Below are 53,058 nucleotides of genomic sequence, written 5' to 3' on the forward strand. Positions count from 1 at the left end.
TTCAATTTAAGAATAAAATCACAAAATAAGTCCGTGTAAAAACAAAAGAAAAACGAAAAAAATGTAAATGATAAAGATAGTAAAAAAACGATTGAAACATAATTGTAATGTATGCCATAACAAGCTTTAAAATTTATTACCCAAAATTAATATTTTATAAAGTGAAATCTAAATTAAGTTAGAAAACAAACATACAGTTGACTTTGCATGCACATTCACACCCAAACCCCAACGGTAACTTTAGAATTAACAAATAAACCCATAATTCACACAGAAATTGTGGTATTTTATTTTTAGTTCAAAGAAGTTTTTTAGCTTACCTGTTACGGTGTAATCTTGATTTCCTATTCTTGTGGTTGTCACAAGAGGCATTCAAAGACTAGTCCGAGTATCACCCGTTATCCATGGAGCCATCTCCTGCCTAACGTCTGATATGTCAAAGCATGCAGATTTATGCAAGCCGTGCGCCAGCCAATCGGAGTCGACTTTACTAAATCATGACGTCATTTCAATCCAAAATCAGGACTGACGCTGTGATTGGTCAATTCGAATGCAACGTTTTGTAATACGATAACAGCCGGGAACGCATTCACGTAACATGATACCGAGCGCCGCGCGCCGTGACATTTTTTTTTTAAATCCGTCTATGACGCGCAACGGGTGAATGACCGAAGACCCGATAGACCTAAAGAAAGCGCCTGCTGATTGGTCAAAATCTAGGAAGTCAAGAGGCGGGGTCTTGCCTAATTAATCAGCAAATCTGTTTGCGCATAATAGACTATTCAAAGACTCCCAGAGGGAAAAATCAAATCAAAATGCGCCAAAAAAAATGCAAGTAGATTCAAATTATTAACTTAAATTATAAAACTTAAAGATAAACTTTATTAGCAGATGAAATAAGATGTTCTTGAAGAAAAAAAACAACATATTAAAAGTTTTCTTCAATATCAATAAGTGTGTGCAAATTGGACTAATATTTAATACACATCATGTACCTATTTTCTTTGTAAAAACAATTTGGGGTCTCTGCAGCGAAACAAAGTCCATGGTCAAAATTAACTAAGTTTTCTCAGTTTTATTTATGCACCTTCATGAAACTTCTGCTAATACTGCTTTCTTTTCTTTCTATTGGCTTCTTTTGTTTCTCAGGTTCTTTTCTTTTTGCCTGCATTAATTACTTTTCTTCTAAATGTTATGTCTATGCTATTGAACAAATGGAAATTTAATTTTTGGTCTTGTGTCATCACTGGCAATGAACTGCCCACATATTTGTCGGCATCATAGAAAGACTCATTTCTCTGACGTTTGATATCACAATCTGGTGCAGTTTCAGGACATTCAAGCACAACAGCATTATCTATTCGGTAACTGCATGAAAACCTGAAATAAATAAAAAAATTACCAAAAATTAATATTTATTTATTTCTGATCTTTTATCAGGGTAGCCCATTCACATATGTGGTCTTCCACAGGGTCCTGAGCATATAAATATAAATTAATTAAACAAAAACTAGCAATTTAAAGATTTAAAAATGTATAAAATATCAAAACAGACAGGAAATTTAATATAGGCCTACCATAACCGAATATTCCTTAAATAAAAAGAGACGTTAATGGGTATACAACATAAACAATACAAATGTTTATATGAAAAAGACAACAGACAAAAGTGTAAATTAAGAAGTTAATTTAAGAATAAAATCACAAACTAGGCCATGTAAACAAAAATTGGGAAAAAAATGTAACTAATCAAGATGATTGTAACGCATGCCATAGGCCTAGCAAGTTTTAAAATGTATTACCCAAAATTAAAATCGAATAATGTGAAACTAAATTAAGTTAGAAAACAAACATTTAGTCGACTTTGAATTCATATTCACACCCAAACCACACAACAATAACTTGATAATTACTAAATTAATTCACAGGGAACTTGTGGCAATTTAAGTTTAAATTCAAAGATGTTTTTTAGCTTACCTGGTATGGTGAAATCTTGTATTCCTCTCCTTGTGGTCTTGACAAGAGGCATTCGAAAACTTCCAGAGGGAAAAGTGAACTCAAGTCCTTACTTCAAAATGCGCAAACAAAAATGCAAGTAGATTCGCTAAAACATCGCTATGTTCGATTTCGTTCGTTTCAAAAATTGCGCATTAAAGTTTCAACTGATCCAGTTGAACTCATGGAGACCAACGATGAACCAATTTACCATTAAAAATTCTAGCTTGCACAATTTTTTAGCCTTTTAATACAGAAAGTGTCCCACGAGTAAAGGATCTATTTACAATTGGCGAATATTAATTTAATAGCAGAGACCAATTAAAATGATTTAAATCCCTCATAATTCTTAGACTTCACTGCCCTCTTGCGACCAAAGTTACTTTAATAGGTAGGAACACAGTTGTCCGTTGCATGGAGGGTAAGAACGCTGTTGTCCCTTGCATGTAGGGTATTGTGCGTTGCATGGAGTGTAAGAATGCTGTTGTCCCTTGCATGGAGGGTACTGTGCGTTGCATGGAGGGTAAGAATGCTGTTGTCCCTTGCATGGAGGGTACTGTGCGTTGCATGGAGGGTAAGAATGCTGTTGTCCCTTGCATGGAGGGTACTGTGCGTTGCATGGAGGGTAAGAATGCTGTTGTCCCTTGCATGGAGGGTACTGTGCGTTGCATGGAGGGTAAGAATGCTGTTGTCCCTTGCATGGAGGGTACTGTGCGTTGCATGGAGGGTAAGAATGCTGTTGTCCCTTGCATGGAGGGTACTGTGCGTTGCATGGAGGGTAAGAATGCTGTTGTCCCTTGCATGGAGGGTACTGTGCGTTGCATGGAGGGTAAGAATGCTGTTGTCCCTTGCATGGAGGGTACTGTGCGTTGCATGGAGGGTAAGAATGCTGTTGTCCCTTGCATGGAGGGTACTGTGCGTTGCATGGAGGGTGAAGTTCTGTAGAAGGAGTTCCTGCCAGTCATCATCTGTTTACCAATCACACTGAACATACTGAAGACAAAGAAGCTTGGGGAAAAGGAACAACAAAATATAATTTAATTCATGTCATATGAAATCGTGAACAACACCTCTCAAGTAATGACTCTTTGACAGCTTGATAGGGTACATGTAGATTTTCAAATTTCTCTGCGAGAAAAAAATGCTCCAAGGTTTTCATCAAGATATTAAAAAAGTTGAAATATATTGAATTAGCTTCATCCATGGTACAGTGTATGAAATTTACTTTCAAATTTACAATGGCAACCAATTGAATACACTTTAAAAACACTCATTTTTTTACCCAAACACTTTATAAAGTATTTCATTAGCCCCCTCAACACTTTGTCAAGTCCGAATCTTAATTATTAAATCAATGAAAAACTTCAGTTCCAAATTGTAATGCAAGTTTTATTAAATATTTATAAATAGACTGACCCCAGAGTCATCTTCATTGTTAAAATGCATACTGTCACCTGAAAGAGAAAATTATAAAAACAGGTGGATACCCTCATATGAATAAGCCAAAGATTTTCCCGCAACACTTCAATTTGCACTATTTACCAATCCCTCTGCCCATTTCTATTTTGACCTCCCCCATCCCCAATATTATGTAAGGACAAACATGTATGTCCATGGGTTATTGTCAATATACACAGTGACATCGTCTGCGTAGTATCTTCTGCGTGGTACAGGTAATCTCTGTAGTGGTCTGTGATGGCCAATTTTCAAACAGTGCCATTTCCCTCTTGTGATGCATCTGTATGGAGAAACTGAAGATGGAAATCTAGATGATTTTAGGGTTTGCCCAGTGCTTTCTTCACCTTGTAGGTAGTAACCAGGGCAATGCATTTCACTCACTCACTCAGCTGCAATGACAGCATTGTTCTGTCGCGCCGGCCTCCTGTGCCATCGTCAAACAGCTCGGTTCCAAATGCTCTCTATCTTGCTTGGTCAATCCAGTTGATTGATCGGCCTCTGCATGGGTTTTGTCCAGCCAAAAGCTGGGGGTTTACCATTCCAGGAGTCAACAGCAATACCAAGTGCCTTCTTGGCTGGGGTGTTGTCATCCAAGCGTACAAAGTGGCTAAAAGGAAGCCATCGTGGGCAGCCGTGTTCTGGAGGTGACATTGTTATTGCTGAGAAAGTCAAACCAGAGAATGCCAAGGATGGATCTCTGACACCTAAGATGGAAGGACTCAAGCCGACTCCGCAATCAAGGAGAGTCCAGGTTTCTGACCTGTATAAGAAGACAGGGATGACACATGTCCGGCGTAGGTTACTTATCGCAGAAGATGCCAGTCCGAGCCATCTAAGGATGTCAGGTCCACTACGCCTTGTGTTGGAGATCTTACTGCCAAGGTAGATAAAGTCCTCAATGATATCCACAGGTTGCCCGCAGACCAGGATGTGGGACAGGGGGTACTTGTGATTTAGCTTCTAAACTTGGATCTTTGTTAACGCCATGTTTGCGGACTCACTCTGGAATGACTCAAAGAGAGTTTGTTAGGTCTTCGGTCTTATGACTGAGTAGGGCAACTTCATCCACATAATCCAGGTCAAAAATTGTATGCTGACCGAAAGTGATGCCTGTACCTGTAGTGGTCCTCTCGAGAATTCATTCCATGGCATGGAGGGTGCCAGGATGCAGCCCTGCTTGACGCCAGATCATGTTCGGGAACTTCAGAAACCTTTCTTCCTTGGCGCACCATGGCAGTGGTGTCAGCGTAGAGATCTCTGTTGAGGTCTAGTAGACAGTCAGAAACCCCTATACTCTGAAGAGCTTTCCAAAGTGCAGTCCTGTCAACAGAGTCAAAGTCAGCCTTCAGATCAACATAAGCCTCAGATAACGGTTGGTTTAACTCTTGGTACAGTTCAGACAGAAGGTGGAGGGCGAGGATGGCATCCACTGTAGAGCGACTGGCTGTGAAGCTGGATTGTTGTTGTCATCTGTGCTTAAGTAAGCCAAGATTTAGCCAGGCCAGGAGAATGAGGGGCAAAAAGACTTTCCCTGGGTGCTGGGCCCATAGCTGCTGCATTCAGAACGGGAACCTTTCCCTTTATGCAGAGTGACAATAATCCCTCTTTCCACTCTGCTGGTACTTTGCCCGAATGCCAGAAATGGATAAAAGGCATGGCGCTGATCAGACCAGTAGCGTACTTCAGAAGCTCTGGGGGGATGTGGTCAGGCCAGTTGCTCTGCCATTCTTTAATGGCTGATTTTACCTCTTCTAGTGTTGGGGATCGTCAGAGGTACCCGAGTTTGGACAAGGGGGAGCTGGGATGTCCATAGCTCTGCAGGGTGGGGGAGGCAGTGGTTGAGAGCAACCTCAAAATGTTCTCTTCATCTATCGAGTGTCTCTGTACGTATCCACACTGGTTTTGTTGATGGTGGAACTCGCACTGCGCTCTGATTTTGGGCGGAGTTCTTGGATACTGAGCGATCCAAGAGGGCAGATTTAAGGTTACGACGGGATAAGCTGTTATTGATGCTCTTGATAATGCTCTTTACTGAGATTCTCAAGGTAAAGTTCTCTGTCTTGCTTTGCTGTAGCTTGGAAGACTGTGGTCACCAGCCCGACATTCCCCACTGCAGACCCATCTTGATACTTGGTACGGCAATGGTGATGCCGTAATCTGGCTGGAAAAGAGTGGCAGCACCAGTACAGAGAAGTGTTTTCATATTCCAGATGGCAATACTTCAAGTAACCAGACTGCCTTTCAACAGTCCACTGAAATACTTACAAAGTGTGTAGCATTAATAACTTAATTGCCTAATGGCCCGCCAACCTACCGCTGGTCAATTTTGGTCAGAGACCTCCCAAAACACTGGTCCGACAAGGGTGTCACTTCCAAGAGCAGGAGCTTCAGTCAACAGTGCTTTCTGGTTCACCGGAACACTAGGCGGGAGTAATATGACAGTAGTTATCACTTATAACACCCCAGACCACGTGTCTCTGCCAACCACTGAAGGGGGAATGCTCAAAGAAGTCAGGGATTTTAAGTACTTGGGTCATGGGTCAACTCCACTCACAATGATATCAAAATAACAAAGGCCCGGTCAGCTCTAAACAACATAAAGTGTAGAGCATTAATATGATGAGAAGGTGAATATGAAGGGAATGTGAAGATCAGTATTTTCTTGCCTCAGACGAGTCCGTCGTGCTCTAAGGCTGTGAGTGCTGGGCCTTAACCCCAAATATGCTTGCTCCCGGTTGTGCTCAACATCAGCTAGCAAGACCATGTACCCAGCTCTGTCCTTTACGGAGATCTTCCGAAGGATGGAGACACGTTGGCCTATCTGTGGACGGGTTTAGCTGGATACTGTTATCATCGTGAACTGCCTACAAGCCAGTTCGTTCCCTGGGAGCTGCTACATGGCACTAAACAGTGAGGCAAACAGAAAACCACCTTTGTAGGGGTGATCAAAAGGGAAACTGGATCTGACAATACTAGTGATTTGTCCTCCATGCATGGGAGATCAAGACTATAGGAGGATCAAAGCCTGCTCTCTCCAACTCTACCACCTGACTGCACTGCCACAGGCTCCGGTTAATGTCATCTACACAGGGGACATTTCTGGCTGTGTTGCCTAGCTTGCAAAAATACTGCCACAGTCAACTTGTATTTACAATGGGCAAAGACATACATAATAGCAAAAAATACAATGACAGATTAGGAAACCGATAAACTTGAGGTATGTAAAACATGTACTTATAAATGAGTTGTATATATATGTTAAATAAGTTAATCATGTTCATGAGCCTTATATTTTTTTGATGTGATAGGGTACATAACATTTACGACTTACTGAAAAACTTTCCAACCCCCATGAAAACACAGAGGAGATAGAGCAGATTACCTTTAGTTAACAGCCTTCCCCCGCCACATCACAGCTCAATCCGCCCAACTGCACCACCTCCCATTGTCTTGACCAACTACCCCATTGCTTTCATTTGACATGGTGACTCTGAGGGAAAGAAAAAACGTCTTGTAATTGGTCAGAAAAGTTAAAGCGCCCTCAGATGACAGCAAAGGATGTCAGACGACAGCCAATGATGTACAGATGGCCCAGTGGAAATTCTCTTGGCGAGCAAACTTATCGTAAATTTCACCAATTCGTGTGACATTTCAGGGATTTTCAACCAGTGCCTCAGTACCTGACCATGTCAAGATAATCATACATACATTGTAATGAATTAATGGGGCTGAAATGTTCGTTCATGACAGGAGAGTTGGGAATTAAAAAGAAATTGAAAATTGTTTTCGCCGTAGCAATTTTACTTCAATACGCCTTTCTCAATTCAACACTTTCCCCTCCCCCCCCCCCCCCGGTCGGGTCAATTTGTTAATAAAACAGCAATTACTGGACTGACTCACAGTATACTAAAGCAACTTCTTGATTTTGAAAGCAAAAAAAACATGCAGCTATTATTAAACAGATAGCAACATACCTCGTACACATCCGAAATGGTATGGTTCCACACGACCACCATGCACATGACTCCTCCTGGTGATTCCGGGTTTTCTAGGGTCCAAAAACTTCGTACGAGTCCGTTAATGAATAAATTCGGAGCTAAAATACTTCTTTGGTTGCTCATAAACGACATCAAATCGTTTGTACACGCGGATGCTCAATTTAAAGAGATAATGTATCGGCTGAAAAAACCACGTAAGTTACGTTCGTGCATGCCATGCCGCCATCGAACCGCTGTTCATTGCATTTGGGCATGCGCACTACTCTGAAATTTAAGCGCGCGGATGACGGCGGTTTTTTGCGCTTGCAGTTGACGACACGTGGGAAGCGGCAAGTATTTTCGGGTGACAAGCATAGCCTACTCGCAAGAATTTAATTAAATAATAATTTACAAATCCTATTACATTGTAATTCAAAACGAAATCAAATTTGCTATGAATGGCAAGAGTGGATACATACAAGATCATAAGGGTTCACTTCACACTAGGCGCACCCTATCCATGGGCGTCGCGAAGGCCGGGCAAGGGGGCGCTTGCTCCCCCCCCCCCCCCCCCCCCCCGGAAAAGCAAAAAAAAATAGGAGAAAAAAGGTGGGGGAAAAGAGGCCCGAAGTCAAATTACTGTTAATTTAATGGGTGGGGGGGGGGGGGAAATGTCCCTGCCCAACCTCGAAAATGATAAATCGAGAATATGCTGGAAGTACAGGGATTTCGGGGGGGGGGGTGTGCTTTGTCCCCCTCTAGAAAAAATCCTGGCGACGCCCATGATGACCCTAGCATATGTCCTGATGATTAAGCATCCATGATAACTTCAGTTAACACGGGATGGAATAATATATACTGAACATTTCCTTTCTGGTTTTATTAAATTATTTGCAGAAAAATTTCATAAACAGTTTTGAAAGCCGGCTGCTATAACCTTGCAAAAAGTACAGGAGATCCCGGATGTGAGATGCTGACGTTTTCATTCTTAAAAAAAAAATCGATGTCGCCGGATGTAAATAATCCTTACTCATTGATCAAAGATTTGCAATTTATAGTTGATTTTAGATCAATTTTGGTTGGATGCAAAATAAAGGCGCGCAGGCTATAGGCCTACTCCTTTCTCTCCCGAAGGATTATTGCCATTACTCAAATATGACAAGACAGTAAACATGTTAACCAGAAACACACCAGTTAATCCGAGAGGGTAACCTACACTTCAGCACCCGTGCCCACAATGGGATGATCTTTCACCCCTTTTGTCCCGTAACTTTGGGATTTGTTACCTATTGAGGTCGAAAATCGATTGAGTCCGCGACCCTGTTTGGGGCTACAGGGGAGCTCCGTCCCTTAGCAACGGGTCACAATCACCGTACGTGCGCTAGCACCCCACACGTATTCATGCATGAAAACTATCCCAACACAAACCAGACGACCACAGACTGCGCTGCCAGAGAAACTATTTCCCCCGGAATTTTCTCTTTTTTGGAAACTTTGTTGCCACCCGAAGCCTGATTTTCTGACTGAAAAGGTAAATAACTCTAAACTTTTTTTACTCGTGATGTTAGAGTTTAGTTTTGGGGGGAAATGTGGGTTTGAAATTGACGGGGAATTTTGGTTAGTCGAGTTGGGACTCTGCAAATCACACACAAAAATGTACAGATGGTAACAGGTGCGTGCATGTACGTTTTTATTGCCTCAGAATGGGACAAGTGAATGTCGCGAGGGATTAGTAATGTTTTATCGAACGGCTATGGCGAGCAACCAAAACATTTCCTGTTAAAGTCTAACCCAACCTTATTTTTTGTAAGTTGACATAACGGACTTTGAAGCTGTCACAAACCGATTAAAAACATTGGAGGTGATTATTTGATCGACGATAAAGAGATAATTAGATTTTGTGGCGTGGAATGGATTACAGGCGAGCGGCGCGCGCGGCAACAACCGTGAAGGCGTCAGGATAAACAAATGCCAATGATATGTATACAGCTAGAATGCCCGAAGGTAGTTTAGAATTTCGTTCTAAGAAAATCCGAAGTTATTCTCTCAAAAAAATTGCAGTTTCTGTGTATGAAGCCAATCAGATATTCCTCTAAAGCAGTTGTCCGGTATCCAGGCAAATGGTATTAAAACAAAATCCTGTTAAAAGTAAATTTCTTTTTGTATTAACTTTGGAATATGTGACATTTAGTTTCCAAGCGATGATGGTTCATCCAAACATTTGTACTTCAGTGGTCCGATACATTCCACTATGTTAAATTTGAACATGAAATAATTTTAATCCAACAATCCAAATTGACTGCTGAGATCCAGTCTTTCATCTTTAGAGATTAAAACCTCAATTTATATGCAATTCTGACATGCATGTAAACTACCAATTTCAGAAGTCAAAATGTCCATTGAAAATCTCTACACACACGTTCACTGGCAAACCTTTGCTCTTTATGTCATTTATTGTCTTTTTATCACATCAGCAGGCATGGTTGTCAGGATTCATATACAAACTGTCTCCCACGTAGAATTTGCATTTGGAGTCACTTCAGGGTCCAAAGTTATGTTCTAAACTGAGAACAAGTTGAAAAATTGTCTGGGGTGGCAAATAAAACATAGTGTCAGTGTAGAAAACAGCATTATTTGGAAAATAAAGATTTTACCTGTTGCTATTAGCCTAAAGATGTCTGATGCTAGAATTGATCACACTGATTTTAAAGTCAAATATATTGCAAAATAATTCAGCAAATTTATTTGACAATTTATTAATCATCTCAGGCATGCAACTTGGAATTTTGAAAAAAAATGAGTAAACTCCAAACTACAAAAGACTCTGTACAGTATTTTTTTCAATTTTCATTGGAATTCATGAGAAGGAAACATCTAAATAAGAAAGTTTGTGAAAATTGTGCATCTTAGCCTTAGGCAAATATTATATGTAAAATCAGTGGAGGGTTATTTGTCCTCTTCACTTTTTCAGTTAAGCAGATTTTCTTATAATTTGTTCTGCAGCTTTTTTGATGATTTGAGTCCAATCTTGGTGACCAGTCTGGAAAAATGAACTTTGAAGTCATAAAATTTGTATTAAATGAGCATTGGTCTAAATTCCATTTCAACCCAAAGAAACTTGACCAGAAACCAGAACAGTGCTACCGTAAGCTGTAAGATGTAAAGTTGGGACTGACAATCAAGCCAAACTTATCTTGGAAGTTTACCCAAAGCAAAGTTCCCGTATTTACCGTTTGCAGTTTCATGTTGACTGTAGACTGGTAACTGTTTACTGTTGGGAGACAAGGCATGCACTGTATTCTTATTGTTGTGTTGGTACACCAGTGCTAATGCCTCTGCAAATAAAAACTAATGCCCTAGTGACCAACAGCTAAATATTATTTTTAAAGTAAAAAACAGGTTTTATAAACAAACAAAATTTACCAGGGGTGGAGATGTGTGCAAAGGACTGGCCTTATTGACTCTCTCTGATCTTAAAAACAAATCATTAAAAAATCTGACATCAAAGTGTACCTTTTGATTTAGTTTGACCAAGGACTTAAATTTATGTCAGAAACAGCAATCTGTAAATTTTGAGACTATTTTCCATGTGATACCTCTCAAAACTAGAAATTTGTTTCTGAAATAAGAGAAAACACAAACTTAGCATGCATTCTAAGCAATAGTAAAAAATTGTTATTTTTGCTTGACATAATGTTTTGAAATGTGAATAGAGATACAGTAGTGTCATTCTGCCACCCAGTTTAACAATCTTTTAAAAATGTATTGAATTCTGGAACAAAACAAAAAATAAAATATTTGTGAATGCAACACTGACCAAATGCAATATCGTGGATGAGAAGTGTACACACTTCACAAATTCACTGCACAACATATTGACTGCGTGAGAATTCAACACAGACAAAAAGAGTTGATTAATGAGTCTTAATAAGCTTTAATGAAAAATCGGCTTGATGATACGGCAAGCATAATTCACATGGGGTTCTTTCTTATTGTCTTTTCATTTCATTTATTTATGACTTGTATTCAATTAATTTTTCATCAACAATTTTTATTGTATTTCACTTTACATTAAGTTGGAATTTTTCTTTACATTCCGACCTGAATTTGTACCCTTTTCTCTCGCAACATACATGTATTGCTTCTTCAATAATCCAACAGTTTTGATGTAAATTGCAAAAAAAGGAAATATCATTTAGTTTGAATAAATGAATCGTGCAACCTCAAAGTAAAAATATCCATACTCATCGCAGCATTCAGAAATAAAAAAAATACTTTATATTCTTAGTTGGAAGTTGCTCACAATGAAGGAAAAAGTATATAAAAATTCAAATACTAGTGCAGTGCTGGATGTTTTGACACTGTACCAGCAGAAGAGGTTTTAGAATACATTGAGTCTCCATTTGAAGCATAAAGTGGGAGACGAGAATTATAAAGAATCAATTGTCTACTCGCAATTTTTACTGGCATTCAAAGTGGTTGAATTCCCATGATTGATATTTCTGATATGTGATAATAAAGAGCGCCCTGGGTTCAATTCTATAGACCTGTGTTTGCATTCGACTCAATGCAGAATGATTAGGACGGGGAGTTGGGTAGCATACTTCACTGTAGTCAGGGGCGTGTAGGGCCATTATGTGAAGAATGCAAACAAAAAATGCTGATTTAATACTTGACCGTGGTCGTTTTATGAGTGACGTTCGCTAGCCTTTACTGCTGAGGTCTAAAAATCAAGATATGAGCAAACACTACATGTTCATGAATCCACATGAATTCTGTGTATCACTACCATGTTTGTCATTAATACCGTGTTTGGGAAAAATTGATGAAAGATGTAGTACCACTGCTTTGCTTGTGTACAAAGTCTATGGAGAGTTAAGTGCATTTTAAAGTATTTTCTAACAAAATTGAAAATGTTTCTCAGTCCTAGATTCATGTCTTTTCAACATTGTTTGCAATGACATACCTTCATTGAGATCATAAATGAGGAAAAAAGTGGCATCAGGATGCAAAATTCTTTCCGAAATTGAATATGTGTGTGTGAAAGATAGGGGGTTATTATTAAGTAAAGCCAATAATCATTTTATTAGTCAGACTTCAAAGGAAGAGTCATCAAAGTGACTCAAATAACGACATAGCCTTTGTAATTTGTTTAGCAAACATTGTGTTTTTTGCTTTATAGTTGGTTAAAAAACAAGGCTGCTATAGCCAACTCAGTAACTTGTATGTAAGTTTGGGCAACCTACAGTTTAGCAATGCCATAGAATTGTTTACAATTGCACGTCTGCTTTTGTTACAAAATGATGATTACTTGTAAAGCTGCTAATATGTACCTGACACAATGACAGGGGAATGTTTCTGAAAGCAGTTCAGAGATCCAAAATAAGGTCCAGTAAACGGAGGGGAAAATAAATAGGGGGCAGGGGGAGTGCGCCCCCCCCCCCCCCCTGCCTGTACCCTTTGACCTATACCTGTAAAAAATCTCCCTTAAGTCAACTTTCATATTTGGTTGATATATTCATCTTGATTTTTCCAACTTGGTACTTCCAGAATCCACCCAGACTAAAGCATGCCCGTCTTCACCCCGTCCAACGGTGACCCACTGGTAGTCCGCAGCACGCTGGGCGTGGTGCCAGAGAACAGCGCCAAGGGCCACCACCTGCCGATGACCCGCAAGGACTTCGCTGGTAACCGGCCGGCCACGATGGCCAGCGCCAGGTTTGGCAATCTCAGCCAGAGCGCTTTCTTTGCCCGACACAACCCACATCCCGGCAGGGTCAGACACATCAAAGGTAGGCGCCAATACTGGCTGGGAATCGCCTGAGTGCTTTGATGGATTCATTAAAGCTAGAGTCCATCATTTGCAGCTCTCCGAAAAGTAACTGGCGTAATTATTGTTGAAAAACAAACTTGGTTGAAAGATAGTAAGGGAACTAGACTCCCTGTGAAATTATTCTTTCTGGGAAGCTGTCATTTTGAAGTAATCAACGAAAGAAGGCATTTCCAACGGTGATTCTTAAGAAGCACCGTAGGAAAATTTAAATTAGTAGTTTGTTTTGTTATTCAGCGCAGCGCGCACAAGTATTGGAACGACGCACACGCGCGCGCGGCTGTTGTAATTCGTCGGATCAGTGCGCGACGTCGCGTATAGCTGCAATTCAAAACAATTCAAAACATGATTCAGTAACTTTTGATTTGAAATTGAGATCTTAGAATGCTGTTTTTCTCGGAATGTACAGCTGAAGCTTAGCTGAAACTTCATCAGGTTAGTTGCTCAGTGTCCTTCATTAGATTTTGAACTCTTTTGTTGCTTCAAACAAACAAAATGCACAAATTACAAATGATGGACTGTAGCTTTAAATAAATAAACCTAAACAAATATAGAAAAGAATGTAAAAGATGGCAAAATGGTGCTAGAGGACCGCATTCCAACTTATTTGGTGCTAGAATAAATTCCACCTCAATATCTGTCCGATCAATGTTTTTTCGATTTTTATAAGAAATTTTGATAAATTCTCCCTAAGATTTATTTTAAGGCATATAGGATCATTTGCTTTTCATGCACTTTGTTCATTTCCAATAGTAACACCACTCAAAATCCAAAGAAGAATGTTAAACCGAACCTCTTGAAGTTTCAGCACAGTGGATATTATACTTTTGAGAAAACAGTGAAAAACAATTCTCAACCTTTTGATCACGAAACACAATTTTGTCAATACAACTTTTTATTTCCAATGATCAGTCAATTGATTTTTTAAGGTTACATTTTGGATAAATCCAGTGATGCTACATGTATACGCCTTTAAGTTAAACCAAATTCTCCATGTTTGTTTTAAAATCAGTTGCTCAAAAAATAAATTCCCTACTCTAATTGTCACTGAAAACCGTTTTTGCTTACAAAACAAGCTGTATCAATTTTTTTGTCACTCTGTTTTAAAAAAAAAAAATATGCTACAAATTTGGTGCTGGGAATGTTTGAAAGCGGATGTGGCAAATGGGGCGTTTGAAACTGGCAGGAAATCAAGCCAGCTGCCCACAGACTAACAGCGCCTGGCCGGCGAGCAGTGATGACTTTGTGGACGACGTGTTTGATCAATCGACTGGTTTGTTCCGTAGCTATCAGACAGGCACTCAATTGTGTACGTTGAACGAGGCACGCTGCAGTTTACAAATGTTGTTAGACTTTACCAATTGTTTCCTGGTTCAACAAATGAGCCCACTTTCATTTGATTAAAAAACTAAAATAGTGCTGCAAAATTATACACCTGCACAAAGAGGCAAAGGGAATTATTTGGAAGGATAAATTGCTCTGATTAGACTTGTGTTTCATGCATGATTGCATGTAGGTAGCTTAAGGGAAACTGGTGAAATTTACAATCAAAAGTGGTAATGTCGTTATTGGTGGGACACGTGCAATTCAGTCATAGAAATCAGTTGCATACACTGTGAATGAGAGCTGTAAGATTTCTCCTTTGAACTGCCAGACTCACAAAAGATATATTTCATGTTGGGCATCTTTATCCAAAACAAGGTAGCGTATTAGGGAAACTTGTGAAGTGTGCAAACAAAATTTGTTATTTGGTTATTGGTGGGATAAGTAAAATTCAGTCATAGAAATCACTTTCACACACTGTGAATGAGTGCGGTAAGATTTCGCCTTGAACTACAAGACTCATAAAGACATATTTCATGTTGGGGATCTTTAAACCAAAACAAATGAAATTGTTCTTTTCATTTATTCAAATCCCCGGGTTTGATTACATTGCTTTTTATTTTAAACTAACGTGTGTATTCCGTTGATCTATGCAGGTTTGCTTGACATTCCAATCTGTTCCGTCCACGACGAAGGCTTCGTCGCCAACCCCCGTCTCCAAGTCCGAAGGCCCGCCACCGGCACGCTAGACCAGACCCGCATGTCCCTCCCCGCTCGACTGCCGGTCCAGGCCATAAACTACCACCCCAACCACATCAACCCCCCTTTGCAATCCCACCGGATCAATCATATCGATGCCCAAAAGCAGTACCGCCGTTTCCCGCTCTCCATGCGGGAGCGGGCCGACCCTAAATTTGGCATGAGTAAGTTAACTGCACGAGGCTCTATTTTTGTATCGCTATAGCTATCGTTGTACTGCATAACCCTCTACTAATTCTTTGTATTGCATGGTAGTGTAATAGTTTCACTAACTGTACATGCAACTAATTCATCTGGATATGGAGATATACTAACACACTACATTTTTTTTACGCTTAAAATGATCCCAACAACAAAAGCTACAATACCATATGTTTATTTCTCCTAAAAGAAGCTCTATGATATTCAAATCTGCAGCAATTCATTCCTGTCAGTAGAATCATAATCTTGTGCCATCCATGCAATACAAAGTAATGCTTCTTTAATATTTTTTTGGCCCAGTTCTGCTATTGATAGGAATAAGGTTACAATACCACTTTAGAGAACTCCACTGTTGTATCACCTGTTCTCAACATCTCTAATACAAAGCTTAAAATCATACCCACCTTCCCCTAAAATCATGAATCTCTTATAAACACAGCCCTCCTTGATTTCAACCCCCTTCCCTTTGCAACCTCCTCAAACTACTGACATCTTAGAGGGCCTGTATGGTGTCACACAAGACTACTTATTTCATAGACCTAATGCCAAACAAGCATGGATGACTTTCATCTTAGTGATGAGGCATTACTTCTTTCTTGCATCCGCTGATAACTCATCAACTATCGGAGAATCAGTCCACAAGATGGTTCTTCAACTGACTCTCATCTCTCAAGCATGTCTTTCGTCAACTCTTGTATATACTCACGGCCGTGTACTGTACTCAACCTTCGACTCGAGTCATCGAGTACTCTTAACTCATCAACTACTCATGCCTGGCAAGTAGATTTACTCAACTGCGAGTCTGGTCTTCAGAGAGTGTGCGGGCCTTCTCCGATCAAAAGATGAGGGTTGCTGCGACGAAGCTTTCGATTGGACGGTCGATGAGGAATCCACCATGTGCACTCGGCAGCACTCCCTCAGTGAGCGTTTTTATCAAATCTCAGGGCTGAACGATATCCCCATCTGTGCCGTCCATGACGGGCCGGCCCTGATCAGCAAGCAGAGCCGTGACCTTCTCCGGCGCCCCTCCACGGGAGAAGACCGCCGGATGTACGCCTACCGCATCCCGGACGTCAACCCCCACAAGTACAGAATCCACAACCAAAACCCCACCCTCAACTCTCACCGCTACCCTATCAACACCCTGACGGGACTCAGCACGTACCCGCTGGGCTTCAAGGAAAAAGCCGATCCAAAGATGGGGCTCAGTGAGTGGTTTTTGGTCTGTTTGTTTTCCCCTGTGTGCATTTGGTCAACGGTGTGCCGATTTGCTGTGGTTGTGATTTTACAACAGGAATTGTGTAGCGGAAATAGAGCATTTCACAGTCCAATTTAGTTCCATTTTTTGATGCGGAGTGACCATCATTTCAGCTACAAATACATGTGTTTCATTCATTCAACCAGGTTCATTCTAATACCATTGTTTCAACATCACCCGAGGTGTAAATTCCAAAAAAAATCATTTCAAGCTCTGATCGTTCGCACTGAAAAGTTAACAACTCATCTTGCTGTGTTTTTCTAGTATTTACATGACCTGTATTTAAGCCCATAAACGACTATTTTAAACTTCTTCAGTGATGTTTTCCATCTTTTATTTTCTGTTTGAAAAAGCTGCTGCCATCATTCTTTCACAATTTTCAAAGCTGAAATGAAAATTCAATCATGCTCTTTACATTAAACATTAAAATTAACATTTCTCATGTTTCATAAGCTGTACGGGAAGGAAACCACAATATATCTGACTGGATTTGTTTATTAGATAGTAACTCTAAACCTTGTCCGGTTTTGCACAAAACATTGGAAAATCATGGAGACTGCAATCCCTAAATCAAGCTCAGGATTGCAAGTTAATTCAAAATCAATTCTAAAAAGAAGAATTCTGAAACAAAAGTTTCCAAAATATTAAAGGTTTTTAAAGAAGTTTCTGGTTTTGGCATGGGCTGAACATGTATGTTTTCTAAACTGCAATAGTTATCTCCCCCCCCCCCCCCCCACAGTCCCCCTCACGGACCTGTGGCGCGAGGAGCTTCGTCAGCTAACAGACAAAGCAGGCCTGGGTCTACCCAAGGAGATCAAGGAGCAACAGGAAGCCCAACCCAAGAGGACCAGCGTCTACTCGGCCGACACAGGCCGTCTCATTCCGCCGCCGTCCAGGGCCATGTCCAGGGGGTTCTCCCGTCAGAAGCAACGGCCCAGGGACCTGTTCCATCACATCGCCCCGGAGGTTGACCAGGAAGCACTGGTAGGCACATTGGGCATTCATTTCTGTCTTAGGAATACTCATAGACCCTTGACAATAATGAGCAAAGATGATCATGCATTATGATTTACCGTAGAATTCTGATTGAATGTACCCTAGTGTTAGTCAACAATGGTTGCACTCTAATGGACTTTTCGGAACCAGTCTAATGAGGCTGGCCCAATCATTGATTACCAATAGCCACACACATTGTAATGCACAGCGGAGGACCAAGGAAATTCTTGATATCGTTTCAACAGCTACAAACATTTGAACTTTAATAAAATTGTCATATGCAACATGTGTCAAATTTCAACAATGGCCACTGTGAAAACTATTTATCATGAAGTGATTTTTCCACTCAAATATCTTTGCTTGTTTGTTTCCCAGGTGATGGAGATGCTGTGTCAGATCCTACAGACAGATTCCATCAATGCTGTACAAGCTTGGCTCTGCTCAGCTGGACAGAGAGGTAAATAGGCATTAAGAATTCTTTGGGGAACGAAAATCAGTTCATCTGCTGTTCTGATACCTTTGTTTTGCCATCAGCGCACAGCAGATACAGTGATCAATGTATACAAAGATCACACAAAAAATAGGCAACTATGACTAGGCAGACTTTGAATTATGCTGCCAGGCCATGTAAATTCAATTCTTTACGAGGTATTTTGATAACTATACATCTTTTGCATCACCGCATTCCCCTTTATATATATTTGTATGTGGAATACATGTTGAAAGCATTTACTGGGAAAAAATTTGATTTAGTAACATCACCTCCAATCATCTACCTTCTCATTGTGCCATTAAGAAGCTGCTGCAAAAACCTCCGAATCGATGTAGGCGCTGATTAATGTTATATACAATCCTTACAAACCATGAAGTGCTGGGGAAGGGTTTTGGGCAGTACCAGTATACTATACGGAATAACAGGTGCAGGTAGGGTGCTCTGGGGTTGGCACAGCTTCTGTTAAAATCGACATTTCTTTTACAATACAGAAAAAGATCTGGTGCTGGACATGATCCGCGGCGCCATCAGCAACGAAGAGGACTACTGGAAGCGGCACCAGAACCCCGAGTTCTACGACATGGCGGCTGTAGAGCGCCCTCGCAGCCAGCCGCCGCCCATGATGAACCTCCAGAACGGCTACGGGGAGCTGGACAGGCCCGACCCGACACTGCATGAGGATAGCCAGAAGAGGAACGGTACACCCAACGGGTACTCGCGCTACTCCTATGAGCAGGAGGCGGACAGGAGAAAGATTGCCACTGCCGAGAAGAAAGGAGAGACACTGTTCGGAGGAGAAGGTAGGTTACTGATTTGGTTGGAGGGATCCTTTAACATAGTTTAGCATTTTCCTATTTTGAAAACCATGGAGCAAGTTTGATAAAGACCTGTGGTGGACGAGACCTGTAGAAGAGTTTTTTCCCAAGTTCCCCAACGTACTGAAATATAAGGTTGTACAACAGGAATCTAGCCAAAGCACAAAAGATGTGCTAACTGCTTACTTTGAATAAGTACTGTTGAGAAATAACAATTTCTTTCTTCAAACAGACCACCCAGCTTTAAGACAGAAGAGCGGCAAACCCGACATCTTCAAGATTGAGCACGATCAGCGGCCAGCGACTCGCTCCAAGTCCCGGGCAGCAGCAGCAGCAGCAGCTGAACAACCACCCCCAGTCCAAGCTCCAAAGACTCCAACACTTCGCTACATCTCAACACCAAAAGACGGAGGACGGCCCTGGAACCCTGAACAGGCTACCGTAGTTAACTGAGGTTTGCAAACAAACACATGTATTTATTCCCTTCATTAGACTCTGCGCACTGCGTACCGATTTCTTGGTTTAATATATCAGCCACGACAGACAAGCTGAAACAGCTTGATGCTAATTGCGCATTGTTTTAATTCTGCTCAATGAAGGCAATTCATTTTGTACTCGGCAGAGTTTCTGCCTTCCATAAGCACATTCACTTACTTCTGAACTTCAGGGTGACTTTGCGGGGAATACCATTTCGGACATTAGATCTAACCTGTATTTTATCAAAACTTCTACACCTTGCAAACTTTGTGCGTCATCAGTTTAACCCTAACTCCCTACTTAGTTTTACGAAGTACAAGACCGTGTCTGTCAAAATCCATCACTCACTCTGCATCACATAATGCTTCAGGACCAAATCCGTTGAAATTCACCACTGGTGCTGGTGGATTTTGATGGACTTGGTACACATGGCTTATCTGCCAAAATCCCCCAAAATGGGGGAGGGGGATGGATTTTGATAGAGTTGGTATTAGGCCAAAAAAAAAATAGTCGGTCTCTGGTAAGACCGAAGTTCCGGAATTGATGCGGCGACGCGGGTTTTTTTTTTTTTGGTGGCTTTTTTTTTTTCAAGCTTGTATTGTACAGACAAGGTGGGTACTATTTTGCTTTTTCGTGTCATTATACATTGGTGTCCTCAATAATTTGCCTTGGTGCCCTTTATCATTTGCCTTGGTGCAATTTCCCCATTCCTTGGTGCTCCTTGGTACAAAAATTTGAGGAGGCGCGGCAATAGAGGGCGTTGTTGTAGCTTCCGTGTTAATTAAAAAAAAAGAAAAAAGGTTGACGCGCATGATTAAAATCGACGCGTGCGCTGACCAGAGACCGAGTATTTTTTTTGGGGGGGGGGCCTTAAGTTAGGGTTATTTTAAGAAAGTTAAACAACACCTTGTTCTTGTAAAAGTAGAAGAAACACTATGAATTTGAGTCAAACTCGGTACAAGCAATGTACATATTAACAGTCCACATTCAGAAACACTGAAATGTTTTATTTCCAACTTGGTGTTGGCTTTGTGTTTTTAAGAATATTTGCATGCGTGTGGCACAAGAAACTACTTTCTAGCATTTTAAAGGGAAATTTAATAATGGTGGTTATTGCATGTATGGAGTGTTGCCTTTGAAGTTTTAAAATATAAATGCTACCCTATATGTTACAATTCCGCAGGTATTAAAGGCCAGTTTGTGGTTATTTTTGAAGTTCCGAGTTTGTTTTTTTAAATGCACTTGAATTTGATACAACGTTGATAATGGTTTATCTAGTCTTACAGATCTTGTACTCTAGTAATTTTCAGTTCACTATCAATGTGATTACGTAAGATCACCCAAGGCAGCTGATGCGAACATGGCCACTACTCATTATGGACTTGTGTATATTCTGAGCATTTTTGTGTTGTTTAATTAGAAATTCAGACAAAAATCTACAGGTTTGACTTTTATTTGTATTATTACAGTCCACAGCGAAACAGTTGCCCATCGAAAGGTAGCATTTACTGACCAATTTTTCAAACGATTTACTTCGCTTCGAATGCACATGCAGTACCAATGGCTGGATCGGTTGCCAAGTGTGTGGCATGATCCATCACTAGGTTAAATCCAGTGACCTCACTCGCTATTACATAACACTTTGATAGTGAATAGTAACTGTCTTATTAACTCGTCTAGTATGAAGAACTTGATGAAGACGTCATACTTGTCAATTTTTCTGTACTTGTTGTAGTGGCTTTCTCTTGTTGGTTCCTGCTTGATGCAGAACACAAACTGTGCTCCAACGTGCCTTTGTAATGTAATAATGACTAATCCTATGTACATTCATACACTGTATGGCCCTTTTCACACTAGAGCCTTTCAACCCGGGTTGAACTCAACCCCGGGCCACCCCAGGTTGAGTTTTTGATTTTTCAACCCCGCATTCAATCCAGCATCGTTTCACACTTGTTTCATGCAAATCAAGCTTTAGATGCTCAGTTACTACTGTTTTGAACCCTGGCAAGAATTTCAACCCGGGTTGAAAATCTCAACCCTGGTCTGGGGCAGGGTTGAGTTCAACCCGGGATAAAATCAATCTCGGGGTTGACGCAGGGTTGAAATTCTTCAAGTGTGAAACGATGCATGTTTTCAACCTTGCATCAACCCTGCGTCAACCCCGAGATTTGTCTAGTGTGAAAAGGGCTGATGTCTACAGTCACAAGTAGTAGAAACATGGTTGGAACCAGGGTAATCAGCACGAGTGTTTAGGGTCAGCGGTAAAAGGCTAAAAAATAATGGGCAATGACCAAAGTTGTTCACGGTGTTTGTGTCGATTTTAACAAGTAAATACACTGTTCTTTTTACACTGTACATAATGTATCTATAGAGCTTCTCAAAAATACACTTCTATGTTTTTGTAAAGAAACATGCGTTTGCGCAATATTTTTTTTCTGTTGAGGTTTAAGAAAAGAAGGTTTTGTAGCGATATGAGTGGAATTATTCATATATTGTGTGTCACTGCATGCGTCTTGTAATCTTAATATTCTGTGCTTACAGGGTTTTACAGGTTTTCATTACTAACTTGGTGAGCACAGATTTGTGATCATAAATGCAGAATTCTATAAATAACAGCGCCAAATATGTCCATCAATGGACATGGCATTATCGCAATACCTCATACATATTCATAACTTTGAATTTTCAATTTGTCATCATGTCATGCCAGCACTTACAGTATGCAAATTTGCAATGGGTGGAATGTATCGCAAGCTTAAATCATGAATATGCATTAGGTACATTTACAATGAATCAAATATACATTGGAATGCAAATAGCCTATTTGGGATAGGATGGACACAATACGAGGGCACTCTTTGCTTCAGGTAAACTCTTTGTATTTACCCGCATTTACCCAAATTTACCCAACCAAAAGTGCGACCCTCATATTGATTGTGTCCACCATTTCTCAAATAGGCCTATTTAAGGGTAAGTTCGTCTTGATATAAGAATCTGATCAACAATAACTCCAACCTCAACCGCGATGGTTCTTTGACAATTTCTTGCATCTGGCGGCACTTTATATCATGGAATATTCCATTTATTCTCCGTCCAAATTAGATTTGTATCAAATGTTTATAATTACACATTTTTATGTGCCTGCTGGAATTATGTTTACTTTAAGAATGGAATTAAATTTTGAATGTTGACCCCACCGTTGTTCTCTGTAAATAACACTACATGTATTCAAATCACCTTTTTACAGTACAATTTTGACTTCTTGATTGTAAAATGCAAATTTTTGTCACTTCTGAATAAATAAAACAAAAATAACTGTGACCCCTGAGTGGAACTATATTCAACTCTGTATTTTTGCAAGGATGTAACCTCAATCCTGCAAACTGCTTCCATGTAAAAAAAAAAAAAAAGCATACAGCCTCAATCCTGCAAAATCCTCCATTATTTCTTGAATGTGGTCCTTGGAGGGGTGGCTCAAGGCACAAATTCATGGTGCTGCTTAATTAACAGTAAGCAGAAAAGTTGTGCTAACTTAAGCAGGAAAAAATCTGCTAACCTCAAGCACTATTTCACAGCGTGGATGTGCTAACGGTTGAGCGACCATGGAGATTTCTACTATTAAGTCATTGCTTTTAGCAACTTTTTCCTACGAGGTAAGCATGCCTTTTGTGTGCTAACTGCTCATGGTCTCCATGAAATAGACAGAGGTTCTGTTAGCAGAAAACCGTGCGCTTAGCAGCGTCGTGAAATTGGGCCCGGTTCTTTCCGAGAGCTGAACATGGAGCAAGATTGAGCTAGCTGAAGTCCAGTATGGCACTCCTGAGACTACAGGTTCCAATGTGGCTCCCGTCATTTTCTCTGATTAATACTGATAAACGTTTTTGCAAAAACAAAACAGACCCAAATGCAAGTCCCCCATGAAACTTAATTTATTGACCACCCTGTACAGTGCACACCACAGAGAAAAGTGTACACGTCAGAGAAAAGCGTACTCTAAAACTTAGCCTGTACCTGTGCTAGCTTGTACTGCCCTCCTCTGTCGCCTCTCCTGACACCAAATCAACCTTGTCAGAGGTCACGGCATCTGAACTTTCACCTTTGGCCTCTGAGGGATCCTTGACAGTTGCAAGCTTCCGCTGGGGTAGGACCCTCAGGAATGCTTCCTTCCAGTCTTTTGTTTTGATGAAAGCCAGGAGTATCTCGTAAACTGTTGACGACAAGAAAATTGTACCAAATTCAATCAAAAAAAGGAGTTTGTAATTTGGCACAAATTGAAAATTGAACACATTTACACCCTCTCTTGGCAAAAATGTGTCAGTGACTGTAATGCAGGGGCACTGTATTGCTCAGTTTTGAAATGTTAGCTTGCAATTGGAAACGATCCTATTTTGGGTTCACTCAACCATAAAACATTAAAACGGAACATTCTAAGTATTAGGAATTTTGAAATTCTCTCATCAGGGCATCTTAGTCCTGACTGGGACTTGTAATTACCTAGGAAATTTTGCCGGAAAAAATTGTAACTCAAAGTCCCAAAAAGGTATCTTTTATTTACTTAATATAATAATGGGATTGGAAACGAACTTTCATGCTCAATAATTTTGTCAGGTACCCATTTTGAATGAGCTTACCATGATTAATCGTCAGGACTTTTCTGTCTCTGAGCATGACGTAGTCACTGATGGGCAGTTGGGCATGCGACCAGCCGTGTTTCTCAGCGAGTGCAAAACAATGACCCTGAAAACGGAAATATAAAAAATGTGGTTAATCAAAACTGAGAGTTAATGTTTGTGATAAATACGATGGAAATGCCTAGTACAATGGAGGTCGCAAACCTGTTTAACCCTAACTCCCTAGGCATTTTTTCTAGTATGTAACCTTAATCCTGCAAAATCCTCCAACCGCCTCCATGTAAAAAATTGCATACAGCCTCAATCCTCCAAAATCCTCCAGCAGTCACTGTCAATATGTTGAGGCAGAGCCAGTGACATCCTGGAGCAGTGCAGAGGATTTCAAGTATAATCTAGGTCTCAATCTATGCACGGCTGAGCATAAACAACACAAGGTCCGGCCAAGACCTTGACACAGTGCATCCTCCAAAATTAGCCACACGTTTTTGCCATGTAGTCTCAATCCTGCAAAATCCTCCATTTTGCAAAGAGGATTTTGCAGGATTTGGGAAGGTTAGGGTTAATGCCAAGCAAATAATTGTATGCATAGTGTAAAAGCATGCCTGGTGCATCAGTAGATCAAGAAAGCTCATACTATTAATACAGGTACCTTATGACATCACATGAAATTATGGTTTCAAAAATGTTTCTGCCAAGCGTGTATTGCAAACCTAATGGCTACAAACCTTAGCAAACATTATGAGCACAAACCTTGTTGATGCAAAATTGTTTCTGCTGAGCAAATATCTTTGTGCTTAGTGTAAAACTACCTTCAGTGCATCATTAGGTGATAAATCCTCTTGATGATAATATTAATACCTTGTGATGATTGTGATCAACTAGACCTCCAATGATGTACACCTTGTCTGACTGCAGTTCTGTCAGTAAGTTGGGTGATTCTGACGACAGATACACAATGTTGTCCCGGCCAAACGTCGCCTCGGGTCCATCCGTCTTCCAGTGAACCTGCGTATTCAAAGGGGTGAGAGTGGCCTAGTGGTTAGGGTGAGTGACTCATGATCAGAGGGTCAGGGGTTTGAATCCAGTTGCTGGCCATGTGTTGTGTCCTTAGGCAAGCCACTTCACCTCCACTTGCCTCTCTCCACACAGGAGCATAAATGGGTACCGGCATTAGCTGGGGAGTAACCTGCGATGGACTGGCATCCCATCCAGGGGGGATAGAAATATTCTCAGTTGTTTCATGCTACTGAAACCGGAGATAAACTCCGGCCTGATGGGCCACATTGGCTTGTGACAGACTTTACTACTACTTTACTACATATTCAAAGAACAGGTCAATCGCTTGTAATTCAGTCTCAAGTGAAAGTCAAGTCACAAGCTATTTGTATGAAGTCAGAGGGAACCTCAGTTTGGCGCAGTGGTGGTTGCTTTCCTCGCCTTCCACCTCTATCGCCCAGGTTCGATTCCTGCCCTAGTCCACATGTAGATTGAGTTTCAGTCCATAACTCATGTCCATAACTTTTAGCCTTACTTGTGACCACACCCCCGAATTGTGATTTGACGCGAGATTGATTTGTGATGGACTTGACCTAGACTCTGCTACTTACATCCCAGCTCTTGTAGCCAGTGATGACCTGTTCGCTGATCTCTTGGAATCTCCCCACCAAGCCGCAGATGTAGAGCTGCAGCGGCTTGTTGGTCAGGCTGCGGTTCTCAGCGTAGCACCGCTGGACCTGCTTGCAGAGCTTCTTGATTTCCTGCCAAAGGGGACAGAATCACAAGACAGATAACACAGTAGCACAGTGATACCGCGATTGCTATAACAGATTTGAAACGGTCAGCCAGTCTTAGCGAGCTTGGTGGTCAAGTGGTTAAGACATGAACAAGCAGAAGGTAGTGGATTTGGATCAGTATTGTAGCTGAACCATCACAGGTTAGGGAGTCAGGTTGGCGTAGCGGTACTTTCCTCGCCTTCCACCGTTGTGACCCGGGTTCGAATCCCGCCTGGGCCAACATGTGGATTGGGTTTTCAGTCCCTCCAGCAATCACTGTCTTTATGTTGAGGCAGAGCCAGTGACATCCTGGAGCAGTGCGGAGGATTTCAAGTATAATATAGGCCTAAATTTATGCACGGCTGAGCATAAACAACACAAGGTTTGGCCCAAGACCTTGATACAGTGCATCCTCCAAAGTCAGCCATCACTTTTTGCCATATAGCCTCAATCCTGCAAATTACTCTATTTTGCAAAAAGGATTTTGGGCGACTTGGTAAGGGTTAGGGTTAAACAAGCAGTACTGAGCACACATAAAGTAACATTGACTTTGGAAATACCAATCCTTTTTTGGTGTAGCACACTAAATTCCATAAAAGGTTTAGCTTGCATTACTAATTTTCTTGCACTACCCAAATTAAGTGTTCCAATGAGACACTATTATTAACAAAAAAGAAAATCGGCCAAAGTTAAGTAAAAATTAAAGAATCAATTTCCTGCTTTAAATTTTAAAAAGCAGCATTTTAGCCGATTTTTTCCAGTAATTTCGTGCCACAATTTCGTGCAGACTGCTGACCACATCATCTCTGAGTGCTCCCTCTATCGCCCACCAAACAAGTACCATGGTCTGATTGATGTTGATGCAGATGCAGCAACTCGTGAAGTGGCTTCTCAGCAAGCATCCAGAGATCTAACAACTCTCTTGGTTTTTTTGGTTTCACATGCAAGAAGAAGTGCCACATTCATGTATTACCCCTCAAACCATGTGATGTAATGTGCACAAAACCTACCAGGTCATTCATGAGATGGTCGTAGGTGCAGTCGATGGCCACCCTGACATCACTAGCCTCAGGGTCGTTCATCCGTCGTTTCTTGATGCGGACTTGGCCGTCGTCGACAACCTCCGGCATTCCTTCTCTCTCCTGAATCTTCTTCAACTTTCTCTTCTCCCTTTCCTTCAGCCTGTAAAGGTTTAAAGAGGGGCGATGGTGCTCTCGTATTAGTTAAATTAATCATTAGCGACCATCAGAGTGCTTCAAATGAAATGTATGCACCAATGACAAGTGGTCTGCTGTACCTTTAAGATTGGTTCCGAGCTGTTTTTCCCTATGCACATAAAATTGCTGGGCTATAGTGAAGCAACAATTCCCATCTACAGGGGGGTCCCAAAAAAGGTTTATACACTTTTTAAGAGGCAGATTTCTCAAAATTGAAGAGACATGTTGAAATTGTTCAAAGATATTCCTTAACTACAAGATCTGGGTCGTATATGGTGAAAACAGCATTGAAAATAAAGCTCAAGTTAAGAAATAGCGGCCTTTTACAGAAGAATTGTCCAAACTAGTTTGTTCATGTCTGTGGCAGTCATAATGTAGACCTAATTACAATTATTGCAGTTCTTTGTGCGGGCGGTGCTATATTGTGTTGACCATATCTCACAGACTTGCAAGTGGACATACTGGTTTATGACCATCTTTCTTTAAAGTATCGTCATTTCTTAATTTAGGCTTTATTTTCAGGGCATCGCAAGTTAAATTTGAACGTATTTGCACCGACGACGCCTGACGCTCACCTGAAGACACGGTGGCTATAGCTTTTGCACATTCAGAAAGTCCTGTGTATTTTGCGCCGAACCAGTACAGTACAGAATGCGCACGCTGTGTGTCCTGTCCACGAAGCTTTCAAAAGAGGTGAAAAGGCGCCCTCTTTTGTTGGCGCACAGAGCCCATAGTACCTTTTGGCCATTCTTCTTTCCTTCCAGTCTTCCATTTTCATCATTTTCTTCATCTGGTTCTTGGAGACAGGCAACCCTGTACTGGTTGGAACCTCTTGCTGCGCAGCATCCTTCCCATCCTGATTGCCTGACAGTGCAGCATCACCATCGTCTGCCTCGGGTTTTCCCTCTCTGGTATCTTCCATGAGGTTCTGTCCTGATACAAAAAAAAAATGAGAAAATCCACTAGCACACAGAGAAAGAGAGACAAAGAGAATGAGGGTGTTGCAGAGTGGGACTTTGACAGGATCTCGAGTGCTTTGAAATGTGCAAAACTATAATCAGGCCAACTTTGCTCACTCTTCATGCTTTTTAGCCAGCAAATTTCTCCAAAATTGATCATCTGATCATCAATTTTCTGTGCAGCTTACATGCATGTGAGAGTTCTAAGTATTTTCAAAAGAATTTTGAAGCATGGGCATTTAGCACCGGGGCATCCAGCTAGCTATGGAGGTGAGCTATGCTAGCCTGGCTGCGAATTAAATTTGCAATCGCAGCCTGGCTATGTCCGGAATCTAGACCAACAAAAGTTACCGATTATGGCCCTACCTACGCACCTAGTAAAATCACACAACTTACATTCACAACACCAGCTTCGAAACAGGGTTTTCAGCAATTTTAGCAAATTAATTATACCCCAGGCTTTTATTAACAGTAAATGATTTCAGCTCATCTATCTCTGTCTTGCAATCCACACCAACCTAAAACCTCATGTACCACTACTACTTGTGTACTTTTTGGCCATTTGCATGGCGCCCTCTGTTGGTGACACATCTGCCGTTTGCTTTCAATCAAAGGAGTTTTGTTTCTCTTTTTGCTTTTTTGCTATCGAAAAAGAAAAATAAGTTTGAGTTCTCTCTTTGCTTTATGCAATCGAAAAAGGAAAATGAGTTAATATTTTTTTCTATTTTAGTGAAGTAAGCTAGGGTTTCTGAATCATTTACTCTTCATTTAAACATAAAAAGTTGCCTACATCGTTATTACATCAAAGCAAGGAACAGACGATGCATTTCTGTATTGTTCATGTTTTCTGTAAATTTAAACAGAAAAAACGTGCATAAATTAATTGTAAAGGGCGCCCACGCGCGCGCTTTGGTTAAACACCGCACAGTTCACTAAGGCCTAGGGAGGGGGCGCTAACCCCACTGCCAAAGACGTCTTGGGTCTTCAGATACTTATCCCTTCCCAACCTCGACCAATTCACTGAGGTAAACAAAATCAGCTTGTGGGGAAGATTTGCAAGAAAGAAATTTGGAACATTTCTACTGCCCTCCGGCCTTGCTTCAAACATCTGGACATCTCACTGGATTTACCAACAGTCTGTCCTTAGATAGCGCCAAAGTTCGATTATACTGAAAGAAACCGAATTTTTCCTGTCCCAAAAAGATTCACAAAAAGCCTCAAATATCATTCAATCCTGCATATCAAGCTTTATTACTCTTCGAGATTTATGTTACATACTTAATTTCAATCTGAAACTTAAGAATTTCACTAATTTATTAAAGGAAACACACAATTTAAGTAAACACAATTTCAACAAAAATAACAATTACATAGGCCTACGTGTTCCCACGGTCTCAATGCACAGTTGTGTGAAGTGATTGTGACATCACCTACACACAGTAAGGACGCGTTTTGCATGTTTTAAACAAAATGATTTAAGCTTCCTTTTTGTTTCAAAAGGCCAATTCTGCATTAATTGATTTCCTATACGTACGTTCAACATTTAAAAACCATTTAAACTTTAAAAATTGCATTGACGGATAGTTTTTATATCATAATTTACTATAAAATAGATCTGTAGATGCATGTACACTAGAAGCTATATAAGCCTTTGAATGTCAAAGGCAGTAGTTTTTTTAATCATTTTATTGACAGTCTATGAGCACATTTCTTCCACGCTGCAACATTTTCAACATCAAAAGCCGCCCTTTCGAAAACCCAAAACGACTTCTTTAGTATCTCACCATTCTTTCAATTATTCACTATTTAAAGATTTCCTTTAATGAGCACACATCAAATATTCAATGCAATCCTTCCACATTCATCGACTGTTACAAACAGACAGTCACGGAAAAGTAAACCAAACAATATCCACCATTGGCCACCATTCGCTTCACTTCACGACTGTTAAAAAACAGCAGAATTCTTCACCGACTACCATTCTCCACATTATACCACTATTAAACAAAACAATTTCTTCAACCATGCTAACCTCAGATATGGAATATACACATGCTTTTAGCAAAAACCCAAATTCGTGGCTAACCCATAAAACGGGTAAGCATAATAGTTACTGAAATTCCGTGCTTAGTAATCTGAAGACTAATCAGCTAATCTGAAGACCAACCAAACTTTATCACAAAAATATTACTCTGTCTTATATTAATAAAGGGCACTAATTGCACCACTGAAACATTACCCGAAAGTCAGTCTATCTGGTATGCTTCAATTTAGAAAAAAAGTCCATTTTCATATTTTTTTCCCCCCATATATTAACCCATTAAACAGAAACCCTACAAAAAATTGATCAATGGATTTTAACAGCCAGTTGATATTCCCATTCTCAAAACAAAAAAAATATTAATTTTTTACAATGCTGCAGATTTTGTGTTTCAATTTTCTCGGCAAGCTCAGCACCTTTTCAAACACAAATTTTCAAAGTCAATATTTTTCCCACGATCTTTGACTGCACGCATTGATATTCCTACCTTACTGGAATTTGTGTCCTTGTGGAGAAATTTCTTTGTTCTCGTGTAGTAAAGTTTTCGAGTTTGAAAGTGTAGTTTCAAAATGCTCTTATTTTAACCGGCATTAATTTCCTTGGCTGAAATTCAGAATTAATATCCCTTTTCTAAAACTCTTCCATTTGCGACAGATCAACATACCATGGAAATTCCTAATTTTTGAGTAAAGTCCATATATCTATTTCGTTATAACCTCGTGGAGACATATTCATCGATTGAAATTGCCCCGTGAAGACGTATACAATCTTTTGTTCCCTATTGTGTGCATGTCTCTAGAGGGCACGGTGTATCAGATCTTCCAAACACAATCACGAACATACCTGAGGACACATACAATCTGGGTAATAATGAATATTAAGTTACAACACAAACACGTCAATCTATCATTAACATAAGTTAAGAGTCTCAGTACCAGCCTCTAATACTTGTGAAAATGCAATCTTAAACTATCATAAATTCTATAAATATAGGAAACTTGGGAAAAAAGCATTTAAAAGCTGAGAATAGATGCCTGCGTCTGATACAAAGCAAGGAAAAGCAAGAAAACTTAGTATTTTTTTGGACTACAATGCTTTGGTTGGTAATGGCCAACGTCTGGGTACCTGATTTCTATCCTTTGGTAAAAGCTGCTAGCCATGGTAGAGATCCTTTATATTAATCCAATGTGGATCAGGTGAGATCTCGCGAGTATTTACAACTTTATATCTCCATTGAGATATATATATATATATATCATGTGACCAGCTCCACAAAAAAGGGTATTAAGGCCAAAAAAAAAAGTCTCCGGTTTCTGGTATGCACGCGCCTCGCTGTAGCCATGCGCGTTGGCAAAATGAAAACGTTTTTTTTTCAATAAAAGATGATGTCTCAAAACCGCCAAACTCACTGGTTTGACTGGAATCCTGCTACTGCACAATTTTAACGTGTTTTTATATGGAGTTATGATCAACAATAAGCTTTATGTGGCCTCTCTGGACTACCATATATTTGCACTAAGTTTAGTCGGGCACCATTTGCAGTCATGAGCCGACATTTAAAGCCAAAAAAAACAGGTAAAAAAAAAAAAAAAAGCCGCGTCACCGCACCACTTTTTGGGCAAGCTCCATACCAGAAACCGGAGACTTTTTTTTTTGGCCTAAGTCGCGCTGTGTATTATCGTGTAATGGTCCGCTCAATGTTGAGAGGGTGAACATTTTGTCGAAATGTGATTTTCATTTTTTGTCATAAACGACATCTTTATTACCTACAGTTTTATGTTTCATTCACAGAAATGTTGATTTTGATGAATAAAACGAAGAAAAAAAATGACTATTTTGTGTGCATCGTTCTGTTGTTCTACAACAGATTCAGCTATTTCAAAGCCTGCGTTCTCATTTGTGTAATTTGAACTTAAGGAAGTAATTAATATGTAAACACGTTATATCTCCAGCACGGGAGGGGCTATGGAGCTCTATTGTATACCAAATGAAAGCTTATGTTATGGGCTTTCCAACCATGTACATGTATATAACTAAATATCACTTTTTTTGTGACATAATACCCTTTGTTGCGGAGCCGGTCACATATGTAAACACAATATTAAAAAGTAGTTTATTTTACACTTGTTGACTGCTGAGATGGGGGATATGGGCGTCTAGTACCCAAGGAGAAGCCACGGGTCATAGATGCTACGCGAAGGGGATAAAAATGACATATCCAACATCACAGCAGTCCACAATTGTTTTGTTATATCGTGCCAATAAGTCAAAAGGATAAAGGCTTGCAAATTACTGTGCAAGACGTAAATCAAATCACTGCGGTGTGACCTTTTGTATTTAAACTGCAAGCTTTCCTGCCAGACATGAGACTGAGCGGTTGCAGTTCTCAGTCGCGTGCGCAGTGCATATGAGGTAAATTATATGCAAGCAGTGTATATGAGGTAAACGATTAGACCAATGAAATTACAGTATCTAAGACACCATGTAACTAGTATGTGTATGTATATCTTAAGAGGTACAAACATCAATATACCGTTTTTTTACTTTTGTTCAGAATTACTGCCTTAAGTGAGCTGCAATGATTTCTTGTGTCTCAATAACTTGTAAGTGAGTTCAAGAATTGATTGATTTCAATCAAAGTAAAAAAAAAAAAAACACAGCAAATTAAACAAAAACACAACATGACAACTTTGTAATTTTGTATCAAATTCGGAAGGTGCCGTCAGCACCACTGTATGCATATGAACCAAAAATGTGTAGAATTACTGAAACACAACAATCAACAAATAAAAGAGGGGGAAAATGATTAAATTAGAGATCAATCTTCTGCCTCTTCTTGGGCCTGCTGATATTGGCGTTCAGGTCATTCACGTCTTCGATCTCGCGGCTGGGGGAGAGGTCGAGACCCGAGTCTTCAGACAAGGTGGTGGGACTGTCGTTGCTCTTCGATGGGCCCGAGATCAAGTCATCCTCGTCTACATCTACAACGGGCAAAAGGAGGGGCTTGGCAGACTGACGGTGCACCGGAAGCTGCTTGGACTTGGCCACAGCTTCGAGCTCTTCGACCGAGAAGCTCTCGAGCTCTTGGAGAGCCTCGGAGAGCCGGGCCAAGAGGTTGCAGGCATCCTCCATAGAGAAGCACATGGGCGGCTTGAACTTGAGGACGTTACAGAAGGGTCCCTCCGTGCTGATTAAGATGAACTTTTCTCTCAGGCTGTGACAAGAAAAACACAAAACAAAAACAAGAGGTTGGGAAACATGAAAACAGTATTCAGCGAGGCTTAGAGAATCTCTACGCAGTCTCAAAAGCGATTGGACTAAAATGAAATACGATCATTTGAGCCTTAGTTGTAACCAAGACATCAGAAGTCAATCACTCGTCGCCCTCTCTCGAATCAAGTTAAAGGCTATTCAAATAAACCACTACAAAAGCATTTCTTTGTCATTGTTCATTCCATGGTTGTGACTGCCTTGATCACCACTCTGGTCCATGCAAAACTTTCTGTTGTTGCACTCTGACAAATCACTATGACAAATGTATTAAAAAAATCATCAACAATTCTGATGATGTTCCCATTAAAATGCTCTGCAAACAGACAACGAAAAATGAGGTACAGGTTCACATTCCTATTTTGTACAATGCGTCTGGAGGACGTTCTCGCGTTCCGGCAAAATCAGACAGAACTGGGCAGAGGTCGAAATGAGGGACTGTAGTCATTACGTGGGTTTTCAGTACCCGAGTGAGCTAATAATTTCTAAATCAGTTTCGGAACTTGGGCATGTGGCATCTAACTTACAATTCAACGATGTAAGTTGCCTCATTGGCAGCTGGCTCCTGGGTAGCTCTGTCTTGGACTAGCTCAATGCCAATGAACAAGCCCATCCCCCTGATGAGAAAACAAGAAACAAAGTTAATGATATAAGACAATGGTGTTGCTCGGATGCATCCCAGCTGAGTACAGGAAAATAACGGGTTTCAAGCCGAGTTGTTATCGAATCAGTTAGGGGCTCCGTGCACAAGTACCTCCTCAACGGTAAGAAAGGGAGAGTTGGGAGAGACAACTGGGAGTAACATAGACATTCTAACGTATTAACGAAGATGCCCGATGCCCGAGCAATGATACCTTGGGTTTGTGCACAAAATTAGTCATGCGTACTTTGAGCTATGGGCTCCGTGCACAAGTACCCCATCAACGGCCAGAAAAGGAGAGTTGGGGTGACCTAGACTGGTTCCTGATCCATCCACTGCGTATTTTGAATGTATCCAAAGTTATTGGAGGCGGGATTAGTCTCGGAGACCATCTCAAGTTGAATTTGAATGTATTCGCGCGCCAAAGATGCCTGACTCTCACGCGAAGACGCGGTGGCTATGACTTTTGCACATTCAGGAAGTCATGCGTCTTTGGCGCACGAACCAGTACAGTACAGTACGCGCACGCTGGGTGTCCCGTCCATGGAGCTCTCAAAAGAGGTAAAAATGCGCCCTCTTTTGTTGGCGCACGGAGCCCATACGCACATTAACCAGTGCGAGCACGCAATGTGTCCCGTCCAAGGGGCTCGCAAAAGTGCGCCCCCTCCTGCTCACGCATGGAGCCCGTTAGTCAATTCACAAGTCAATTGCAGCTTTGTCAGCGTTCACTTGCGACTTGTAAGCTTGTAAAGTAACTTGATACTGGATGACTTTTGATTGTCTTTTGTTGTATTGTGATGACTCGAAACTTTTGTTTCTATTTGCTAATTTTATTTTCATTTAATTCTTTCTTGTAATCAAACAAAGTGTTCCTTGAAATCGCCCGGCTTGGAAGCCAGATTCTCCCAGTGAGATGACGAAGAAATGTTTGGTTTTAGAAGTGGGAAAGGAAATACCAAGATTTGATCAACTTTTGCAAATCAACAGAGCAAAACATTACTGTGAAGTCACAAATTTTGCATTTGCGTTCATTTTTTAGCAGAGTTTGAACTGGCATATAAATTGAGGCCTAAAAGCCTTTCATTTTATTTTCCCCTGAATTTTCCTCCTGTTCTCATGGACTCTCACCTGACATCACCGATGATCTTGAAACGTTGCTTCAATTCGAGCAGTTCCTTCCTCAGAAAGTCCCCCACAAGGGTGGCATTTTCTCTCAGATGCTCGTCCTCGATGATGTCCATGACAGCCATGCCTACTGCACAGGACACGGGATTGCCTCCGTACTGCATAAACAGACACGTGAAATGGTCGAGTCAGCAGCGCAACGGCTAAACGGCAAACACCTGTTCCGACAGGTGTTCAAGGGTCGCGCTGGGAAAGAATTCCATATTGGGCCACCACTCAGACCTCCTACAATAAGTCCATGGGCCATGACAGAAAAAGCTAGTATTTTAAGAATTTTTGTACTCCTTAAATACTGTTTTTTCATCAGATTTACAACTTTTGGTACATTTCAGGTCATATTAGGGAATATGAGTGGTGGCCCAGTATGGAACTCTTTCTTACGCTGAACCAAATTATTCCGCAGATTTGTGTGAAGGTTCAACATATGAAAGCTAGGAGGGAGTACATTTAAAGACCAACTGCTGCAGTGGTTTGGAAAAGCTCCAGGGTCCAGTAAATGGAAGCTTGAGGCCAAATAAAAAAATAATCATGTTTGTCGTCCCCACATGCTTACTTTACCCGACCACCTCCTTTTTCTTTATCGTACATTTGAAATATAGTTTGTCTTTTCATCCAGCAAAATTGTAGATATGTATGTAAGATAGGGTGGTGGCTCTTTTGGACGCAAAGGTATTAGCAAAAGAGTCGAGAAAATGGACAAATCTATCTGCCATCTTGGAAAATCCGTGGGGGGGGGCTGCCTCCTTCTTTTCTCAAAAAGCCTGGATGAGATACCCTTTTTTGTTTTTTACTTGGCCTAATGCACAAAGTTTGCCTGTTCGAAATACAAAAAAACATGACATGGGGCTAAATTGATAGGCTGTAACGTTTCTAATCTTTTTTTGTCGAGTGGCCACTTACAGTGTTGAAATACTGGTATCCACCACGGCCCATGCTGGCTGCAATCTCTGGCGTGGTTACCACCGCAGCGATAGGGTGGCCGTTACCCATAGGCTTGCCCATAGTCACTATATCAGGAACAATGTCTATAGAAAAAAAAAGAAAACCTTCCAGATATACAGCTCCTGGGGGGGCATAAATAGAATTTATTACTATCCTTATAAACCTAGGGTCAATGCCGAGGAGCTGAGCACAAAAACTTTCTAAGCACAGAAATGTCCTGCTTAGCGAATGCAGGTTACCAGCTTAAATGCTATGTTATGTCTTTTGCTTGCGACCGGTTCTCCGCTAATATCTGCTTACCATGTTAAATAGTTGGAAAATGTTGTCTGCTAAGCAGCTGCATATAATGGTCCAAATGATCAAATTAAAAACTAGTTTAACTTAAAAAGACTGTAACTGGTGAAATATTTTCAGGATTTCAAGGGCACTATCCGCTCCGTTCACAAGTACCCCCTCACCGGCAAAAAGACTACAGTTGGGGGTGACCGAACGACGCCATCTTACCTGACTCCAATTTTGCCGCGACGCATGGCCGTACCACTGCGTGTACATAGTACAAATCCGCTGGTGTAGGCTACGTGCGTCACACACAAAGTACAAGGAACGGTGCGCGTCAACCAGCTGAATGTCCCACCCACGGGACGTCGTTGCCAGGTAAAAGGGCGCCCTCTTTCGTTGGCGCACGGAGCTCATGGGGGGGGGGGAATTACAATCATCTGAAACTTACCAGATCCTTGTGTCTGGAAACCCCACCAGTGCTTTCCGACCCGGCCGAAGCCAATTTGAACCTCATCGGCAACACACACACCACCAGCCTGATGAACATGCCTGACACGAACCAAAAAGAAATTTTAAAAATCTCAACTTAAAGGGTCCATCCATGAGATGAATATTTCTGAGGAACACATTTTGTGCAACTTTCTATTCCTTTTACGGATATGAAACTATTTGACATTCCTTTTTGGTTAATTTTATTGAAAAGTGCACTTCTTTAAACAACTGACACAACAAGGAATCAACTAAGTTAACAAAATTTAAAATATCAAAATACCCAAAATTCTGGCAACTCCTGATCCTGAAATAACTATAAAATTTAGGTTTCTGCCTGCAAAAGTGTGATGCAATTTCAGGCAGAAACCTCATTGTTTTGGATATTTTGCTGTTTTAAACTTACGCTTTAGCACAACCACCAAAAAGGCACCAAAATCCCATTGAAAATGGCATATCAAAAATTGAATTTTAGGTTAAATGGCAGCAAAGACCTGTGCATTTTCAAGAATTGCATTAATAAAATTACATTGCATGAACCCTTTAAGTCGGAAACAGAGGAATGGGTACATATATTAAAATGTGTTGCAGTCAAGAGTTGAAGTCAAGTGGTTCACGTCAGGTCAAATTAGAGGATCAACAATAACAAAGGAATGCCTTTGTCGCACTTAAATACTTGAATCGAGACTGAATGACAGGTGATTGACTTGTGATTGTTCTGCGTGGATATAACTACAACTCGCTGTTGTGAGAGCAATAAGCCAGTTCCGTATTAAGCTGGGCAGCCGCACAATGATATGGGTCATGGGTCATTCTGGATAATTCAACGCTCATCGAAGGCGCATATTGCGCAAGGAGATGGCGCACGACACTTGCACGTTAATTACGAGTAAAATGGGCGTCCGCGTAACATCGCATATCATCACGTCGGCAATTCTTTCCCGAATTACCTTTGACTTGGACTACTTCATCAAGATGCCAAACTGGCTTATTGAGGGGTGGGGGCGGGGCGACAGATTTAACAGCTTTGAGCAAGTTCAGTTGGGTGATTAGAGTCGACTAGACCACCATAGTCGATCTAGATGTCACTAGGACGCAGAGTGGTTTGACTAGCTAGTCCAACTGAATCAACCTAGCCAGGGAGCACTGTTTCTCCAGTCAATTTTGTGAGTTACATGTACGTCACTGTTTCAAGATGGAGGAAAGGTAAACTTTGGCAAGTAAAAAGAGGTCTTACCGAAAGACATTCCTGAAGTAACCGGGGGGATACACAAGTTGTCCACCACAACTCTGGAGAGATTCGGCAAAAAAGGCTGCAATCTGAGGTACAGAACAGAACAATACATACGCTCTATTCCCTGTTTCTCAAAAAAAATCACCTGTTTCCAAAGGAAACGAACACGTAGGTAAATGAACAATTCCAACAGTGTACTGTCCACTCAGAAACTGTAGCATTCCTGGGTGGTCCACAAATCCACTATTCATCCCGCCGAGTCCACTAAAATCCACTGATCTCTGTAAAGAGGGAGATATCTGTGGAAAATGGAAGGGGGTCTGCACGTCCGACGGCCAAAGACAGTCCTGGTCTTCCAGTTACTGATCTTGAGATCTTCAACTCTCTTTGGAAAGCCAGGGGGTCGTTTACTAACTCGACGGCAGCCTAAATCTTTGACAGTCTAACACGCGGTCCTTCTGTTTTTATTTATTTAAATTTTTTTTCCTGAAAAGGGAGGCATTCAGAATCTCACCGAAGCTTTTTGGGGAGCAAGATAAACACCACTGTAAACCTATGGATTCCGCGCTTTGAAGTACGCCCTCTGAAGTACGCCCTCAGCAGTAAAAATGCAAAGCGTAACTGAAGGGCACTTAAGTTAAAGAAGGACACGTGCCATTGCGGCTGTGCACCTACTCTCGGGTAAATTTCCCTCAAAACGCTCATTCGAGAATACGAAAGTTGTGTGAACACTGCATCGCATACGTGCGCACTGGTGTGTTTACGCTATGTGAACATCACTGGCACTCTTAACTAGGCTGTTGGGCGCCCTCTAAAGTTCCCGCACGGAGCACATAGGCACCCTGCCCATTCCTTAGGTAAGACTCTGGATGCCTCCCTTGAATGCTTCCGTCGGTATGTCTTTATTTCTTCCTGAAAACAATGACTCACCTAAATGTAGGCCCGCTATGACGGGGAACCTGCGATACAAACTCAAGAAGGAATACGGGATCGGCCAAAGCGCCCAAATCCGCAGCCGGAAGGACACAACCGAGATATATTAAGGCATGCGTTTCTAAAGAATCTTACAAAATGGTCCTACACTGTATGTACGAGACTGCCCCAACACAAACCAACACAGCAACTAGAGTATGTCTGAAAGGGCTTTATTATGACCAGAAATTTCAGATTGTGAAATAATGCCGAGGTTCAGTTAGCGAATTGAAGATGGTCATTTCTTTTGACAAGAGGTGGAGAAGTCGGCTTCTTTTATTTTTGAAGTCTTATGGGGAATTTGTGATGGGGCAAGTCCCTCTGAAAAGCAACAAAACCTGCCGTGGAGAAGTCTAGTACCTGGTGGCACATACACACTGAATACAATAACATGGAGAAGTGCCAAATGGTCGCCATTCTTGTTTTAAAGTTGCTCCAACTTTTTTACGTGAATATACACACAAAATGCTGAAAATCAACCTGAAAAGACAGATTATAGACAGGAGAAAGAAAAAACAGGATTTAGTAACGATTTATGAGAATGAGTTAAACGTGAAAAATGATTGACCAGGGGTAAATGCCACAGCTAGGGTTCCTGCACCTTCAGGTCAATATAATCCCATGCCTTTTCCGTGACTTTTCCCATGACTTTTCCACGACGAAATCGTGAAAAAGGAACAGAAAAACCAACAAAACAATATCCGTACATGCCAACTTGTACATAAAGGCGATTTTCTTTTTAATCCAAAAATGTGTCCTGATACAGCAGTTCCAGTCCCACCGTTAAAGCTACAGTCCATCATTTGTAATTTGTGCATTTTGTTCGTTTGAAGCAACAAAAGAGTTCAAAATCTAATGAAGGATACTGAGCAACTAACCTGATGAAGTTTCAGCTAAGCTTCAGCTGTACATTCCGAGAAAAACAGCATTCTAAGATCTCAATTTCAAATCCAAAGTTACTGAATCATGTTTTGAATTGTTTTGAATTGCAGCTATAAGCGACGTCGCGCACTGATCCGACGAATTATAACAACCGCGCGCGTGTGCGTCGTTCCAATACTTGTGCGCGCTGCGCTGAATAACAAAACGAACTACTAATTTAAATTTTCCTACGGTGCTTCTTAAGAATCACCGTTGGAAATGCCTTCTTTCGTTGATTACTTCAAAATGACAGCTTGCCAGAAAGAATAATTTCACAGGGAGTTTAGTCCCCTTACTATCTTTCAACCAAGTTTGTTTTTCAACAATAATTACGCCAGTTACTTTTCGGATGGCTGCAAATGATGGACTATACCTTTAAAAACATAGATAGGCTATGCCTTCCTTAAACCCGCAAAAATCCACTTGAAACCATCTGATGGATTTTGACGGATCTGGGTGAGGGGAAAAAAAGCAAAGCAAAAAGGGGGGGAAGGAAAGAAACCGTGCTGAATCATGTACACAACAAATCAGTGTACAGTAGAACTTCACTATGACAAACACGCTGGGGTCCACAAATGATTGTTCACCATAGCGGTCGTTCATTATAAGCGATTTTCAGCCACCATCGTTCAATATTGTCATATGTCAAATTTGGGAGTCAAGGATATGTATTTTTGATGCAGCCAAATGTTGGGTATACCGGTAGATGTGTGCGTTATAGCGGAGTTCTACTGAAAGGAATTGTTACTTTGGTGCTATCACACATATATGAAATGTGCTTTTAGGGTTGAAATAATTATTTTAGCTAAATATACCACGAAATCGATAACATTGCCATAAACAGCAATGAGAACAATCTGCTGATAGGTCCAGTAATTTAGTCACACACATACAGCCAAAAAAACCTTTAGAGGAAACCTTGGAGATCAAATGCGATTTCGTTCAAGTAGTCTTACAGCTCTACTAAGCAAGTATCTACAGAAGTAAAAAGCGCAGAAACCGTAAACCACGTACCTTCCTCCCACCAGCGTGTGCTTTGTCAATGGTTACTTTGACGTCGTTCGCGAATGCCTCGCCGGGGTTCTCTGCCTTGCAGTGTTCGCCTCGGAACATATCCGGGGGTGGCACCTGCAAATGTGACAAGAATTTCATCCAACAAGTTCAACAAGACATTTATTACAGCAAAATAAAAATAACAATACGATCATACTGCACTGTGTTAAGTGCAGATAAAAGACTAAACTAACTGCTCCATACAAGTGACTGCAGTTTATCAGCTGATGATTAGCCTTCTTAGAGGCTGTGGGCTCCATGCGCCAACAAAAGAGGGCGCGTTTGGACGGGACACCGCGTGTGCGCACTTTAATTCACGCGCAAAGTACGCACGACCTGTTTTTATCCTGAATGTGCACAAAGCCAAGCTACAGCGTCTTTGCGCGTGAGCGTCAGGCGTCGTCAGCGGGCGAATACGTTCGCACAAAACGTGCAATGGTCTCCCGGACTAATCCCCGACCCCAATAACTTTGGATACATTACAAGTCCGCAGTGGATGGACCGGAAACCAGCCTAGGTCTCTCCCAACTCTCCTTTTCTGGCCGTTGATGGGGTACTTGTGCACGGAACCCATAGTCATGATATCGGTGAAATCTCTCACATTATTAGAATTTTGTTCTGTTTAAAGTTTACATTTTGATTAACCCTAACGCCCCCCTCCCTGAAATTGCTAACTGAATATGCATTAAATAATACATGGTTTTGTTGAAGTTTGTAGCTTTTGTTGAAGTTTGAAGGCAGAGAGTTTGAATGAGAACTCACCACGTGGACCCACTTCTTTTTGGCGTCTTTGCCCAGCAGTTTGTGCTTGTAGGGACTGATGGCAAGAACATTCTGAAGGTGGCCGTGGTATGCACTATCAAAATAAAGAAGTGAAATAAGGATGTGATGTTTACATGTTTAAACGAAAAGCTAAACGAAACCCGAATTATAAAAGGGACCTGCGTTCACGTGATCTTCCTTTGAGTTAAACATACACAGCACAAATAATAAACGATGTTTTCAAACCTTTTTAATTTACGAAATCTAAGACGCACTGCAGTACTTGATTACATTTAGGTACTGATACATGGGGGCTGTATCATAAGTCCGACACCTCAAAGGTCCAACGCCCCATATGCGGCGTAGGTCCGACACCTCATAAGTCCGACGCCTCATAAATCCAACGATGGACAAATGCTGTTTCGGACTTATGAGGCGTCGGAGCTATGAGGCGTCAGACTTATACAGTGGCGGACCTATGCGGCGGAATAAATAAATTTTATGCCTCATCAGTCCGACGCCTCATAAGTCCGAAATTTCACTAGACACTAGACAGTTTGTGTCCTAGAAAAACTTGTTCTGGTGGTGTGATTTTCAAGCTTTGTTATTGATTTCGATGGAGCTGATCCTTTTGTGCGTGGGAGTTGGCACGCAAAAATTACCAATCAATGAATTGATTGTCGTCAACATGTGGCATCGACCAGACCAGAATACATTGACAAAAATAAGTTGTTTACCATGCAAGCCCGACACTTTATGAATTGAACACTTTATGGCCTTCATTCAGCTTTTCAAAATTTGTGTATGCGTCCTTCCAGAGGCCTCCCATCACAAGAATGGGTTTATCCCGTAAGGTTTTGTCAATTTTTCCTGTCTATTCAATAAATGATTCCTATTCATTCTGAAAACTCAGACACAAATCCTCAAGGATACATGTTCAAGGGAATTAAGACATTTGCAAACATCAAAAAAACAAAACTACCAAATTATTAGGAAATACTTAACTGGACTGTTAGTGAATGACAGACTAAAGCATCCCGTAAAATCATGGCACCTAGTGTGCTGACATTTTTGAGAAAAGTGGTATCAGTTTCCAATGCTGGTCGGCCAACGAGCGTTGAAACAAATGGCTTTTTTTCAATTACTGACCCCCAATTTGTGCCATTTAGTTTAAGTCCACATTTTCTTTGCAATCGGTTACACACCTATGAACGGGTACAAGCCAGCTAGACTGGTTCCCTGACCTTACAATTCCCTGACGTCTATAAATTGCCCCGGTTCATCTTAAGTGTGGTCAAGGAACCAGACTACAAAAACATGATTGTTTTTCTTTGTTTTAACAGCATCTGCGAATACTAAACGTCAAACAAGTCAATGCAACAATACTTGCTTAAAAATACTAACCCCCAAATCCATCCATTTCTGAAAATTACAGCAAAAGCAAATGATGTATACTCCCTTTAAACAAGAAATTATGTTGTTTAAGATATTACGTTTTACTTTTGCTTCCGATTAAAATCAACAGGATTTCATTTGTCGACTGTCGAATGACAAACAAAAGTTGTAAGTATCGTTGGTATACTGAATAGGACTGGGAACTGGTACTAAACTCCACATTTTTGGCCGAACAAATAATAGTTGTTATTTCATCTGGCATGGCTTCAGTGCTAAAAATTGATTATTATATTATGACTAGGTCCCTTGAACAGCTGTTGTGTGGAGCAGACTAACAACATCTGTGGCTTGTACACTACAGGCCAAAATATTACTAAGCACCATACAAGGTTGATTTCGTCTGGACTTGTAACTGGGTCAACTACATGTGCACCTGGTCAGTCTAACTGTGCCACACATTTCACACAATGCAGTGATGAACTGTAGATGTCTGTATGTATGTCTGTGTACGGACAGAAGCAGGCTTTTCTGCTTTTTCAGTTTTTTTAAGTACATGTATGGTTACATGTAAAGACAACAGACAAAAAACGAAAGTTTCAAGTTGATCTGATTTAAGATTATACAAAATCTTGCAAGTATACCGGTAATAGAAAAAAATTACAAATATATAAAATCAATTGATGTCATCATGAAGTCACCAGTTGTATTTTTGCAATATATTCTATGTATTAGTTTCACAATTTTTTACAAAAGAACCTTGTATACCGGTACATGTGCTATTCATAATGTAATGGTAAGAAAACTTGGTTATATGCTTACTGGTCAAGAGTGATGACATCTTTGTGGCCGGTGTATTTCTGTGCCAGCTGGATTGCCAAGTCGTTTGCTTCCGAGCTTCAAAACAAACGCCAAAATACAAACAGTTAAACAAGGGAGAGGTTTCTGAAAGAGACAGCGAGTGAACAGTCGAATCTGTTACAGACCAATGGGCCTTATTCACGAGTCGGCCATATTGAATTGGAAGTTAGGTAAAATCTTGATTTTGGGAACATGCGAAGAGAAATGAAAGCAAGTTCATTTATAATAAATTCCAGTCTGCTTCAATGAATAATTTAAAGTTTGTTATTAAACATTCCCTAATATTTAAAGCCATATTTTAAAAAAAAATGACAGTAAAATAAGGCTGCATTGTGCCTGCATAAATAGTCTGGCGCCATCCCATTACACAGTTAACAATTAATGAAATACATTCAGGGAACTCGACAAAATTGGCCAACTCGTGAATAAGGCCCATAAGCCATTTGCGAGTAAAATTTGAATAAAATCTTGAACGCTGACTTAATCCAATGCTTTGCACGTTTTAACTTTGCATTCTCCCGACCAAAGAGACTGTTACTATATCACGTGAATCGGGGCGAGCCTAAAGCCCGGTTCATACTTCACGCGAATGTGAATCAAATTTGACGTCATGAAACATTCGCTGCGAAATTCGCCTGAGTTAAAATATGTTCAACTTTTACAAATTCGCAGCGCGAATACTTGCCATGACGTCACAAATTCGCATTCGCTTTCGGTTGAGTATGAACCGGGCTTTATGCTAGCAACCCCAAGCATTCTCACCCATTGTGAACAATGTATTGGTACTGAGCGTCTCTTACGTAACTGTGCAAGAGATTGCTGCGAATCATGTGATTAGCAAGAGTGTCTTTGGTCTGGAGAATTCAAAGTTAAAATGTGCCTAGCATTCTGAGCAAGTCAGTGTACCAGATGTTTTTCAAATGTAAATCCCAAAGGTTATAGGTGACTTGCAAATGGCTTATTAATCCACACACTATATATACCTCACACTCACCATACACGTACAATAACATACGTACTGGAATTCGTATCCTTGTGGAGACATCTGTTTGTTCTAAACTAAAATTTTAGAGTGTGTAAATCTAATTTCAACATGCTCCTATTTTAACCAGAATTTATTTCCTGGGCTGAAATTCCGACCAAATATCCCTTGAACATAAAATACTTCAATTTGTGACGGATAAACACACCTTGGAAATTCCTAGTTTTTGAGCAAAATCCATATTTATATCTATTTTGTAAAAACCTTGTGGAGACGTATTCACCTATAGAAATTGCCTTGTGGAGACCTTTACAATCTTTTGTTCCCTATTGTACTCATGTATCCATAAGGTAGTGAATTACGAAACTGCTTCTCAATGAACTAATGAACCAACAAAAATCGCTTGCATAAAGGTGAACCAATATAACAGCACTGAATATAGTTTCCGAAACCTGACAAGCAGAATCAACAACCTCATTAAATTTAACCATGGCCATAAAGCTTCTCCTCCATTTTTTTTCTTATTCCTTTAGGTTGTTGTTTTCTTTATTGTATAACTTACCCAGAGTTCACCAGGAAGCAGACGGATAATTTCTCAGGCATTGTCCTCGTTAGCCGTTCAGCGTACTGCACCAGGGTGTCGTGAAGAAATCGGCTGTTGGTGTTGAGGATGGCCATCTGCTCCGCGGCCGCCTGAACCACTCGTGGGTGGCTGTGACCGACTGTAAAACAATGGGGGGAGAGGAGATGCACATTTGATTTTTAAGCCACTAGCCAAGATCACAATTTCGTACAGGCTGACCGGATATGGGTCATCAGGGAGACTTTCCCATAGCCTTGTGCACACATTTTTTCCAACTTAAATGTGCCCTAATCCAATCGTATCTTGTCCTTTTCCCACAAATTTCGGTATTTTTACTAATTAGACCACGAGCAACAAAATAACCTAATTGCGATGGTAAAATTTTGCATTTTAAGGGGGGGGGGGGCTGTGCCATTAGGAGACAGTTATGTGTCTTCCTTATGACCGGTGTCTCCCTATTATAAAAAAAATAACAATAACGTGTCTCCCTAATGGTACACTTAGTAATATCATTATCATTATAACAGGTTCTTACATAGCGCTTTTAACTAAGATCAAAGCGCTTTACATCATTTATTACCCATTGGGCCAATTAAACATACCAAATACCATCTCTAAATTTTTCTATACTGATAATGTCTTTCTCTCAGATCAAAAAGTCTGATTTCAGACAAAAGTCTGAAAAATCTCATGCCTGAATCTCTCACGGCATATAGGGAAACCAGACCTCGGTATTTCAGATTTATTAAAGACGGAAGTTAACTTTTGTTTGAACAATAGCAAATATATGGCTTTAGATTTTGTTCTTTTTTTTCGAAAGACTTCTGTTGGATTTTGCTGACATGACCTATGATTAATCACCACTGTCAGCAGAGCGATCAACGGCAACAAAGCAACAAAACGAAAGCAACAAAATCCATTGTCTGATTCCCCAAACAAGGAATCCAAGGTTTTTACAACAGATTGTATTTTGCAATCCCTGAACCTTAACCCTCCTAGCTGCTTGAACAGTCACAGACAGTCAAAAATTCCATCCACTTCCCATGCCCTGCCTTTTACACAGGCTAGTCACCAACAGTCAGATCGTACTTAAAGCAAGCACTCTGGCTAGTCAAATTCAGTCAACAGACAAAAGCAAGAAACTGGTGGGCACAATCACCCTCAGTCAAAAGCACAGCTGTGTCAAGTTACGTAAACAGTTACAGCCAGTCAATCCTGCTTTATGTGGGCTGGGAGCTCTTAACTGTTAAAAACGGTCACTTGAAGTTGACAACTTGGCAAGAATGCCTTTTGGCATAGGAGGGTATCAGTAGGTAAAAGAAAAAAACAAAACTGCACCGATGGGGACAATTGAGTGCAGCTTCTACATGTAGTTTCACAGAAGGAAGTATGAATCTCACCATGACAAACGTTGTTGATGCAATCCAGATATGCATTTCCTTGTTCGTCGTACATGTGCTGACCCTTGGCGCGGACTATCTTGAGGGGGCGAGTAGGGTACCATAACCTGCAGGCTTCACTGAAGGAAAGAGGGACAAACAAGCAAACAGGTCACCTGGCAATCTGACCTCCGAGCTGCTTGACTGCATAATTAATGAACAGTGACTGCAAGTTCATTGTATGCAAATTCAGTCTACATGCACAGTACATGGAGGTCAATCTGCCCACAATGGAACAAAATAAACAAGACCTAACTCCTGTACATATTGAAGCTATTTCCTCCACAAATGTAACACATACCGGTACATGTACATGTATGTACCACCCATGTACCACCCATGTGAAATTACATTGACTATTATTGTTGCTTGTTACAACAACTGATAAAAAAACACCACAATTTAGATTCCATAATTATATACACAACATGTATGCATTCAAGTCATGTAAGGCCAAAAAAAAAATAAGTCGGTCTCTGGTCAGCGCGCGCGTCGATTTTAAGCATGCGCGTCGATCTTCTTTTTTTTTTTAAATGTTCCACGGTAGCTCCAACAGCGCCCTCAATTTTCGCACCTCCTCAATTTTTTTTTACCAAAGAGCACCAAGGAATGGGAAATTGCACCAAGGCAAATGATCGAAAGCACCAAGGCAAATTATGGAGGCCACCAATGTACATGAGGACACCAAAAAAAGCAAAATAGTACCCACCTTGTCTGTACAATCCAAGCTGAAGAAAAAAAAAAAAAAAAAAAAAAAAAAAAACCGCGTGGCCGCGTCAATTCCGGAACTTTGGTCTGACCAGAGACCGAATATTTTTTTTTTTTTTTTTGGCCTAATACTGTACACATATAACCACAAGCCTACAATACTTCATTGTGATTTTTTCTGGTTTTTTTCCCCTCGTTTTTAAAACTCTTATAAGATGTTTTATGAGATTATTTTAACATTCTTATAAGATTCCAGTATAATTCTTATGAGATCTTACTCGTTTACATATAAACTACTCACAAGATTCTTATAAGATTCTCATAAGAAAGATTATACGATTCTTATAAGACTTCAAAACTTTAATAGCGTACATAAAATTCCATAGGGTTGTCTAAGGGGCGTGGCTTACTCGCAAACGGTGATAGGTCATTGTCCCCCCCCCCCCCCCCCACAGCAAAAGCCATGTGGATTTTTATGGAAGTGTGCCCCCCTAGTTGGTGCTATGGCCCCCAGACGTTCAGGGCTGCGGTCAGGGCTGCACGGAACTGACAGCATATTAGTAACCCGCTCATGCATAATCCTAGAGCATGTACTGGCCTACGTGCACATTCACTGGCCTACATGCACATTTAATGCATGATTTTGCAATGCCCCATTACAAGGCCATAGTTATATCTAAGGGTTTCTAGTGATACAATGGTAACATCTGCTGAAGTGTTTATATAGCCACCCAGTAAGACCTAACTCTTTGAACTTCTACAGTGCAATATAGTTCAACTAAATCTTGTTTTATGCCCACAGACAACACACAGTTTGCACTAACCCAGACTTTGGACTCGAGATCAGCCCTATTTCAATAATCATATTCTTTGCGTGTTTGCTATTTTTAGAAGGATGAGATAGGTACACATGCATTTATGCAATATAGCTTTACATAATCACTCTTGGAGATAATAGCTTCATACATTATGTACAATGCTTTTTATATTGTTATATTTCAACTTTGTCCTACAACAGCTGCCTAATATTGGATTCTATTTTAAAAAAATGGAGAATTAGAGATTTAGCACCGTTGACATATCGAAGTTACTCAATTGTTCAATATTATTTTGATATCGATATTGCCGATAGCAATTTTTTAATCATTATCAAAATATCGAAATTTTCGATATTGAGGAAGTATTTAGAAAATATCAAAAATGCGTCAGATTATCGTCAAAATAAATCTCCCGTTTGTGCTTTTACTTTATGTTTAACATTTACTGTATAATGAAATAAAACTCAGCGGCAACTTGTGCTTGTGACTCAAAATAAAAACATTTGCGAAATGCCAAGCGGCGTCGCTTTGTGCTCTGCGTTCGCTGGAATTCGCAGCCTCTTAAATGTAAATCTCAAAAGAAACCGCCCATATAATGGTACTGGACAAACTAAGGCCAAAAAAAAAAAGTCTCCGGTTTCTGGTATGCGCGCACGTCGCCGTAGCCATGCGCGTTGGCAAAATGAAAAAGTTTTTTTTTCAATGAAAGATGATGTCTCAAAACCGCCAAACTCACTGGTTTGACTGGAATCCTGCTGCTGCACAATTTTAACGTGTTTTTAGGTGGGGTCATGGTCGAGAATAAGCTTTATGTGGCCTCTCTGGACTCCCATATATTTGCACTAAGTTTAGTCGGGCACCATTTGCAGAAAAAAATTCAGGTAAAACAAAAAAAAAAGCCGCGTCGCCGCACCACTTTTTGGGCAAGCTCCATACCAGAAACCGGAGACTTTTTTTTTTGGCCTAAAGATTGATTTTTTTTTTAATCAAAGTTTCATCTTTATGGTCTTTAACGTTTACATGGGATATATGAAATATTCTCGATATTGGATTTCCGATATATATCAATTATTGAAAATTCTGATAATAACGGTGCTTACTGGAGATTTGACATAGAATTTCAAGACAGGTGATAGTAGTGACTACTATTTACAATTAATTTGGAATGATTTTATTTAAGAAAGAATTAAAACAGCTACCCAAAAAATGAATTCATTATTTACAAATTTTTTTTAAAGCAAATACTGAAAACTCATTATAACAGGAATGACATCTGATACCATATTTTAAGAGCTCTCATGATCCAGAAAACATACGGAATAAATGCATGGCAGTTTTACTGGACACTGGACAGTAATTGCATATTATACAAATATTGAATGCTTCGAGTGGTGTAGTAAAACTAGCCTCCCGAGGTGATCCATGGACATTTTATTTTCCCGAGGCGAAGCCAAGGGAAAATAGAATGCTCCATGGATCCGTCACCGAGGGAGGCTAGTATTACTTCACCACGAGATAAAGCATTCAATATTTGTTTTATAACACTTCACCCACAGATTCTGCTTGGTTTTAAGATTTTAAATTACTTAAATCTGAACACAGTTGAAATAGACTTCAATTTCGATGGTGGAAAATGTATTTCTCTCTTCCAAACTACCCCTTCATGAAATGTTTGAACCCAACTCTGTGGCGCGCTCTCTTTGGAACAAAACGCGCTACGCACAACGCGCACACCAGCATGCATTTGCACACAAATACCTCGCCGTGGAAATAGTACTTTGGTTGCTAATGGTATAGTACTTTGGTTGCTCTGGGCATAGTACTTTTGGCCGTGCACAGAATGATAGCAAAAATAGAACCTAGAAAATATGTGACCTGCTCTCGGCCAATCAAGACACAGAATCTGTGGGTGAGGTGTTATAACATCTGATAGCACGTATGTATATTATTCACAAACACTTTGTTCAATCATACTAGTCCAATGCATTGTGTACCTGCAACAATGTGCAATTATTTTTTTCGTACAGATTGGTGAGGAGGGGCTAAAATATGATTTACTGGCAGATGTTAATAGAAAAAAAAGTCCCCTAATATTATAGTGCTTGTTTTAGTGTAATTGGACATGTAGAAGTTTAAATATATAATTGTCCACTATCTTTATTCAGTTGGAAAAAAATGTATTTAATAAATTTAATCATTGCATTGGTTTGGTAATTATGGTCAGTTTCATTTGACATTTCATTTTTTGAGATTTTTGTTCACATAGCTTTTTAGTAACACGATGTACATGCAAGTTGCACTGAGTGTGCTTTCAATGTTTTTATGATAATTATGTCAATTTGAAGCATGTACTCACCCGATATGTTTTCTGCGCAGTTCTAGTGTCTTTTCCTTTGGAAGCATTTCCATGTTTGTGATCTGAGTAGGCCTAACATAGAAACAAAAATAGATTAGCAAACCTAATAGTCACTTTAGTTTAATCATCATGATCATCCATTGTGAATGTGATCGATCAAATTCATGGCCCCACACATGCACAATGAAGCCCCAGACAACAATGAACAATGCCTCAAAAAGTAATGCACTTGTTCATCATGTTCATGTCGTACGTACGTTTATTCTCACCAACGATCACCTTTTTATCACATTAATCATGTTAATATAAATCCAATGACAATGAGTATCAATCGAAATCTTAAACTGGGAAATTATGGTTTACCTTGTCACGAATAGTCTATTGTTGTGAGTGGACACTGATGACGAACCAAAAACGATCGTTCAGTACTGCACGACAAAAGTACCGATGCGCTATCTGAAAGTGAAAATAGAACAAAAATAACAATATTAATAATAATATTATTAACAACAATGGAACACGATCATGACGGTGCCGTTTTGTTTTGAAGATCATCAAATTTGTTTGATCATCTCTGAAAAACTGATCATAGCCGATCAAACATCCATCATTTTTGTCCATAGTCAATCATTCCATGATACCTCAGCTGGCCAAATCATATTGTAAATTCTTGCCGCCGCTTTATATACACGATCGCACTGTCGTCATGCGTCGCAGCTGTAACTTAACATATGATTCATAGACTTCACCAAGTGTATTATTGTGCGGTAAGACACTCAAATAAGTCAAAAGACACAAACCTCATTAGAAAACACAACCGAGCACGTGCTCTTGTTTCATTCAAGTTAGGACATTTAATTAACTTGAATCAATATCTCGATTATCTCAGTCATTAGGATTATACGCGGTATGAAACTTTGTAAGTTCAAATGCTACGGCGACTGATACAAGTTTAGCTACTTGATTATTGCATGTCTGTCACATGCGCAATCAACCGTCCGGTGAGAAAGTCACATGAACAGCTGATTTGCATAGCCAGACAAAAACGGCCAGGGCGCCGGCGCGCGGCTCGGATTTTACATAATCCTTCTTGTGGATGGTGTGGTCAGTGCTGCCAACAAAATCTAGGGAATTGCACAAACATTTGTGTGTCCGAAGCTGTGCCAAAGGCTTTTTGCGGCAACGTTGAAGTATATTATCACCTTCCCACTCCAGTGGCGCACCCAGGATTTGGTGGGGGGGGGGGAGCTCACAATTTTTGTGTCAAATTTTTAAAAGTTAAAATTTGTCAAAAAATTCTGCCAAAAATTTTGGCCGCAGAAAAAAGTAGGGGGGGGGGGGGTTTAGGGGGGGGGGGAGGGGACGGTCTATTTTGACGTTGGTGGCGCCACTTACACCTCTATTTTACTACTCGAAAATAGGCCTAGACCTGCATATCACCAAGGTCATATCGTGAACCAAAATAAACCCTGACAACCTCTTGGGAGGGCTTAAGCCCCCGACCCCCCCCCCCCCCAAATGTTTTTTGAGGAAAAGATGGTGGTGTACTCATTGCCTGCCTTTATTGCGACGTCACACACACACACAAAATGGTTTCGTTTTTTTTTTGGGGGGGGCATGGGGGGGGGGGCATGGGCCTCTTTGCCCACCCCCCCCCGGATCCGCCCTTGATATTAAGTTGTAAGTTCAGTAAGTGATCAATCAGTGTTGATGTCTTACATAAGGAGATTAATAACCCTAAAGGGGCCGGGTTATTTTGACCATCTCTCAGTCGGGGGGTGGGGGGGCCTAAGATCTCGGCTAAAGAGTGACGAAAAATTTTGAAACTCGGTACATGCATAAAGCAACTCTTCATGAACATACCCAAGAAACTTCATGACCATAAGTCAAGAGGTTTTGGAATTATGGCTAATTAATCATTCATATGTATGAATGGCAATTCTGGTCTGTGTACACGACGTATATGGGAA

At 40.6% G+C, this 53,058-nt stretch overlaps 3 protein-coding genes across 7 annotated transcripts; 1 reads left to right on the top strand and 2 right to left on the bottom strand.

Annotated features, from left to right (window-relative positions):
* Positions 1-1,367: 1,367 nt before the first annotated feature.
* On the bottom strand, positions 1,368-28,701 carry LOC119732585 (tRNA methyltransferase 10 homolog A-like). Of its 4 annotated transcripts, none has more exons than XR_005271572.1 (9): positions 28,558-28,701; positions 27,940-28,130; positions 26,996-27,167; positions 25,821-25,970; positions 25,072-25,218; positions 24,214-24,319; positions 23,594-23,789; positions 6,836-6,943; positions 1,368-3,003 (listed from the first exon to the last, which is right to left on the bottom strand). XR_005271572.1 is itself a non-coding variant. In XM_038206155.1 (7 exons), the coding sequence occupies exons 2-7, from the start codon at positions 28,122-28,124 to the stop codon at positions 23,599-23,601; spliced, it is 951 nt and encodes a 316-aa protein (XP_038062083.1). In that variant the 5' UTR covers positions 28,125-28,135; positions 28,558-28,701; the 3' UTR covers positions 22,632-23,598. The 4 variants fall into 4 exon arrangements, 1 of the variants encoding a protein (XP_038062083.1); XR_005271570.1 differs by having other exon boundaries at positions 27,940-28,135; XR_005271571.1 differs by having other exon boundaries at positions 27,940-28,135; positions 28,536-28,701.
* Positions 8,801-19,991, top strand: LOC119732584 (protein TBATA-like). 2 transcript variants are annotated; one of them, XM_038206154.1, is made up of 7 exons: positions 8,801-8,961; positions 12,981-13,222; positions 16,488-16,751; positions 17,541-17,785; positions 18,173-18,254; positions 18,782-19,090; positions 19,338-19,991. In XM_038206154.1, exons 2-7 carry the CDS (start codon positions 13,000-13,002, stop codon positions 19,556-19,558), a joined length of 1,344 nt encoding a protein of 447 aa, XP_038062082.1. In that variant the 5' UTR covers positions 8,801-8,961; positions 12,981-12,999; the 3' UTR covers positions 19,559-19,991. The 2 variants fall into 2 exon arrangements, with proteins under 2 accessions (XP_038062082.1, XP_038062081.1); XM_038206153.1 differs by lacking the exon at positions 16,488-16,751 and adding an exon at positions 15,240-15,506 and having other exon boundaries at positions 8,803-8,961; positions 19,338-19,989.
* Positions 28,702-32,030: 3,329 nt separating the features above from the next.
* On the bottom strand, positions 32,031-51,817 carry LOC119731894 (5-phosphohydroxy-L-lysine phospho-lyase-like). Its single transcript, XM_038205181.1, has 14 exons — positions 51,730-51,817; positions 51,452-51,544; positions 51,089-51,160; positions 47,168-47,286; positions 45,747-45,906; positions 44,164-44,238; positions 41,950-42,043; positions 41,149-41,262; positions 38,245-38,327; positions 36,967-37,067; positions 36,198-36,322; positions 35,241-35,395; positions 34,000-34,089; positions 32,031-33,416 (listed from the first exon to the last, which is right to left on the bottom strand). The coding sequence occupies exons 3-14, from the start codon at positions 51,139-51,141 to the stop codon at positions 33,014-33,016; spliced, it is 1,572 nt and encodes a 523-aa protein (XP_038061109.1). The 5' UTR covers positions 51,142-51,160; positions 51,452-51,544; positions 51,730-51,817; the 3' UTR covers positions 32,031-33,013.
* Between the last annotated feature and the right edge of the window lie 1,241 nt (positions 51,818-53,058).

Source organism: Patiria miniata, unplaced genomic scaffold (genome assembly GCF_015706575.1).
Source record: "Patiria miniata isolate m_02_andy unplaced genomic scaffold, ASM1570657v1 HiC_scaffold_24, whole genome shotgun sequence".
NCBI lineage: Eukaryota > Metazoa > Echinodermata > Asteroidea > Valvatida > Asterinidae > Patiria > Patiria miniata.

Excerpts from the sequence above, each read along its gene's own strand:
- LOC119732584 (XM_038206153.1), top strand. The coding sequence starts at position 13,000 with ATGCCCGTCTTCACCCCGTCCAACGGTGACCCACTGGTAGTCCGCAGC. Across the intron at positions 15,507-17,540 it reads CGACCCTAAATTTGGCATGA|TCCCCCTCACGGACCTGTGG; the intron begins GTAAGTTAACTG and ends CCCCCCCCACAG. Across the intron at positions 18,255-18,781 it reads CTGCTCAGCTGGACAGAGAG|AAAAAGATCTGGTGCTGGAC; the intron begins GTAAATAGGCAT and ends TTTACAATACAG.
- LOC119732585 (XM_038206155.1), bottom strand. The coding sequence starts at position 28,124 with ATGGAAGATACCAGAGAGGGAAAACCCGAGGCAGACGATGGTGATGCT. Across the intron at positions 24,320-25,071 it reads TTGATCACAATCATCACAAG|GGTCATTGTTTTGCACTCGC; the intron begins GTATTAATATTA and ends TTCCGTTTTCAG. Across the intron at positions 23,790-24,213 it reads AGTCCTGACGATTAATCATG|TTTACGAGATACTCCTGGCT; the intron begins GTAAGCTCATTC and ends TGTCGTCAACAG.
- LOC119731894 (XM_038205181.1), bottom strand. The coding sequence starts at position 51,141 with ATGGAAATGCTTCCAAAGGAAAAGACACTAGAACTGCGCAGAAAACAT. Across the intron at positions 44,239-45,746 it reads TGCTTCCTGGTGAACTCTGG|CTCGGAAGCAAACGACTTGG; the intron begins GTAAGTTATACA and ends TTTGTTTTGAAG. Across the intron at positions 41,263-41,949 it reads AAAAGAAGTGGGTCCACGTG|GTGCCACCCCCGGATATGTT; the intron begins GTGAGTTCTCAT and ends TCACATTTGCAG.